This window comes from Pinus tabuliformis, chromosome 2_2, assembly GCF_031772625.1.
Source record: "Pinus tabuliformis cultivar Carrire ecotype Pingquan chromosome 2_2, CPIR1, whole genome shotgun sequence".
NCBI lineage: Eukaryota > Viridiplantae > Streptophyta > Pinopsida > Pinales > Pinaceae > Pinus > Pinus tabuliformis.
The window spans coordinates 1,008,440,970-1,008,513,058 of record NC_142300.1 but is presented as its reverse complement, the minus strand read 5'-3'; positions in this window follow the sequence as shown (position 1 = coordinate 1,008,513,058).

Below are 72,089 nucleotides of genomic sequence, written 5' to 3'. Positions count from 1 at the left end.
TTCCAAATTCATTGTTTATGATCTTAAATTTTTAAATATTGTAAGATACAGTAAATCACAGTAAAAAACCTTTCATTGCCTCGACATATTTTAATTTCTTTTAAATAATTAAAATATATTTTCCAAATTCATTGTTTATGATTTTAAATTTTTACATAGTATGGCTTGTCACAATTTTAGAGATTACAATACAACTTCCATATATGCATTTCTTCCCTATATAAGCATATCAAAAAGTTGTGCATTTACAAAAGATATGTGCATATACGAGAGTTGTGCATGTAGGGAAGATAAGCACATATATGGAAGTTGTACATATAAGGAAGATATGCACATATACAAACGGTACACATATATGCGCAACTTCCATATATGCACATATCGTCCATATATACACACATCTTCTGTATATATGTATCTTTCATATATGCACATATCTTCCATATATGCACAACTTTACATATATGAGAATCTTATGTATATGTGCATATCTTCAGTATATGTGTAGCTTCCATATATGCACATATCTGTATATGCGCAACTTTCATATATGCATATTTATGTATATGCGCAACTATCGTATATATGGAAGTTGCGCATATACAGAAGATACACATATACGGAAGCTACGGATATATGCAAGTTGTGCATATATGAAATAAATATGCATATACGGAAAATACGCATATACGGAAGATATGAGCATATACGTAAGATACTCATATACGTGAAAAAAACAAATGAAAAAAACAATAACTACCACCCCACATTACCATTATAAAGAACATTGTATGAATTTGAAGCGGGCCTGGATTTTGATGTCTCACATGACATACTGTACATTTAAAATCGTATGAACGCGGTTCCATAACTGAAATCTAATTTTGCACTAAGATTTTGTACTGATGGTTAGATCACCTATCATGATTGTTTGACATGAAATTCCAAGTCATATAATTTTGTATAATTGTTTTGTATGATGGATTAGATCTCTTCTCAAGATTTTCTGCCCTGATAGGAAAGGTAATAACAAATACACTCATCTCTTAAGGATCATTTGACTGGGCTATGCTTTGTTTCCAATATGGTTTGTGGTGGTTGATATTCGATCATATTTTGGAATTTCAAATGAAAATTTGATAGTGGATTCATTAAGATTTGGAATTTTTCATCTTTGTTATTCTACATTTTATGTGAATTTGTTAGTGTTAAATTATTTTCTGATATATATATATATATATATATATATATATATATATATAGCCAAAGTTGAGCCTGAAGATAGTTATCCTTCAAAGAAAGCATAATAACTTGACACCCTTTTCAATCACTTAGGCTATTATGCTTTACTAATAACCTCACAGTCCCTTTTTTTACCAATTGTAATGTTTTTGTATAAATGTTTTCAACTTAGGAGTGAGAACTTGTGATTGGGTCATCTACACCATGATGCCTTAAAAATCATGTAGAAAATTACCACCAGTCAAATTCACTTTCCATGGCCGAGATAACAGAGCATATGCAATATTGGAGCGAGTCCACTCTAATGTTTTTGGACCCTTTTCTACAACCCTCCACAACAAAACATAAGTACTATGTAATTTTTATGGATGATTTCTCTAGAAAATGTTGGATCTTCTTCATTCGGAAGAAGGATGAATTTTTCTCAAAATTTGTTGAATTCAAGGCATGATCGACTATATGAACCTACTGAGCTATATAATTTTTATGGATGATTTCTCTAGAAAATGTTGGATCTTCTTCATTCGGAAGAAGGATGAAGTTTTCTCAGAATTTGTTGAATTCAAGGCATGATCGACTATAAACCACCACAAACCATATCGGAAACAACGAATAGCCCACTCAAATGATCCTTAAGAGATGAGTGTATTTGTCATTACCTTTCCTTTCAAGGCAGACAATCTTGAGAAGAAATCTAATCCCTCGTACAAAATCACTGTGAAAAATTATATGACCTGGAATTTCATGTTAGACAATCATGTGTTCATTTTATCTATTCATCTTCATTTTTTAGTAGATGTTTGATAATAAGAACACCATAATAATCAAGAGAAGAAGAAGCTAGCTATCAATACTACAAAGAACATTACAAGTAGTTTTCAAGTTAAAAGAAATCATACCTATCCTAGTTGCCCTAGATTTCTCAACATAGAATCAGAGACAAGGTGACAAGTAAAGGAATCTTGAAGATCACTCAATTGAAATAGAATACATAAGGACCAAATATAAGAGTAATAACATCAAGGAGATCTGGTCATCACATCACAAAGGCCTTATCATCTTGAAGGAAGAACTCTTGGAAGAAGAAAAGAAGACCTCAAGTACCCCACCTCCATCTCAAAGAAGTAAAGAATATACACATTTGGAGTATTTTGGGAAGCCTCCACATTATTTATAATCATCAAAGGAATCAAACTGATCTCCCACATATTGAAGAAAACAACACATCTCAAGCATATTTGATGGAAGAAGAACATCTCTTCTTATGTTGTTGCTATTCGCCAGTGGCAACTCTTTTAGTTATTCGAGACAAACATACAATTAAGCACCTCCAAGCTAAAAAGAAAATAGACTAATCCAAAAAAAAAAATAGGACTAAGCCATAATAGAAGTGGCACAGTGCCAAGCAGTTCTCATTTCATTAGAGGCCTGAGTAGGTTCATTTATGGAGTCCTAGGATGAACAAATTGGGTTTAACCTTTCTTCCATGTCTTAGAGGGAGCATATGGCTTGGAATGGAATGTGCTTGCAGTCCTATGCATTTCTCTTGATTGAATTAGGAAGATTAAGTTGGAAGGAGGGTCCTGAGTCAATTATAGAAACAACCTTTCCACGTTCGTTTGTGCTATGTAGTGGGTTAAAACTACTAAATATAGTTGTGGGTGCTCGTTACGCTTCGGGGAACACTCAATAGCATGCTTTGCTTCATGGGATATACTTTCCCACAAATCATGCAGTATTCTTATGAACCCAAGAGTAATGATGTAGTAGGCTCATTGTTTATCTCCACCACAAGAAATGACTATATTGACATAGGCAATCACGAGGTTTAGCATACAGTTGATTTGACTGTCATTCACAGACAACCATGAAGAAAATAAGCCTCCAACTTTGGAAGTTGTGATTTAAATCTCTGAAAAACAATTCAAAATGGTGTTCTAGAGAAGCACATGGGATGCATGAGAACTTTGTGTGTCTATCCCATGTCCATGTTTAATTTTATTTATTATTTATGCTATTTATTTTTAATTAAAAAAGTCAGAATTCTTATTTCAATTATTAAAATGAGAGATGTGAGAGCATATGTGCATGGATGACATGTGTAGCTCTAAACAGTTCTAAGGGGATATCTCTTCTTGTAATTATTTTTGGATGTGGCTTATGTCTGTATTTTCCTGATCCCATACCCATTCTTCATCATATATGTCCTTATCAAAAACAAATTTACTTCTCTTTCTATCTTCACGACATATGTATTTTGCACCGGGATATACTTCCCGTGATCCATAATGCAAGGGTATGGATTACTCATTCTTCCATTGGGATTAGCCCTATAGTTCAATAGTTCGGTTAACTAGGTATATTGTCATTGTTTGATGGCACTAAAGAGATCTAATTCATACCAAAGAGAGAAAAATAAGGTAGTCTTCTATGTGCGATCTAGCATATATGAAATATTTGCATATACAAAAGTCATGTATAGAAGTTGCGGATATACAGAAGATATGCACATATACAAAATATATGCATATACAGAAGATGTGTGTATATACAGAAGTTGTGCATATATGCGTACATGCATATCTTCCTTATATGTGTATCTTTTGTATATGCACATATCTTCTACATATGTGCAGTTTCCATACATGCGTAGTTTCTGTATATGTGTAGTTTCTGTATGTACACATATCTTCCGTATATACATATATCTTTCAAATATGCGTAGCTTCCATATATGCACATAACTTTCGTATATGTGCAATGTTTGTACATGTGCAGCTACTGTATATGCGTAACTTATTGATATGCACATATATGAAAAATATGCACATATACATAAGAAGCGCATATACAAAAGTTGTGCATATACGAAAAAATTTCATATATGGAAGTCATAGATTCTATATGAAAGATATGTGCATATACAGAAGTTGCACATATATGGAAGCTATGCATATACGAAAGATACACATATACAGAAGTTGTGCATATATGCGTGTATGTGTATATCTTCTGTATATGTATATATTATGTATACGTATATCTCACGTATATGCGCAGCTTCCGTATATGTGCAACTTCTGTATATGGCATATCTTCTATATATGTGAAACTTTTGTATATGTGCATCAATTGTATATGGTGCAAACTAAAATGTTAACATATGTTGACTTTCAGGAATGTAAGCATTCCTAGCATGCTAGATCCCCATATTATGAGATATAAAATCATTGCAGGTTATTTTAAGTTTCCTCTATCTAACCACTTTTTGAATTTGTCCACTATTACTTCCTTTCCCCACAAATCCAAGAGAGCTAGGGATATATCAACTTATTTTGATAAATATACAGAAAATGGGCCCATCAAGAATAAGGGATAATTTATTTGACTATGATATTTACACAAAAGCACCAACTACGACCAATTATTTTTATTTTTTATAACATGTTTATTAACACCAACTATATTAATAGAATACAATTGAGAGTTGTTCAAACTTTAAGAATTTGGGTGAGCTCAACCTTTCCTCCCTCAAGCTAAGTGTTTGCATCTACATGTCACAAATATGGATAGAGTAGTTCCCCTATCTTTTCTTTAAACCCAAATTAATTCGATAGGACATTCATTCATCTAATTGAATATGACTTGCTAGCTATTCAAATTTATTTAATGAGCATTCATGCACAACTTCTGTATGTGTATATGTGGAAGATATGCACAACTTATGTATGTGTATATACAGAAGATATGCGCAGATATGAAAGTTGCGCATATACAGAAGATATGCACATATACGGAAGATATGCGCATCTTCTGAATATGTGTAGCTTCCGTATATGCGCAGTTTTTGTATATATTCATCTATCGTATATGTGTAACTTCTATATATGTTCATATGTAGAAGTTGTTCTCAACTTCAACCTCCATATATGTGCAACCTCTATTTATGTACATATCTTCCGTATATGTACATATCTTTCGTATATACACAACTTCTGTATACGAGAATATCTTCATTATATGTGTAACTTCTGTATATGTGTATATACAAAAGTTGCACATATATGGAAGTTGTGCATATACGAAAGATATGTCATGCAAAAGGTGTGTATATAAAGAAACTATGTGAATTTTGTATATCTGTAGCTTCCATGTATACATAAACTCTCCAAATAGGGAAACTCCCATATCAGGAAACTCTCGAGATATGATTTTTAGATAACTGCAAACCCTGCATTTCCAAACCCTTCAACACTGATCATTCTTGAAACCCTCACAAAGACAAAAGGAAAATATTTATATTATTTTGTTATTAATTGTTATTACTTGAAATGTTATAATCCTTCCAAATTCATATTGCACACAAAATGAATACAAGATCCCTCTATTTGTACTTTTTTCCATTTGGAAGTTGAAATGGTTCAACATCTATTCTTTGGATGTGAATTCATAGATCAAGTATGACATCATGCCTTGATTAGTAGAGTACATACGGAAAGATAGGTAAGAAACTTGGCTAGTGATCCCCAATTCTTATGTCATAAAATATGGTTCACATGAAATAGGGAAATATTTTTTGAAGAAAGATTAAAACATGAGCCAATTGATTATGGATATATGTGAACGAACCAATTAATCTACACTTTATGAATACCAAAAACTAAATATATATACAAACTGCTTTGATAGTTTGTATAAGTGTGTCTTGGTTGTCCTAATGATAATAGCTCCTTCTCAAAATGTGTCTTATACAATAATTTGTGCATATACAATTGATGCACATATATAGAAGATATGCGCATATACGGAAACTGCACATATACAGAAGATACACATATACGGACGTTGCACATATATGGAAGATACACATATACAAAAGTCGTGCATATATGGAAGATACACATATATGCGCATATCTTCCGTACATGCACACATATTCTGTATATGCGTATCTTCTGTATATGCATATCTTCTGTATATGCGCATAACTTCCATATATGCGCAACTTCTGTATATGCACAACTTTTGTATGTGTGTAATATATGGAAGATACACATATACAAAAGTCGTGCATATATGGAAGATGCACATATATGCGCATATCTTCCGTACATGCACACATATTGTGTATATGTGTATCTTTTGTATATGCATATCTTCTGTATATGCACATAACTTCCATATATGCGCAACTTCTGTATATGCACAGCTTCTGTATGTGTGTAGTGATGCAGATGCATCTAACCTAGGTCAAATGTTTACTAAGGGAGTTGGTTTACAAAGTTAAGATTTAATTAAGTAATGTATTTTTCTATAGTTTTAGGAGAAAATGATAATTCTTGTAAATAGGAGCAGATTTGAGAGTATTTAGGAAAGTTTGAGAAAATTTGGATTAGTTAGCTCTTATCTAGGGATAAGAGATTAGATGAGAGATTTTATGGATCATAAGAGATATTTTGGGAGTTAGTTTAGGATATAGAACCTACCTAAGTTCTAATCCACTTGTATAAATCTAGGTGAGCCCACGAGGCATGTAAGTATGTAGAGGTATGTAAGTAGGTGTGAGAGTGAAGTATGAGAAGTTCTCTTGTAAGTATTTTATGTCTTTAAATAATTATATTTGAGATCTTATGTCCATTTTGATATTGGGTTTCAATCTCGTTTTTTATGGTATGTGCTTATTTATAAGTGCATGACCTATGGTTAGACATGCATCACATAGTTTCTATATATATGCATATCTTCTGTATATGCGTAGCTTTGACATATACATATACAGAAGATAACAGATTCCAACGGTGGGTGGTGCCATATGCATATACGGAAGATATGTGATACAGAGGCTGTGCATATGAAGAAGCTGTGTAACTTCCGTATATGCACATGTTTTTTGTATATGCACAACTTTTGTTTATGTGATTCTTCCATATATGTGCATATCAAGAGGTTTCACATATACAATAGATGCACATATACAAATGTTGCACAGATAAAAATGTTGTACATATACGGAAGATATGTGCATATACGGAAGTTGCGCATATATATAAGATACACATATACAGAAGCTACGCATATACAGAAGATATGCACATATACAGAAGATACACATATACTCATATATGCACAGCTTCCATATATGCACATATCTTCTGTACAAGCACACATCTCTTGTATATGTGTATCTTTTGTATATCTATAGCTTCTGTATATGTGCATATCTTTTGTGTATGTGCATATTCGATATATGCATATATTTCATATGCATATCTTTCTTATATGCGTAACTTCCGCATATGCTCTCCCAAGGTCCATCCCCTTAACCTGTCCCACTCGCTCCAGAAACCACACAATATTGTTCCTCATCCCTGCCTGAACTATGCAGTGCAGAATCTCAAGGCTCAAGGCTTCCAATTATCTGTCTAAACTACGCAATTGCGTAATAAATGAGCCCATCTTCCCAACCTATCACTTCTTCTGAGCTCAATTTATGGATTAGAATGCATCATCTTAGGCTAGGAATTTTTGAATTGATGTCAGCTCGTCATGAATGAATTACAGGAATAGGTACCCTATCATGTCATGGAAAGATGATGGAGAAGGAGAATAAGGAGGGAACCATGTTCAAAGATACTCTTGCAGCTGAACTTGCAAGCTAATCAATCAGGAGAAATCAAAAGGAAACTATTATCCAAGACTTAAGATCATTGAATACTCCTTATCACCAAGGCATGTGAAGGTGAAAAGGAAAGCTTATTCATGAAGACACTCAACTCTCAACAACAACATTGGCAAGATGATTGGGATGCTCTGAACACAATGGAACATGTTTCAGAGGTAGAAAGGTAATTCTGCATGTGATTTTTCTACGTTGAAGTTTAAAGAAGCTTAGGGCCACCAAGACAGGTGGTCAAGCCTAGATCAGCTGAAGTCTAATTACAGAACTTAGAAAGTCATTTTTTTGGTTTTTGGGTCTTCTGAATCCAATGAAGTAGGTTGCAAAGTGATTGGAGAACTACAGGTGCATGTAATCAGAGAATTTACCATTAATCCAAAGAGGACCTAGCCATTGAAGCAGTTCCAAGGAGATGTAGCCCAGAAGGGGTGAACTCCTTTATCATCTTTGTTTTATGAGTTTGTTGTGTTTTACTTCTTTGCTTATTACTTGCTGTATATGTATTTTAAACAACTAATTAACCTCATAAATTTCTCATAAAATGCACTCAATACTTGACACATAATTCCTCACATTTCGGTTAATTTGAGACGATCCTAAACAAATTTTTTTATACTGGTGAGGGAGCTTGCATAGCATTAACAAGTTTTTCCATCATTTCAGATCAGTTGTAAAGATGCACAGAGGACACAATGAATGACATGGGGAGAAGATGCTAAGAGGAGAGAGAAGGCAACACTTATGAGGTGTCGAAATGGAAGAAAAGGTATTGTCATCTTGGCCTTACCCAGGTTGGTACTCTTTCCATGAAAAAGCTCTTCCAACATCTGAGCTTGGCGTTCCACATTTCATCCATTTACCAGATATCATTTGTTGCAGCCACGAATGATGTCCCTTCTTCATTCTGCATTTGCTATAATGCAAAATTTTAGAAATAATGATTTAATTTTACTTCAACTTTTGATCCGCCAGAAATAAATATGTGAACACTCACTCAAATAAGAAATTATGGTTCTCATGTCCACCATATATTACAAAAATAAAATAAATGCTTCTCAAAGTTCTGGACACCAATATCAATACACAATTATTTATTCTTTTCTTAAAAATGAATAATCCCCACTAAAGCAAGATGAAGAAAAAACATTATTTGAATCAATAGTACTGAGGGCAAGGTAATTTCAGTATCCTTGTTTCAAGCTTCATCAGACACTACACAAGTCACTTTGATGGTGAAATTGGTTACCATATAATCTATTCAATATTTAAGAAAACTTTGACTTCCTTGAAAACAATGAATCTTCAGATCGTTTGTGCAATCTCCCATATCTCCCCCACCGAACACTATAATTTGTGACATCTAGAGGCATCAAAGTGTGTTAACCATGTACAATTTTCAACACCTTCCACCTCTTCTAATCCAAAGTGCTAACCAACACGTAGCTCCCAAATGCATCTTCATGTATTCTCTTCATCTTCACACAACTATGTCTTCAACCTCTCCAAAGATACCAATGTCTCAACACTTCCAGGCATCAACTAATGTCAAGTGTCTATAGTTTTGATAGATCACAAAGATTTCATACTTTCCTCAGTACACCACAACCAATCAAGTTCAGGGTTATCACTATTGTTGGCAACGCTCCAACCTCCATGTACCAAACCATTACAATTCTCACGAATAGATAGCTACCAAATTTGTGTGCAGTGTAATAAATCCCTTATTTTCTTCAGCTTCACACAACCACGTGCTCTCAACCTTTCCAAAGGTACCAATGTTTCCATACTAGGAGAATCTGCAGATGGGAACAATGGAATATGTAAACATTTTGGAGGCTCACTAAGTTTCTGAAGGAATCTAAGAGCATTTGTAGATGGGATCAATCCCACAAGTAAATAGTTTAGAGGTTTGTTAAGTTTCCAAAGGAATCTAGGAGCATATGTAGATCGTAGCAATGAAATAGGTGAATAGTTTGGAGATTTGTCAAGTTTCCAAAGGACTTTGGTAGCAAATCAATCTTCGTCAAGCCCCTTAACTCTAAGTGTTTCAAGGACTGCAAATCACCAAATTCATCAAGTAAATTTTTTGGCCCAGTAATATCATATTTTTCATTGCGCATAACAATTTTTCAAGATTCTTGAGCATCCCAATGGACTTTGGACTATTGGAAACATGAGAAGGAATATCCAACTCCCTAATCAGCACAAGTACCTACATTGTTCACATTTTCAAGGTGGCTTTGACGTTGGATGTCTGCTTATGTGCACTGCTCTAGAGCAAGAATTTTTTTACAATAAAGACAAAATGAAAAATGAAACCTTTAAACGAGAAAGAAAAATTACTTGATTACCTGGGATTCTTGTGTCCATATTATTTCGAATTTGCAACCCTTTATTTGTAAAACTCTTAAATTCTCCAATGGAATCCATGAGGGTAGAGAGGGATAAGGACAATTATTCCAAGATAGCCATAAACAAAAAAAATACACAAATCATTATTAATGAGTGCATCATCGGTATTTATCTTCCAGCTATTAAACTTCTCATTATACACATTCATTGGAATTTTTAAAGTGTTTTATAAATCTTTTTCATTTTCCACAATTCTTCCATTATCATGAGTCATTAACCCATTGAATTTTAATACCATGAAAAAATCGGTTGTTAATCTGCGAACAAAGAAAATGCAAAGTTAAAGAAAAAAATCTCAAGAAAAATTATCCCTACTTTGATTCCTAGATCAAACCAAAATCCTTATTCCATGCAAGAAGAAAAACATTTCTGCTATAGCTAATTCATTGCTCTGGCATTGGATTACCATGGCATAACAAATTTAACACACACCAACTTATTTTTCACATCTAATTATAGACATTTTGCAAATTGGCTATGTAACAACCTTGACAGAGGGGTTATTTTGTTACAATGTATATCATCATTGCTTAGCACATATTTCTTTTGTCAATTCCTTCTCTCTCCTACATGCCAAGAACATTCCTTGCAAAGTCAATAATTTACTATATGGTATGCAACAACATATTGACCCTCACATATCTCTCATACATTCAATAGTCAATAATGTTTTCGCTTTCATCTTTGATAGTATTTGTGGTCCCAATTAGTGACTTATATAATAGGGTTTTTCATTAGCAAGCATAAAGTTAACATGGTTTTCATTTTCCACCAAAAACTAAAATGGAAAAACACCCTTTTTTTAGCAAAGGCATCCTCCTAACATTTTCCTCTTAAAATCCAAACATATAGTAAAGAACATAATGGAAAAGACTTATAATATACTCCTTCTCCCTCTCTATCATCATCCATAAAAAAGGAGGGCTCGAGTGATTATAAGACATCTTTTATGTTCTAACTTCATCTCTTTCTAATAATGATATCTAGTTTTCCTTATAGTTTCCATAACACATAATTAATATGCTATACTTTTAGTTTGAGATAAGTCCATAACATTCATTACTTACAAACATAGTCATATTCAAACATTACATTGAACATTTTTTTCTTATTCATGTAATATAAACATATTTTTTTAATTATTATATTCAAGAATATATGAATATATGAATATATATATATATATATATATATATATATATATATATATATATATATATATATATATATATATATATATATATATCCAATTATATATTTTATATTGTGTATGTCTCTTCTCTCTTTTATACACTAAACACCTCCTTTATTAGATATTATATGTATTTTTCCTTCCTGGTAGAAAATTAATTCAATTACTAATTATTTCCTGTACATTTCTGGATTGCATGTTAGATTATTGCTTTTCCTAAAAGCATTCATTAGTTTCCCTTTCAATAGTGATGGTTTCTTTCAGACTATGTATAATCTGGTGTGTTACATTATCTTATCCTTTCAAGAATGATTTTTCTTTCATGCCCTTGTCTTTGTTTTGCAAGTTCAGTGTTATTTCTTTTGGGTTTGTGTTTGGGTTATCTATAATTATCTATACTTTATATACAATTTTTTATATCTAAAAGGAAAGTATCATTGAGATGATATTGCTATACTTTTGTTCAAGTTTTCTAAACAATAAAGTCCCCGATTATTGTTCATTATGGTTTATCAAGACCTCCTTTACATTATAATATTCCAAATCCATAATGAAGAAATACACTTGCTCAACTTGGTGGATCATTCACATTTTTATTGTTCACAATTCCTCTTAGACCCTTTTCAAGTTTTCCAGACACAATGATTATGATTGTTCATAAACTTCTATGTATTTTGGTCATTGGTAGATGAAGAAGTAGCCATACTTTCACTTTACATGATTCTAACTTCCTCTCATTACTAAACCCCTTTACACAATACAAATTTAGAAATTTTCCCTTCCTCACACTGAAGACAAGTTTAGAAACATGCATTATGTTGCACAATGACAAACTTTTCCTTGAAGTGATTACGTTATAACACTATAAAGTTTAGAATGATACACTATGTCACAACCAAAGGCATTTTAGATGGGCACAAACTATGTCACAGTAAAGGAAATCTTGTGATAATGTGATCTTCGCTGCAATGTGACATGTTATCATAATGAAAATATTGAAGTGATGCAATATGTCACAAGGAAGGTTCTTGAAAGCTTGATGTACCACATAGAATGATATGTTCCCATGATGCAACATGTTGTGGCAAAGGAAAGTTTGTAGCAATGTGTTATATAGTGGCTAACAACATTTTATGTGTGATACACATTCCACTACAATGCAAAAAAAGTTTGATGTCTCACCTATATAGAGTCTTTGATGCAACATGATATGTGGCACAGAGGAAGGTTTTGGAGTTATGTGGTTTTCATAACCAAAGTCGTTTTAGGTGTGATATGCACTATTTCATGATGTTAGATATTTTTTTAAAGTTTGATGTCTCTCATGGAAAGAAACTTTGCCACAATGCAATATGCTAATGTAAACAAACATTTGAATCAATGTTATAAGTCACAGACATATACAATTTACATTTGATATATTGAAAGGGTGTTCTTATGGAAATTTCTGAAAAAGGAAACACACTTTATACTATATATTTGAAGACAAAATGCTATTGTTCGATCCACATTGAACATTCAACTAATGAACCCTTAATAACTCGACAAAATCCTAAATTTTGAACTCAAAATCTATAACCAAAAAACATTAAACAAATGATTTCCCCAATTAAACATGATATTGTCCTTATAATGCAAAACTGTAGGTTTAAATAAATAATTTAATTTAAAAACTAATAGAGGATTGATAACCAGATCAAACAAAACTTGGAGTTGTCTCAAGGAATACAATGCCAATATCATTGGTCTTTGCCCTAACAATTTTACGATATTGGCATTTGCACTAACACTTTTACTAGATCTCCGTGGGCATCATGTTATCAAATTGCATTTTATAAAACCTTTTAGTGGCATCACTAAATCACACCAAAAATACACCAATGATACCATCAAATTGTGGCTTCACATAATTTTCATTTTATTAAAGCAAAAAAATCATTCCATATAAACAAAAAAGGAAACACCAAATTCATAAATTAACATAAAGTGAAAAGAAGAGAGAAAGAGTTGGATCTCCCAACTATAGAAGAATCTAAACTATAGGAAAAAATATTTATATTAAATGGGGAATATATATATATATATATATATATATATATATATATATATATATATATATATCTTTCTTAATTTACTTTATTTACAATTAATTATTTTTTATATTTTCATAAATTTTTAACAAATAATTAAATAAAATATCCTAATAAGTTTTCACATTTCACATTATTTCAATTTCCAATGAAATTTTAAAATGTTTTAAATTTTATCTTTTAAAATCCTCTCTTAATGTGATTTTATATCTCTAACCATTCATTTTAAAATCATATTATAAAACAAATTCATTCCAATTTTATAATTCATATTATTATTTTACTATACCATTTAAAATACTTATATTTTTATATTTTCAAATGATATCTTAATATAATTTTATTAAAAAAAAAAAAAATCTTATAACAAATTAAATTTATTAATTTTAATTTTAAAATTATATAATAAAACAAGCTCATTAATCATAAAATTGAGGACATCGTGTTATGCTAAACATTAATCTCAATTTTCAAATCATATGATAAAACAAATTTATTAATGTTAAAACCCCAGCATTATATTACTCCCAACTTTTATAAATTTATATTACTCCTAACTTTTATTAATATAAATTTATAATGATTCATTTTCAAATCATATAATATAACAATAACAAATTTATTATCTACTTATTAATATTCAAATCCTACACCATTACACCATTGTCTTAATCTCAATTTTTATTATTAATGTAATTTTACAATAATTCATTTTCAAAGCCATATGAATAAAACAAATGTATTACTATTCATATCCTAAATTCTCAAAATTATAAATAATTTCAAAACCATATAAAATTTTATATTAATTTTTTTAAATATTGAAAAAAATCATATTTTATTGTGATAAAAAAAATATTTATTTAAATTGATTTAATTCAATATTTTGATATTTTATAGTAAAATTAAATATAGAAAATATATTTAATAATTAATTCTAATAAATAATATATGAATCATAAATGAAAAATAACTCAATAATATTTATTTTATTACATACTTAAAATCCATCTCATTTGTAATTTAACTGATATATGGCCAGAAATATAACAGATGGAGATACATTTATTATTTTATTACATACTTATGTACATACTTAAAATCCATCTCATTTGTAATTTAAGTGATATATGGCCAGAAATATAACAAATGGAGATACATTTATTAAATTTGTAGATATGTTTGTATTAAATTTTGTAAAGAAATGAGATATTGTTTTAAATTTAGAAACATTGACAAATCAAAATGTCAAAAGAGGTTTGTCAAGATTCCAAAAACATCTCAAAACCTATACAAACCCCGAAAACGCCGCAACTATATAAACTTATAGTTTTTTAAATCAATTTAAATTTCAAAATTAAAATATATTTACATTCCATTTAAATTTCAAAAATAAAATGAATTTACATTCCATTTAAATTTCAAATATATTTAAAAAACATAAAATATTAACCTCAATAAAAATTAATAACTACCTTCATTATTAACTATTATAATAATATTTTAAATCCTTTAACTATTATAATAATATTTGGTAATAGCAAATTATTTTTACTAATTGAGTTTAAAAAACAAACAATATTAAATTATCAAAATTGCATCATTAAAATTCAACCCAAAAAACAAAATATAAAAAGTAAACAAGACCAAATTTTAGAGGCTTTTGGAACTAACCAGTTTGGTTTATCGTCATGGCAAGATGGAGAATCAGATTAGCATACAACTAAGTAGAAGCAATTAATTTATAATGATTAGAATGTAACAGCTAATTTTGACTCTATAGTTTATTAAAAAAATATTTTTGACTGTTAGAAGAAAAAAATTATTTATTTATTTATTAATCAACAATAGAAAATAAAATAATAAGTCAACCACTACGAATATCTAAAAATCAAACTAAGAGTCAAACTTAAATAAATAAACAAATATATTGAATATGATAAGTCAAAAACTAAGAATATCTAAAATTATAAATAAATAAATATATTGAATAGAAAGAAATATAGTTTATTAAGGAGTTGTCTATAACGCTACTTTTTGAGTCTTTTTTGCGGGTTTTTTGGTCGAAATCCGGCAGGAATTTATTAGAATCGCAAGTTTGATAGCTAGTTTCTGCACAATGAAAGCGTCGCAGGGGTTTTCGAGGGTTCGAGGGCGCTGAATCCAAATATGCAGTTAAAAAACCATTTTAACTGCAAGAAATCAAGATTTAACCTCAATTTCTTCCGCTGGATTCCGTCACCGGAATCTCCAAAAAATCGGATTATAGACAACTCCGTTTATTAATGAAATCTTTTTTGGAGGTTAAATTTGACGGTTAGAGAAAATAAATTTAATTAATTAATTAATCAACAATTTCCTAGTTTGATTTTTAGATATTCTTAATTGTTGACTTATTATTTTATTGTATGTTGTTCACTAATAAATAAATTTATTTTTTCTCTGCGGCAACGGAAAAATGAACTGAACCAGATTCGATGAATTCCGCTCCAATAAACAAATCCGACCATCGATTTTTTCTCTGCGGCAATGGAAAAATGAACTGAACCTGATTCGATGCATTCCGCTCCAATAAACAAATCCGACCATAGGTTATCGAAACAATGTGGAAGAGGCTAAACCTCACTCCGCCTTTGACGTAAGTTCATCCGCATGAAAACGTCAGCACAGGACAAGCGAATAAAGATAGTTGCAGGGCAACTTTACGGCCGCGTGATCTAATGCCGAAAGTATAGCGACCCTCCAGTCACGACTCCACACATTCCAATTCAAACGATCTAGATGAGTCGAGTCGCCGATCTTTTGATTTAACTTCTGTTGACGCGGCTTCAGCACATTCGCGTCAACAACCTTCAGTCACATTTGCGTCAACAAGAAGCATGAGCATAGCGCACTACAGAGTCGTAACGATCTTTGTCGTCGTGGTCGATTCTGATAAAGGATGGCAGTACAGAGACTGCTCGGAGCCTGACACAACGTAAAGCGATTTGGAAAAAGCGGCCATTATCTTTGCGAGGGCACGTGCCATTGATTTCTGCGGCCATTCAACGTGTTATTTGTTGTGACTAAAAATTTGTGGGTTTTTACTTTTGGATTTGTGGTCAATTCAATTCGGGGCAAGTGCTGTACAGTGAGGTTCACTGATATCAGTGCATACATTTTTTATTTTTTTTAATACATATTTGCTCATATTTTTTCAAATATGAATATTTCACCACACCTACCAAAGATTGCCAAAGACAGACTTAGCTCAGTCACTCTACAAGGCTTTTATGAGTATATAGCGTCTTTAGAAAACGTAGGGAAGAAAGAGAAGTCAAGCTAGAAAAAGTTAGAAGTCATGCTGGAAATAAATTTGCATCTCTTGAAGAGAGGATCCAAAAACAAATTAAAAATAAAATAGAACTATTGGAAGAGAGGATCCAAAAACAAATTAAAAATAAAATAGAACTATTGGAAAATAAGATGGTGGCAATAGAGACTAGATTGCAGGTTATAGAAAAACAAAACCAAGATACTAACCAAACATCCTAGCAAGGAGATGCTGATACTTTAGAGAGTCTTAAAATGAAGGACATGATTAAAGAATGAGAAGAAAAAGTTAATAACCGCGTCACCCTAAATAATGTTGTAGATAAATTAGATATCAAACCAATTAAAGATGAAATGAAAAAATTAATAGAATTAGACTATGAGCGTAAAAAAAGGGGCTTGAACCTTATAATTTTCAGTTTAAAAGAGTAGGTAGATGAGGATACTTTAGCCATAGCCCAGACAGAATTACATAATACATTACAAATTGAAACAATGTGTCTCACAGAAGCAACAAGACTAGGAAAATTAACTGAGAATAAAGGAAGACCGATCCGAATAAAGGTGAGCTCTACTGATCATAAGTATGACATACTTAGTAAAACCTCAAGTCTAAAAGGAAGGGGAATATTTATAAATGAAAATCTCATTCTAGAAGATCAAACAGAATTAAGAAAGGATGTTCAAAAGGTAAAAAAGGCTAGGAAGGAAGGAAAATGGGCAATAATCAGAAATAGAAAAGCCTTTATTTGAGGCAAAAACAAAAAAAATAGTAATGAATAGCAATTCAACATGCTCTGGATTCTTTCTTGGAACTGCCAAGGTTTTCTATGAAACAAAGGCCCCAAGCTAAGTTGGATCTCAAATGATATTGATATTATTTTGCTTGTTGAAATTTGAGAGAACGAAGAATCTAAGGTCCCTAACATAGATGGCTTTATGCTATGGTCTACCTGGAACAAGTGATCCTCCAATAGAAGCATTGGGGGAATAGCTTGTTACATTAAGAAGAACATCTCCCCCCATGCTAGGATTCTTAAAAACGACCCTTACAACCAATATAGTTGGATAGATATAACTGATATTAATAATAAAAAGACCTACATAGCAATATGTTATTTTCCCCCCATCAGTTCTAAATTCTATAAGAAGAAGAATCTAGATAAAAATAGTGCTTACAATGGTTTAGAGTGATATTTCTAGCCTAAGGAATGAAGGTAATATCCTTTTAATAGGTGACTTTAATGCTCGAACTTCAAGCAACCAAGCTATTATTCTAAGAAATCATTCCAACCCTAATCCTCTTTGGTTAGACGAAGACCCTACTATGGCTAGTAGGTACAAAAGGAGCTCTGAAGACCTCGAGGAGAATTTGTTTGGGTCGGAGCTAGTCAAGCTCTATAGTGCTCAGGATCTCATAATTTGCAACGGTCTAAAGAAGTGGCCCAATTCTAGCCAGATGACCTGCATCCATGGACTTGGTAGCAGCGTGGTAGACTATGTTATTTCTGATCTCCCTTTATACAACGAAATAATAAATTTTGACATCTTAAACGACCACGAGCCTGACTCTGATCATAGGTCTTTACTTATAACTCTCAATTTAGTCATGCATAGAGATCCCATAGAAAATAATCCTTATAGCCAAAAGAACTTAATAGTTGGTAGAAATAAAAACGCTCTCTTTCTAAATGAATTAGAAGCTAATTTGCTTCCTTTATCTAGTATAGACAACATAGAAGACTTCTATCACAATTTTACTACAACCCTCTCATATTATATTAACAAGTTCTCAATTGAAGTTTCAAATAATAAAAGAAATAGCAAAACCAACTCATGGTATGACAAAGATTGTAAAACTGCGAGGAGAGCAATTAAGAAAGTTGTTGATGAATCTCTTAAAATGGGAAAGATAAAAATATACAAAGCCTTAAATAAAAGGAAAAAGAGGCAGTACATTCGTAAAAGACAAGAGAATCTCTTACACTTCTCTGAGGTAGCTCCTAAGAAATTTTGGAGGCAGATTCTGATAAAGAAAACTAAAGATAATAATAAAATTACTTTACATGATTGGAATTCCTATCTTAAAAGGTTTTATGAATCTCCAAATGTCATGGATAACTTTGAAACCCTGCTCACAACAAAAGAATTTTTCTCATTAGAAAACATTGATTTTGGGGTTAAACGGCTAGCAAATGGGAAAGCTAAGGACATTGAAGTTTACCAGGCAGAAATATTAAAAATTGGAGGTCCTGTCCTCATCCCCCACATCCACAAGCTTTTCGATCAAGGAGTCAAGCAGGGGTTCCCTAAAACTTAGACTGAGAGCCTCATTATCCCTATTTTTAAAAGTGGGGATACAAATAACCCATTTAATTATCGGACAATTATGATCAGCCCTCTCTTAGCCAAGTTATATGGTAGTATTTTGGAAAAGAAGTTGAGCATATGGCTTGAAAGTGAAGGCAAGCGGGCTAAAGGCCAAGCGGGTTTTAGAAGGCATCACTCAACAACAGACCACATCGTTACACTTAAGATCATTGTGGAGGAATGTCGTAATGATAAATCCAATCTCTTTTGTTGCTTTGTGGACTTTAGAAAGGCTTTCGATACGGTTCCTAGAAACAACCTTTGGAATAGATTATAAGAGCAAAAGGTTCCTTTCGAATTGAGAGCTACCGCTATAGGGTTATATGAGAATGTAATTACCAAGCTAAAAAGCAATAAGGGGTGGTCGAAAGATATTAAATGTAATATCGGAGTTAAACAAGGTTTCCCCTTCTCCCCTACCCTATTTGGAATTTACATCGACAAGTTTGAAGGTTATTTAGAGGAAGCAGGATGTGCTGGCACAATCTTAGCTGGGATAGTCATCATCCTTCTTCTCTATGCTGACGATATTGTTCTTCTCACAAGGTACCCATCTAATCTTGATAAGCAACTTAGGTTTCTTAAGGATTTCTGCTCTACCATGGGTATGACTGTTAACACTGATAAAACAAAAGTTATGATTATCAAATCCAAGAAGGACACTTACACTAATTTGATGTATGACAATAATAACTTGGAGGAAATGTATTCTTACAAGTACTTAGGAATTGATATTCATCACAAGCTCAACTGGAACTATAGCATTGAGAAAAGGATTAATGGAGGGTGGAAAGCTTATTTTGGTCTTGAAAATAATTGTAAAATGACAAACCTCATAATGTGGGATAAAAAAAAGTTCCTCTTTGAAACTATAGTCACTCATGTTATCTTATATGGATGTGAGGTCTAGAGTTGCAGCAACTCTAGAGAATCTTAGAGAAAGATTGAGCAAATCCAGAAGTGTTTTATAACATATAATTTGAAAATTAAAAGCAATACATCCTATTCTATTCTCCTTATAGAAGTAGGTCTTTCCCCTATCGAGAGCCTAGCTATGACTAGCCTTTTTTTGTACAAGCACAAACTCAATAACATAGGAGATCATAGACTTCCTAAGCTAGCTTTAAATTCCAGCCAAAACCACCTAAGGCTCAAGCAGGGGTGGTATAAAGACACAAGGGCCTAGTTAAACCATTGGGAGATCAACGAGAATGATGCATTGTAAAACATTAATAACATTAAAAATATTGTTACTTTTAAGTTCAAATAAAAAATGTGGTGTGAGAAAGATTTAGCAACTAAAAAAAAATCAAGTTATTATAAGAAGGTCATCAACTCCACCCTAGAAGATCAAAAGTATCTCTCTATTTTAACTAGCTCAAAGAAGAAAATTAATATAGCGAAGATTAAGACAAACTCTCATGAGCTCCATAGTGAAACAGGTCATTGGGCAGTTCCTACAACACCATGGATGGAAAGGATCTGCCATCTCTATAAGAATATGGACATCGACGATGAAAACCACTTCCTCTTAGAGTGCCCCACATACAACCATATTGGATCTCAGTTTCATAATCTTTGTCGCAATACTAACCTTCCTAGCCTTTTACAATTCAAAATTATAATGAGCTGGGGAGGCTTCTCTCCAAGATTTTTGGGCATAGGAATAAAATCTTAAATCAAATTCCTAGCGTTTTACAATTTCAAAATTATAGTGAGCTCGGGAGGCTTCTTTTCAAACTTTTTAAGCATAGGAAGAAAATCTTAAATCAAACTAAATAATTTGTTTCTTTAGATCCGATAGATCAAAATTTGGTCTCAGTGGACATTAACCATCATCATCAACATCCAAACTAACTAAAAATAATAAATATATTAAATAAATAAAAATTTATTTTCTCTAACAGTAAAATTTAACATCCAATTTGCTTTTATTATTAATAAACTATATTCCCTGAATCAAAACTAGAAAATTGTTCTAAATTAATTATCTCTAAATTAGACTCTCTCTGTTTAATTGTATGTCTATATTATTCTTCAATAAAACAAAATTCCTTAAACAAATATATTTTAAAATAAAAAAATTCATTAACACATGTAATTTAAAATAAAAATATCCCTAAAAAATACATGTATCAATTACCTCATTAATGTAGTGACCATCCTCACAAGGGTCCAAATTATTCATTAAAATAAAATAAAATGCTGCACACATTTAAATCGTGGGCACTTTTCAATTTTTAAATAATAAACAAAAACGCAAATTTCTGATTAACTTTATAATCAATGAATTAACTAATGATCAAGTACTTTTTCCGATGCGTACATTTCAATGGCTTAGTTGATAAATAAAACTTTGACGCTATTTTTTATGATAATTTCACAATGAGTAAATTAGCATGTGCACTAAAAGTTGCAAAGAAAACTCAGAAAATAATCACCTTGAAATTGGAAATTGGAAGAAATTGAAACTTGATCTCATGTTGGTGTAATGCTTATCAACATCGAAAGATTGAAATAGAATTGAATGATTTACATAGTATTATAATGTTTGAGAACTAAAAGCATCCAATATCTATATTGATATTGGCTATTAAACTCAGAAAATAATCACCTTGAAATTGGAAGAAATTGAAACTTGATCTCATGTTGGTGTAATGCTTATCAACATCGAAAGGTGGAAATAGAATTGAATGATTCAACTAGAATTGATTGATCCTACTATACAAAGTTGTCCCTTTTTTACATATCAAATTCTTCTGTAGATGTTAAGAACTCTTCATGCAATAGAAAATACATTTCCAGCTGCACATTATGGTCTAAACTAGACATTGTAATGTCTATACCATAAGCATAACAGATAATCGGTGGTACAATAATATGACAACTGTACCACCCTCATGATCCACACTAAATTCAGGTGCTCACAAACGATGGGAGCCAAGGTAATAGAATTTCCGTATAAAATGGGAGCCAAGACGGTGATATCCTTGGGGTCCTGGTAGAAAATGGGGCAACGGGCACTCGGTCGTGATCTATTGAGCACGAATACGAGGCGTAGGTGCTCTTGTTGTCGTAGATGACACTGATCCTGTAATTGCAGTTGCACGAAACCACCATGAATTGCAGGCTGGAAGTGGTGCTCTTGTTGTCGTAGATGACATCGATCCTGTAATTGCTGTTGCAGGAAACCACCATGAATTGCAGGCTGGAAGTGAGCAATACGTCGCTCACATTCAGCTCAGTGACTGTAGTGTTTTACAAGAAGAACCATGGCTTGTGCATTTGACATTACTTTGAGATTCGGTCCAATCAGCTCACTGACCGTAGCGTTCTGCAAGAAGAACCATGGCTTGTGCATTTGACATTACTTTAAGATTCAGTCCAATTACGGAGTGGTGCAAACAACTGTAGTACATGACAAAGATGGTCATGATGTCCAATATTATGTCCAATATTATAACACCATCGATAAATAAACAATGAAAGATTTTTATGGGACTGAATAATGAACGACAACATTAGGAGGTGCTGAAGGTATTAGGGAACCCACTGAGGTGCTGAAGGTATGAGGGAACCCACCCGGCCATTGTGGCGAATAGTACATTAAGGGGAGATTATTGTCAATTGTGAGTACAGTATAGATCAAGACTTCGAACTTTGCTTGCCACAAATGGATTATCGCTTCCTGCATAGGATGACAAGTAATCTGGAAATTGTAAATAATAGTATGCCATACAGAAATGGACTATGGTAGTATGGCATACAAAAATGGACTATGGTTGTATAAATAGGATGAGAGATGATCAGGACATTGTAGTCCATTACAAAAATGGATGACTGACACTCCATAGACAGGTCTTCGTTAGTCCATTATAGAAATGGACAACTAACACTCCATAGACAGGTCTTCATTAAATTACCAAGTCCATTACAGAAATGGACTGTCACTCCATAGACAGGTCTTCATTACATTTCGAAACTTAGAAATGGACTGTCACTCCAGGACCCACTTCCCCTTTTCTCTTTAGTGAGACATGATATAGAGAGACAACACAAACAAAAAGGATATGGATAATAATTTACAGAAGAGATTTAGGTGAGACATGATATAGAGAGACAACACAAATAGAAAGGATATGGATAATAATTTATAGAAATGGACACTCCATCATTACATTTCCAAATGATATAGAGAGACCACAGAGACAACACAAATAGAAAGGATATAGATAATAATTTATAGAAATGGACACTCCATCATTACATTTCCAAATGATTACAAAAATGGTCTTCATTATATAGAAAGGATATAGATAATAATTTATAGAAATGGACACTCCATCATTACATTTCCAAATGATTACAAAAATGGTCTTCATTATTGACACTCCATAGACAGGTCTTCATTACATTTCAAGTCCATTATAAAAATGGTCTTCATTACAATTCCAAGTCCATTACAAAAATGGACTGTCACTCCATAGACCTTCATTACATTTCCCAACTTTTCATTACATTTCATTACATTTCCAAACTTAGAGATGTCGGGACATTGAACTTCCCACTTCTCCTTTTCTCTTTATACTTCCCCTTTTCTCTTTATACCCACATCCCCTTTCCAAACTTTTCATTAATTTCCAAACTTAGAGATGTCAAGATGTTCAACTTCCCACTTTCCCTTTTCTCTTTATACCCACTTCCCCTTTCCAAACTTTTCAATACATTTCATTACATTTCCAAACTTAGCACTTTCCATTTTCTCTTTATACCCACTTCTCCTTTCCAAACTTTTCATTACATTTCCAGATGTCGGGATGTTCAACTTCCCACTTTCCTTTTTCTCTTTATACTTCCCCTTTTCTCTCTATACCCACTTACCCTTCTCTTATACTTCCCCTTTTCTCTTTATACCCACTTACTTCCCCTTTTCTCTTTATACCCACTTACCCTTTTCTCCCTATACGATTCATGTTTAGAAGATATTTGATATTTAGGTGAGACATGATATAGAGAGACAACAAAAATAGAAAGGATATGGATAATAATTTATAGATGGAATTCATGGATTTAAAAGAAATTAAAATATTTTTTGCACATCAAAAAAATTGGTAACTGGGTTTATTTATTTTGGAGATTCAACATATAAATTTTCACTTATATTTACTTTATATTTTTTACTAATATATTATTTCATGTTTCCATCTCAAGAAGAGATTTAGGTGAGACATGATATAGAGAGACAACACAAATAGAAATGATATGGATAATAATTAATAGATGGACTTCATGGATTTAAAATAATTATTTCATGTTTCCACCCCAAGAATTGGCAATTGGGTTTATTTACTTTGGAGATTCAACATAGAAATTTTCACTTATATTTACTAACCTATTATTTCATGTTTCCACCTCACTTTGGAGATTCAACATATGTTTCCACCTCAAGAATGGGCAACTAGGCTTATTTATTTTGGAGACTCAACATAGAAATTTTCACATATATTTACTTTATATTTTTAAATCAAAATACAAATTGGAATTTTCATTTTATTGTTATTATTCTTTTCCACCTAAGGGTTTATTTACTTTGGAGATTCAACATAGAAATTTTCACTTATATTTACTTTATATTTTTACTACTCCATTATTTCATGTTTCCACCTCAAGGGTTTATTTACTTTGGAGATTCAACATAGAAATTTTCACTTATATTTACATTATATTTTTTACTAATCTATCAAATAAACGAAATCAAAATACTTTATATCATTTTTTCATTTAGGGTTTATTTATTTTGGAGATTCAACATAGAAATTTTCACTTATATTTACTTTCTATTTTTACTAATCTATCAAATAAACGAAATCAAAATACTCTATATCATTTTTTCATTTAGGGTTTATTTATTTTGGAGATTCAACATAGAAATTTTCACTTATATTTACTTTATATTTTTACTAATATATTATTTCATGTTTCCACCTCAAGGGTTTATTTACTTTGGAGATTCAACATAGAAATTTTCACTTATATTTACTTTATATTTTTACTAATCTATCAAATAAACGAAATCAAAATACTTTATCAAAATACTTTATATCATTTTTTCATTTTGACAATTGCGCCTATTTCATGCATTATTTAGCCCGTGACATTTACTTTACATTTTTACCAATTTATTCATTAAGATAAAGAAAAAGAACTTTATAAATACAAATTTTAAGAAAAGAATTAATTGCATTTTTTAAAAAGAAAGCATTATTTTGTCTATTTCATGCATATACAAATTTTTAGAAAAGAAATAATTGCATTTTTTTAAGAAGAAAGCATTATTTAGTCTATTTCATGCATTATTTAGTATGTGATATTAACTTTACATTTTTACCAATTTATTCATTAAGATAAAGAAAAAAAACTTTATAAATAAAATCTTTTAAAAAAGAATTAATTACATTTTTTTAAGCATTATTTAGTATGTGACATTTACTTTACATTTATAGGAATTTATTCATTATTTATTTTGGAGATTCAACATAGAAATTTTCACTTATATTTACTTTATATTTTTACTAATCTATCAAATAAACGAAATCAAAATACTCTATATCATTTTTTCATTTAGGGTTGATTTATTTTGGAGATTCAACATAGAAATTTTCACTTATATTTACTTTATATTTTTACTAATATATTATTTCATGTTTCCACCTCAAGGGTTTATTTACTTTGGAGATTCAACATAGAAATTTTCACTTATATTTAATTTATATTTTTACTAATCTATCAAATAAACGAAATCAAAATACTTTATCAAAATACTTTATATCATCTTTTCCTTTTGCCAATTGCGCCTATTTCATGCATTATTTAGTCCGTGACATTTACTTTACATTTTTACCAATTTATTCATTAAGATAAAGAAAAAGAACTTTACATTTTTACCAATTTATTCATTAAGATAAAGAAAAAGAACTTTATAAATACAAATTTTTAGAAAAGAATTAATTGCATTTTTTTTAAGAAGAAAGCATTATTTAGTCTATTTCATGCATTATTTAGTATGTGACATTAACTTTACATTTTTACCAATTTATTCATTAAGATAAAGAAAAAAAAACTTTATAAATAAACTCTTTTAAAAAAGAATTAATTACATTTTTTAAGCATTAGTATGTGACATTTACTTTACATTTATATGAATTTATTCATTAAGATAAAGTGTTAATTACATTTTTATAAGCATTATTTAGTATGTGACATTTACTTTACATTTATATGAATTTATTCATTAAGATAAAGAAAAAGAACTTTATAAATACAGATTTTTAGAAAAGAATTAATTACAATTTTTTTAAGAAAAAAACATTATTTAGTATGTGGCATTTACTTTACATGTCTATTTCATGCATTATTTAGTTTGTCACATTTACTTTACATTTTTAACAATTTATTCATTAATATAAATAAAAAGAACTTTATAAATATAGTTTTTTAGAAAAGAATTAATTACATTTTTTAAGAAGAAAATATTATTTAGTATGTGCCATTCAATTTACATGTCTATTTCATGCATTTTTTAGTCTGTGACATTTATTTTACTTTTTTAGGAATTTATTCTTTAAGATAAAGAAAAATAACTTTATAAATACAATTTTTTTAGAAAAGAATTACTTTACATTTTTACCAATTTATTCATTAAGATAAAGAAAAAGAAATTTATAAATACAGTTTTTTAGAAAAGAATTAATTACATTTTTTTAAGGAGAAACCATTCTTTAGTCTGTGACATTTACTTTACATGTCTATTTCATGCATTATTTAGTGTCACATTTATTTTACATTTTTTACCAAATTATTCATTAAGATAAAAGATAAAGAAAAAAAACTTTATACATACAGTTTTTTAGAAAAGAATTATTTACATTTTTTAAAGAAGAAAACATTATTTAGTCTGTGACATTTACTTTACATTTTTACAAATTTATTCATTAAGATAAAGAAAAATAACTTTATAAATACATTTTTTTAGAAAAAAATTACTTTACATTTTTACCAATTTATTCATCAAGATAAAGAAAAGGAACTTCATAAATACTTACCAATTTATTCATTAAGATAAATAAAAAGAACTTCATTAATACAGTTTTTAGAAACGAATTAGTTACATTTTTTCAAGAAGAAAGCATTATTTACTGTGATATTTACTTTACATGTCTATTACTTTATATTTTTACAAATTTATTCATTAAGATAAAAAAAAGAACTTCATAAATACAGTTTTTTAGAAAAGAATTAGTTACATTTTTTAAGAAGAAAATATTAACATTTACTTTACATGTCTATTTCATGCATTATTTAGTATGTGACATTTACTTTACATTTTTACCAATTTATTGATTAAGATAAAAGAAAAAGAACTTATAAATACACTTTTTTGGAAAAGAATTACTTTACATTTTTACCAATTTATTCATTAAAATAAAGAAAAATAACTTCATAAATACAGTTTTTTAGAAAAGAATTAATCACATTTTTTTAAGAAGAAAGCATTATTTACTTTACATTTTTACCAATTTATTCATTAAGATAAAGAAAAAGAACTTTATAAATACAATTTTTTGGAAACGAATTATTTACATTTTTACCAATTTATTCATTAAGATAAAGAAAAAAAACTTTATAAATACAATTTTTTTGGAAAAGAATTACTTTACATTTTTACCAATTTATTTCATAAATACAGTATTTAGAAAATAATTAATTAGATTTTTTTAGAGGAAAGAATTATTTACTTTACATTTTTACCAATTTATTCATTAATATAAAGAAAAAGAACTTTATAAATAGAGTTTATTGGAAAATAATTACTTTACATTTTGACCAATTTATTCATAAAGATAAAGAAAAAGAGCTTCATAAATACAATTTTTTAGAAAAGAATTAATTACATTTTTTAAGAAGAAAACATTATTTAGTGTGTGACATTTACTTTACATGTCTATTTCATTTTCATGCATTATTTAGTCATTTACTTTACATTTTTACCAATTTATTCATTAAGATAAAGAAAAAATAAATTATAAATACAATTTTTTAGAAAAGAATTAATTACATTTTTTTAAGAAGAACGCATTATTTATTTCATGCATTCTTTAGTCTGTGACATTTACTTTACATTTTTACCAATTTATTCATTAAGATAAAGAAAAAGAACTTTATAAATACAATTTTTTAGAAAAGAATTAATTACATTTTTTAAAAAAGAATTAGCAAGTAGATCTGTTTTTATAAATTAAACCATGGGAAAATGAAACACAAAACTTATTTCTCACGTTTACTTTTTTTTTGAAAAGAATTAATTACATTTTTTTAATAAGAATTAGCTAATAGATCTATTTTATAAATTAAACCATAGGAAATGAAATACAAAACTTATTTCTCACATTTACTTTTTTAAAAAAGAATTAATTACCTTTTTTAATAAGCTAGTAGATCTAGTTTAGAAATTAACATAGCTATAAAACAAAAACAATACTATGGGCTAAGATAATATTGTAAACATGACATAAAGAACAATAATTTTATAGCATAAACATGCAACCAGTTAGATAGTATTAGAGACCGCTAAGAGAAATGAGACCACACAGATCCATGGCTATTGTTGTCTACTGTATGGAGTGACTGAGAGCTCAAAGAAAATGATAGTAATTATATGTGAAAATAACAATTCGAATGTGAAAGTGAAATGTCAGTGATTGTATGTGAAAATAACAATTCAGATGTGAAAGTGAAAGGTGATGCGCACAAGAATAGAAGGCACATATCCCTCAATTGAAGATTTTCTGAAAATAAGGGCATGTGCCCTCTATCTTCTGTCAACAAAATAATCACCTTATGCTTTCTTGAGTTGGTTAGCACATACTAAACCTGAGAAAAAGAACAAGTCAAATTATTGTGAATAATATGTAATACCATAAAGAACGCGGCCGCAGCACGAAACCTATGTAATTTATAAATTGAAACAGTGTGAAGCAATTGTGCAGAAATAAATCAATAGCCGCTTCTCGATCTTCTGCCCTTGTTACATCGAGCGGCATATCAGCTCTATATATCGAAGTCGAAGCTCTTGCATATTTCTCCCATCGACCAGTGGTCTAAAGATGATTTGATGGGAAATCATCTTCTTTCGGTGTTGTTAACTAATGTATGGCTCCCGAATCCCGACATATCCGTTTTTCCAACACAAAAAAACAGACTATAGCAGTATAAGGGGTATTCAGATTGTCTAGATTTCTTTTGGAATAAGGTGTGAGGGGAATTCTGATTGCCCATACTTTTGTTCGTATCAGGTAAATTTGAAATTACTAGAACATTGTGTTGGAAATAACTGGAATACTGCGTTGGAGTCACGATTGGTTACTGGTTACATCAAAACCCGCAGGTGTTAGTAAACAGAGACATCCCACAGGTGTTAGTAAACAGACACATCGCTAGATTTAAGCACATGTTACGAAACACACGGATAGCAGGTGTTAGTAAACAGACACATAGCTAGATTTAAGCACATGCCATGAAACACATGGGAGCATTGACCTTCTACACAGCGATTAATGGGGAGCCAACAATATCCCCCCCCCAACGCGAGCCCAGTGCCGAATTTGAGACAGACCTTTGGCTCCGATACCACTTGTTGGAGTTACACTTGTTACCACTTGTTGGAGTCACGATTCTGTTACCCCAAAACCCACAGGTGTTAGTAAACAGACACATTGCTAGATTTAAGCACATGCCCCGAAACACACAGGGAGCGTTGACCTTCTACACCACCATTAACTGGAAGCCAACACATTGAAGGCTATTGTTAAAATCAAAAGTTCACACATTGTTCAAGATTACGATTTTTGTTACTATCATTTTTCCCAAAACATATTCAAAAGACTAAAACCCTTATGTTAACCAAATATGTGAGTGGCCCTTTCTCACACCAAACAATACAACTAGTACTATAACTTGCATGGGAGGACAAGGGCAATCATACTCTTGGTTATAAAGGAATGGATGAGCGCAAGAAATGTACACACCATATAATCTGAAGTGAAATGAATTTAGTGGAATAGAATTGCACTCAGTGGTCGCAGTTGCCGCTGAAGACACATACCCTTTTCTATTGATAGCCATTGATGGCCCTTCTCGCAGGGGTGAGTGGATTTACACATGGTGCTATCTCTTATGCATAATCCCGAACAGGACGATGAAGAGCAACGCCCACAGAACCTGGAGACATCTCCTGAAGGGCAACTCTTCCCACCAGTGGCAATTGAGACCGCAATCATTGCGAGTCACATGTCCGTTGGCGGACATGGCTGGATTATGCAAAATTCTGATCACAAATCACCGGAAGAGCACCAAATTAGCACGGTATTCCTCAGAGCCCAACCACTTCTGATGCTTGGCGTCTATCAGGAAAGAAAAATGAGTTTGAAAAAACCAGGAAAGACAGACTCTTAAAGAACGGATTGAACACAGATTGCTAAGAGAAGCTTTAGTGCGCTTACAAAGAAAATTCGAGTGGGTCGTTACGGTAACGAATTACCTTAACTTCTAACGCCTCATTTATGATAAATGTTTATGAGCCACATTTATGATGATCGGATGGTGGTGAAATTTTCTTAATCGTCTAATATATCAAATCATGGTGAAATTTTCTTAATCGTCTAATATATCAAATCAACGGTCAAAGTTAGTTAGTACACGGTGGCACAAAAGGGAATTTAATTTTTTTTTTTATAAATATGTGTTTGTTTTTATAAATATGTGTTTAAGTTGTTTATAAAATTTTATTGTTTTATAAATTTTCAAAATATTAAATTTATTTATATATTCAAAAATATATTTTAAACATAAAAAACTCACAAAAGCTCACAACTAACTGGTACTTGGAATTATATTTCTTACATTAAACAAAATTATTTTATCTATAAACTAAACTATCTCTCTCTCTCTATATATATTCTCACTTTCTCTTCTATATCATTTTTATAATTTTAAATTTTCTATTAATTTTTTTTTTCTGCGTAAATACTAATTCTATTAAAAAAGAGAAAAATATATACATCGAGATCGAGACCTCAGAGGGGGCAGAGGCCAGCCCTCAGCGAGATATTCTGAGTCATACATATACTACTATCTACCCTTTCAGGATTAAAGACTTCAAAAACTTGATTTGTTAGACACTGACCCACTAAAAAATAATTCTGTTCTGAGTCTAACACATCATAACTATCGCCTGCAGAGGCTTTACTGAGAAGCATGCTGTCATACCCGTCATGGACAAAAAGAGGCAAAACAGAACTCGCCAAACCTGGAGTTTTTGCTTCAAATTAAGAACAGGTTGGCTCGCGCCGAAACCAAACAAGAACTGAGACCAGACCCATAACCAGAGACCCAAAAACATAGACACATAGCACAAAATCAAACAGAGCGAAGGCAAGAGTGCCACCCATCGGTGATGAACCAGCATTAATCGGCATGTTGCGGAGATTTGGGCACATCCTTGTCCACCTGGCTAGACGAGGCAACCCAGGTGACGAATCCATTATCTTCAGTTCCTTCGATACCACCTTCTGGAGGAGTTACCAGGTTGAGGATGCTGCCTGCATGATGAACCGGTCCACAACCAAGGATCTCGTGCTGAGTTGAATCAGCCGGATGCGGGGGTGCTTCAGGAACAGGGCTATCTTCCTGCATATTATCCGCATTAAACACAACCCTAGCCATCTCCCCCTGAAGGACACTGTCTTCCTGAGATTGAGAGGTGGTGGTGTTGGCTAAGCTGTTTGGATTGTCCTCTTCCTCAGCAAGAATAACCGTGATACTGGCAGACAAAATTGGCCTGTTGAGCCTGCTATGGAAGGTGAAGTGGGTAGTTTGAAAGGAATTGTGCGAGAGAGGCCCAATATGGCCAGAGGGCGGTGAGGACGGGGAGGCCGAAGCAATGGGGATTACATTCTGAGGAGTAGAACGAGAGGCTCTGCCTCTATTACCGGTATTACCTCCTCGGCGAGAGACTCCTCGACGACGAGGCATCCTCGAATTGACAGAGCAGCTAAGAAAGGGAAAATGGCAGAGCTGACGGGAGAGGGATTGAGCACAGAGGACTCTGGTGATACAGAAAACCCAGGCGTGCTTCCAGTCTATCTGAGCAAGGCACGGGTGCAGGAAGAAAAACGGGTGGAGGTGAAAAGAACCAGGAGCAATGGCGTGAACCAAATACCGAGCCATACATAAAACCTTGAACATGAACTCTCGAACTAGGCGCACATTAATGACAATCTGTGCGACCATCATTTCGTCCAGCATCCATATAAATTCACATGCCATTGAGATCTACCATCTTTGTCTGCCAGCCAGGTGCAGGGCCAGCTGCCTGCATTGAACGAGCCCTCATAAATGCAGCACATTAACACCCGCATCCGGGTGTGTGTCATCCTCCTAAAGCATATCATCCTTCACAATATTCTGGAACTTAGAGAGTTGATCCTCGGAGGCTATGCTGGAGATTGAGCCTACAAAGAGATCTACCCCAATTTCCACTCCTATATTAGCAAGAAAATCAGCAAGCTTATTTCCTTCCCGCTTAGTGTGCTTGAAAGAAATTGTTTGATGTTGAGAAATCCATCTGTCTATTAGCTCGAGCCTTTAAGCCATACTCCAACTGTTACTGACCTTATGTATGGGGGATCCCTGCATTAGTTTTGTGACCATATTTATGATGATTTGCGAGTCCCCTTCTATGATAAGTGGAAAAAAACTTTTGTCCTGAGCTAGAGTGAGACCTTGCCATAGTCCTTCCAATTCCGTTGAGTTGTTGGAGTCCCAACCTTTTGAGCCGAGAAAGATGAGTTGAGGAGTGCCATAATGATCCCTGAAGACTCCCCCATAACCTGCTTTTCCCGGATTACCCTTTGAAGCTCCATCGAAGTTGAGCTGGAACATGTTGCTGGGCGGCAGAGTCCATTTTGTTGACTTTTGTTTCCCTTAGTAGGATTGTTTTTAAGGGTAGGCTGTTGATTTAAATGTATCTTCCAATTGTCTCAGACTGATTGTTCCTGCTGCAATGAAGGAAAATCTTCTGGGGACCAGTCTTTAATAGATAATGACTCCTTAATGTTCTGATGTAATTTGGTCCATATCTGCTCTATAGACATAGATTGATCCTTAAAAACTCTTCTGTTCCGCTCCTTCCAGATGTTCCACATCAGTAGACCAGGAATAAGCTGCCATAGTGTGTTGAGGAGTTTGCTTTGATATGGCTCGTGACTCCAATTGCGAATAGTAGCTCTGATATCCCCTTGCACTCTGCCTTCTTTTTGGCATCGGAAGGTAACCTTTTCCCACAGCTTCCGTCCTATTTGACAGGTTTGCATTAGATGTATAGTTGATTCCTCTTCTTGCTTACAGTTGAGACATATAGATGGGCCAGAGAAGCTTCTTTTTCTAAGATTATCCCATGTGAGAATTTTATTGTGACATAGGAGCCATAAAAAAGTAGACACCTTCGGCCAATTTGAGGAATGCCAGATTTTATCCCATAAAGTGTCTTTGATTATCCGTTCTTTGATAATTATCTTATATGCTTCCCTTGTGGTGAAAGTGCCTTTCTCTTCATATCCCCATCTTAGTATGCTCGATCCTTCTGAGATGAGGATTTGCCGTTTTTGTAATTCTAAGGAGAGAGAGAGCTGAGTTTGCTAAGAGCCGTGCATCATAATTTGTTTGGCATCCTTCCATTGTCTATATCCCTGTGTGGAAGAGGGGTCCCAGAATTGATTAACCTTTGCTGACTGATTTATACCTTGCTCTATTAAGGGAAGGTTAGAGAGTGTGTCCTTTATCTTTGGGAGCTGCTGCCAGGAGTCTTCCCAAAATCTTGTTGTGTTGCCGCTCTTAACTTCCCAGAAACTATGTTGTTGTATTAGATCCCTATGTTGAATGGCCGAGTTCCAAATTACATCCCAGTGCTTACTCCTGACATTCGAATTCTTTCTTCAATAGGGCTATTGTTCGCATATTTTGCTGTCCAAAGGGAGGCCCGGGGGGTGTTAGGATTTTTAGGCCACCTCCACCATATTTTAGCTCCCATTGCCTTATTACTGTGCCCTGGATCTCTTAGCCCAATACCCCCAGCCTTCTTCGGAAGACACACATTGTCCCATTTAACCAGAGCCCACTTTCGATTAGGGCCTGAACTGCCCCATAAGAAGTTGCGCTGGAGATTCTTTATCTCCTTGAGAACCCATTTAGGAGCTGCAAGAATAGAGAAAAGATACAAGGGCATGGAATGGAGAACCGCCTTAATGAGAACAAGTCTGCTGGCCATATTAAGAGCTCTATGATTCCAGAGGAAAAGCCTTGCCTCTATCTTTTCTAACAGGTCTTTCCAACAGAAGTGCTTGAGGGCTGAGGCTATTAAGGGAGCTCCTAGGTATTTGGAGGGAAGGGAAGCAATGGTAAAACCGAGAATATGAGCAATTGATTTTTGAGTGGGAGCAGGGGTGTTAAAGAAAAAGATTTGAGATTTTCACGATTGATAAGGTCTCCGGAAGCATCAGAGAACTTCGATAAGAGGGCTTTGAGAAGGCGTGCTTCTTGGACCGAGGGATGACCAAAAAGCATGTTATCATCCACAAATTGCTGGTGGGTGTTACACTAAAAAATGTCACCATGACTATTTACAGTTAGTATGGCTCAATCAACAGTCATGCTACCCTCTTAGGCAAGTCTTATGCCTCTGCTCTCCATGTCAAACTCCAAAAAGAGAGAAAGTCTTGTATAAATGTATTTATCTCTGGGGACGCAGGTTCTCTCAACCTTACCTGCGGGGACGCTCCCAATGTTCACAAAAGCTGCGTCCAAAGACGCACTGTATGTAAAGGGACAGGTGCGTCCCCTGTAAAGGTTAGAATGCGCAAGTTTCATCTTTAAAAAGTTACTTGTGGTCATTTCTAGAGCATTCTAGAAGGTTGTTCGACGTGTATTGGGCGCCTCCAGATGGTTCATGCACTCCTATCAAAGAGGAACTTATCCCATCAATAAGGGAGCTATCCCACCCAAAGAGGGGATTATCCCATTGATGGTGGACCTGATTAACCTCCTCTTGAGCACTATAAATACAGGCATTGGGCCAGAAGGAGAGGAGGTTGAAGCTATACATTTTCTAAGGGTAAATGCTGCAGGAATTAGGACTCCCATTTAGAAGCTTGTGAGGAGAGATTGCCATCTTTGCTTGTTCTATTTGGAAGTGGGTGTGCTTTGTCAAAGTAAAGGAGAACTCTTGATGGACCCTGGGAAGGACTTGCACAACACCAAGGCTCAGGTTGTATTTGTTCTTTTTGTTACCTATTAATGCAAATGAGTCCATTCTTCTCAATAACTTGTTGTTTATGAGTTATTTCATGTACTCCTTGGTCTACATGTTGAATATGCTTTGTTTTATGTTATAATCAGGTGCTATTTAATTGTTTGACTGTTGGTGATTACAGGTTTTGGAGAAAAGGAGGAGCTCATCCAGATCAACAAAGCTTGGACTTCTACAACAGCGTTTAGACAAAGGTAAGAACAAAACACTTGATATCTCATATCATAATGCATGTTTAGAGAAGGATAGATCTTATTTGTCTTGTTTGTCACTAGAGAGTCTTAGGCTCCTAGGGAGGTTGGTTGTGTCCGCACAATCGACTCTTTCCGCCTGACAAATTGGCGACTCCACTGGGGAATCCATTAATGTGAAAAGTCTTTTCCTTTGTATGAACTTTGCTCTGAGAAAATTAGTTTATTTTTCTGGTTTTTGGCTCTGTGACTTTGTCTTTAGCTGGGTTAGCTTAGAGTTAGAATCCTTTTAGTTTTTCTTGAGTTTTTCAGTAGGACGCACCCTCTGAGTGCTGCACAGTGCGTCCCTGGACGCACTGTTTCTGTGTGCACAGAGCGGGCCCGCACCTGTTCTAACGGGTCGCCTGCGTCCCCTGCTAAAAGTTGAGAAAACTCCATTTTTTGCTTTTTTACTCTTAGATTTTGTTTTTTCTTAGTTTTTACTGCCCAGATTCATTAGTCCCTTGTCAAAGATCTTCACCTGAACTTGTTCCTATAGCATTGAGTGTTTTAGTGGATTTCATAGAAGTTTAAGCCCTAGGGTTTGATTTTTGAGTAGGTCTTGTAGTGACTTTGGCGGTAGAAGTTGTCAAGCCTTAGATCTCTCTGGTTTTGTCAACATTCTTAGAAGTCAGACCTGTCCTAAAGTCTACCTGTGTGAGCAACTTACCATTGAGTTGTCTCGTTGGCGAATTTCGAAGTGCTTGTTGATTAAGTCTTGAATTCCATTTTACAAAAAGAACAAAAAGATTTGAGTTTTGTTTTGACTAGTCTTTTGATTCTGCATTAGCTAGTCCTTGATTTGATTTTGATCAAGTAAAACAACCTAGAATCATCTTTGTGAGCTTTTGCCTTGTTAGGTTTGTTTAGAGTAATTTCTCTTTTGATTTGCTTGTGAGTCAAGTTTTCATAGTTTTTATAGCTTTTAAGATTGATTTTCGTTACAATAGATTTATATGCTTTATTAAAAGAGAAAATACAAAAATATCTCCTTTGAAAAGTTTTGTTTCAAGTAGCTTTGAAAAGATTTGAAAGAAAAAGAGTTTTTCGTGTACGTAAAGAGTGGTCATGTTTGTATGCTTGAAAAGAAAAGAGAATTGTTTCTTTGATTGTCTTTATTAAGAAAGTTGTTTTCTTTAAAATTTGCATTCTCTCAACTCTCTTAGTTAAGAATTTCATTGAAAAAGGAAAAGTAGAGTAAATCATCTTAGGTGCATCTTTGTAGTGGTTTGAGTCGAGTCTACACACCATTGGTTTCACTTCCGCTACCTTTTGTCTTTAAAGAAAAACCATAAAATTAACGCTTAAAGTAAAATCGACGTAGTAATTTTTATTTACTAGGGCTCTGAAACACCAATTTAGATCAGGCTAGTGTCTTGGAGTAGGTGAGTAATTAACTCTCCAAGACAACAAAACCAAACAAGTAGCTTATCTTGTGATAGATTAAATCCAATTGTCTCATTTGTACTCTGGGAAAGCTCCTCTTAAAGGAGAAGCACGAGCTCGTGTCCGAACCAGTGAGGGGATCAATCCCCCCTCGTTGGGAAAGACGCCAGACACGTACGTATTACAAACGGTAAACCTCGGATTAACCATTATCGAGGAGCCAGGGGTCACTTGTCGGTAAACGTTGGATTATTGTCAAGGAGCCGGCAAGGGGATTGAGCTTGCTACTCTGCCCTTGCGTGCTGTCGGAGTTTAGACTGTTCCCCCAGGTGCATTTGTTGCGGTTGGTAACCTTAGTGGCCATTATCTTTAGGATTCTACCGAGGTGACGGTGGAGGGAAGGTCCCACTGTACCTGGAGCAGACGTCGGCTATACTCACTTGGATTTTCTGGGGGGTTCACTTCACTCGAGACGGTTAAAGTGGAGGAACTTGGTCCAGTCTATTCATTAAGCAAGTTGCCGGGGTAACTGTTCCACCCACCATTTCTGTACTGAATCCAGCGAGGTTGGGCTTCATCACCAACTAGCGCTTTTGGTCCGGAAGACTACTGTTTGTGTTTGGTTTGACGCCCTAGATTCTTTAGGCGTGTGATTCAAATTTGTTTGGTTCTTTAGAGACTTTAGGTGGTTTGATTTGAAATTTTATTTTGTTTTCGTGTGTAGTAGTTAAAAGTTTTTAGCTGTGGCGAAATTACCGAGACAGTCCCGTAGACTTCGGGGCAAGTCTCCTGAGATTGTTACCGGAATAGATTTGTTAAGAAAACTCCGTAAATCGCGGGGTGAATCTCCTGAAGACATTCCGGGTCAGTACGAAGGGTTAAAGGTCCTTGTAACTCCTCCTAGTGACAGTAGAGTAGGTTCACCTGAAGAAGGAGAATCTTCCTTGGTAGTCCATCCAGATTACCAAAGTTTAGAGACAGGTTATAATCCCGAAGCTGTTTCAGTTTCTGAACTTATTGGTAGTTTTTCGTCTGCTAGTGATACAGGCGAAGAACCTGAAATATCTGAACCTGTTACTCCGACTTCTAGTGTTCCAGATTCACCGAGAATAGAAAGAATTATCACCGAAAATCTTCCTACTGGTTTGATTGCTATAGAAGAACTTGCTCCAGAGGAGGATATAGGTGTCTCTAACCTTGAAGGTCAACTTACTATTGATCTAAGGGAGCGTGAATCCATCTTTTACAGTCCTCCTAGAAGTACTTCTTGGTACCTTGCGTTAACCAATTTTTTAGACAACTCAGGGGTAGGTTTTTCTACACCTCGTACTCCTTTTCCACCTGGAGGTATTTATACTCCTGTAAATATGTCTGGTCAGTCGTCCGTGTTTACTCAAAGTCCTGAATCTTTCTTACACGGCGGTCCTTCTGTTCCCACTGGGTATCAATCACTTTCTGGTACCTTTGCGGGGGCATCTCCTCAACCCGTTGATCATGGGTTATTTGCTGGAAACAGTGGTAATATACCATTGGGTGTAGGAGACATTTACATGATGTCAGGTTCAGTTCCCGTTTCCCAACCTCAAGGTGGCCAATTACCGCCTGGGGGGCAACCTCAAGGTACACAAATCGTGTCTGGGGGGCAACCTCAAAGTCAGTATGTACCTATGGTGCAATACGTGCCTCAAGGTCAACCCCAGCCTCAATATGTACCCCAGGGTCAACCTCAGTATCAATATCAACCTCAAGGATGGCAACCTCAAGGATGGCAACCTCAAGGGTATCAACCCCAAGGTTATCAACCTCAAGGGTACCAACCTCAAGGTCAAGGTCAACCCCAGTATCAGTATTTACCTCAAGGTTATCAACCTCAAGGTCAATACTCGAGTCAAGGTTATCAACCGCCTCAAGGTCAGTCATATGTTCCAAGTATGGGAACTGCACCTTACAATTATCAATCCTACCCTCAATCCGGTTATGGATCTCAGTATCCTCAACCTGTTACGGGTCAATACCCTGGAATGTTAGCGTGGGATCCATCACAGGGTCAACAGGTGTTGCAGCCAAGTATACAGATGGTTCCTCAAGCTGGACAACTCGTAGTTTCTGGTCCAACCCAGCAACCGCAACCTGTCCAGTCAAATGTTCAAACTTCTGTAACTTCGGTAGTTACTCAGCCGCCAATTGCACCTAGTACTCCATCTCAAACGGCTGCTGCAACTACCGCTACATCTACCATACTTACTTCTGGAGTATCGACGGCTCCAGTTCCTACTGTCCCTGTTACCACACCTCAGACATCTTTACCGTTGTCTGGATCTACGATTCAAACCACGGTCCAGATGCCTGTAGGTCAGCCTGGTATAAGTACGGTTGTCACTACTCAACCTCAATTTGTTCAACCTCCGTACCAGGGACAGTACCAACATGGGCAAGCTGTCCAACAACCGGTTTACCAGTATCAACCGTATCCTGGGTACACTTATCAACAACCTCAACAACCCCAGTACGGTCCGGTTAATCCTGGTTTTCCAGGAGGATATAATATCCCAAATGCGACTCCTGTTCCTAGTTATCCTGGATATCCTCCTCCTGGGGCTGGTATTGTGACCCAGAATTTTAGAGATCCTAACTGGCAGTTACCGTTTATCGCAACTTTGGATTTACCAGACTTGACGCGCCTAACGAACGATCCAATTCAATATCTTCAGTTCTGGCCGCCAATGCCAAATAAGTTGCCCAGTGATATACCCAAGTTTGAAGGTAAGTCTGGAGAGGATCTGTCCAATCACATGATGACTTACCACCTCTGGTGTGCTTCAAATTCTATCTCGGATGATTTGATCCGCTTACGTCTTTTCCAGCGTACACTCATTGGTCTCGCGGCCAAGTGGTACATTGAGTTACCACGGGCCTCTTTTTACAATTTTAGCCAGTTAGCTACCTCGTTCTTAACTCACTTTTAGTTGCCGGTCAGATACGATAACGGCACGGAGTTATTAACTTCACTAAAACAATCGACGTCCACGTATATTTCTGATCACATTCATGAGTGGAGACGTCGAAGAAGACTAGTGAAAGTGTTTATCCCGGACCAAATCTTAGCTGAATGGTTTGTCAAATCATTATTACCGAAGATTACTGAAGATGTAGCTAAGGCCGGGGTAGTTACTGAGGAGCAAGTCATTGCTCAGGCACAATACCTTGACTTAGTTTACACTCAGTCGGGTACGTTACACGAGAAGATTCCGGATCTTCCAAAGTCGAATCAAATCGCTGCTGCTCCTTCGGGATCTCATACCGCTGATGGTATGATTGGTATCGTGAATACAAAGAGCAAGAAGAAGTATTCCAAGGCTTCAACTACTCCAATTATCACTTTGCCTGATTCTCCGACAGGAGAGTCTTCTCCTGAACTTACCGCCGATATTCACGCTGTAGAGTCTTCTACGGCCAAATCAAAAAACGATGGAAAGAAGAAAGGAAAGAAGAAGGCTAAAGCAGACAAGGCTCCGAAGGAGAAAACTGAAAAGTCTGAAACCAATGACGAAAAGCGCAAACCTCGATATCCTTGTCTTATTTGTGAAGAGGATCATTTTACGAGAGATTGCCCTCATCGGGCCGAGGTTGTGAAAATAGTCAAAGGTTCTCCCACTCCTTCTGTGTTAAAAAATCCATTTCCGGAGCAGGAGAATAAGATGATAGGTTCTTCTTCGAATGCCAGTGAAGAACCCATTTTGATGATGTCTCATGTGAGGATTGCGACTCGATCAAAAGATTATGGTAGTAAGGCTCCTGTTGATGGTAAGGAAGCAGAATCTTCTCATTCTAACCCATCAACCTCAGCTCCTGGTTCCGATCCACTACAGATCGAAAAACCTAACCCGGACTTAGTAATTAAACCGCCCGCCAAAGGTGTACTTCGAAGGTATGCTTTCAATCTACATGCGAGAGCAGCCCAGAATTACAACATTGTTGAGGACTTAGCTGTTTCACCCCCAGCAATGTCGGCGTTAGAAGTGCTGCAATCATGCCCAGCACAACTAAAATTACTTTTGTCGGCTATCGGAGCTGTTGACGTTCAGGACCCGAACCTGATAATCTTCGATCTAGAAAATAGTACACCACGTCTCCCCCATCAAATGGCTTTCCAAATTCCAGTGATAGTCAAAAACAGGCCTATTCATCGGACTGTGATTGATGAGGGAGCTTCTACGTGTAATATGTCGATTCAATGTTGGAGATCCCTTGGTTCTCCTTCATTGAACCAATCCCCCACCATCCTTAAGGCCTTTGATGGTCGTGGGTTCCGTCCGTTTGGTATTCTACAAGAATTGCCTATAGGGGTAGAAGGTAAAACCGTTAGTCTGGATGTGGAAGTGGTTGATGCCCCTCTAGACTACAACCTTCTTTTGGGTCGAAGTTGGTCATATACTATGACAGCGGTCGTTTCATCGGTCTTCAGAGTAATTAAGTTTCCACATAACGGTAAGATCGTGACTATTGATCAGCTGACATACTTTTCATCCGACCCAGCCTCTTCAGAGAGTATCCAGCATGTCGGTAAGACGACAATCCCTTATAGGGACGTTGGTGTAGGTTTAGTTAAAGATTCCGGTTTACTGGGAACTTTTCCTCTCCCTCCACTCAGCGTAGATCCTTCATTTGCAACAATTCATATGATTACATCAGAAAACATTATTTATGATGATCCTTGGATTGTCCCATCTGACTCTGAGATAGACTCATTCGGTGATGCTATGCCTTTGAGTCCATATGAAATTGCTTATGAAGCTGTCATGTCTTTTACCGACTCGCGTTCAACCGAAATCGACCAAATGAATGTGGTCAGCGAAGAATCACTTTTCACCTCAACCTTAGAACGGATAGCGTTTCCCGAAGTCGTGTCATCTAACGAACAACTTCACGAAATCCTAAGTGTAGACGATCTACCGTAGAAGATCTTCGTTTTTACCTAAGGATGATGCATTTGAAAATGATTTTCCATCTATCTTTACCGCTGAATATGTCAAAGACGCTCAGGATCCAACGAAACATTCTGATTCAGAGTTGAATTTAGGGAATGTTTCTCGTACTATTCCCATTGATATTTCAGTGAAGCCCGGAATTGTGGAAAACATTCATATAGGTGCCGCTTGTACAGAAGATGAAATCCAAACTTACAAGGCCCTATTCCAAGAATTCCGCGATGTGTTTGCCTGGTCTTACGAGGAAATGCCGGGAATCGATCCTGCCATTGTTGTTCATGAAATAAAGACCTACCCGGATGCTAAACTCGTCCGGCAACGGTTGCGTCAGATTCACCCTCGAAAAGCGGCTGCGATTAAAGCAGAAGTCGAAAAGCTGTTGAAAGCAGGTTTCATATATCTGATCCCGTTAACGGATTGGGTATCGAATATTGTTCCGGTTAACAAGAAACAAGGAACAATAAGAATCTGTATCGACCATAGGGATATAAATCGAGCTTGTCCAAAAGACAACTATCCTACGCCTTATATCGATCAAATTATTGATGATTGTGCCGGAAGTGAAATGTTTTCCTTTATGGATGGTTTTTTGGGCTATAATCAAATCAATATTCTTCCTGCTGACCAACCAAAAACGGCATTCATTTGTCCATGGGGAACATTTGCTTATTGCAAATTACCTTTTGGGCTTAAGAATGCCGGGGCCACTTTTCAACGGGCGATGTCTTACGCATTTCATGACATCAAGCACATTGTGCAACCGTATCTCGATGATTTTCCTGCTCATTCTTTACATCGAGCTGATCACCTTGTCCACCTACGAGCAATCTTTATGAGGTGTAGGCATTATCGAATTCGGTTGAATCCCCACAAGTGTGTTTTCTGTATAGAAACAGGTCGATTGCTGGGATTTGTTGTTTCAAAAACCGGCATTCGCGTCGATCCCTCGAAGGTCGAAGCTATCATCAAATTGCCTCCTCCTTCGAGTTTGCGCCAACTCCAAAGTTTGCAAGGGAAAGCGAACTTTTTACGCCGATTCATCCCAAACTACGCCGAGGTCACTAAAGGTTTTACACGGTTGTTGAAACAGAACGCACAATTCTTTTGGGACGAGATTGCTCAACAATCTTTTGATGCACTTAAACACGTGTTGACCCATGCACCGTTGTTGCATCCTCCCAACTACAACCAGGACTACTTCTTATACCTCGCAGCTTCGCATTCCACCATTGGAATGGTGTTAGTTCAAGAAGATGAATTCGGAGCGGAACATGTGATTTATTATCTTAGTAGGACCTTAAATCCCACTGAGTTAAAATATTCGCATGTGGAGAAATTGGCCCTGGCAGCCGTTCAAGCTGTCCAGCGTTTCCGTCACTACATTCTTCTCCGTAAAACTACAGTTATTTCGGATTGCAACCCTATGATTTATATTTTGACAAAACAACTGCTAGGGGGCAAGTACTCTAAATGGATTGTTATCCTGCAAGAGTTCGACTTGGAGTTCGAGAAGTCCAAGTCTAAGAAATCCTTAGTTTTTGCGGAATTGATGTGTGATTTCCCGAGTGTTGACACAGAGACTGTGGCAGAGGAGTCCACTGCGGACGAATCTTTGTTTCTAATCAGTACTGTAGATCCGTGGTACGGGGATATAATCATCTATCTCCAAACCCAAACCTTTCGGCCTGAAGCTTCCAAGGCAGAACGTCGAAAAATTCGGTTTCAATCCCAGCAATACAAAATTATTGGAGATACACTTTATCGCCGGGGGGCAGACTTAGTTTTTCGACGTTGTTTAACTCACGAAGAGGCTGAGAAGGTTTTGAATGATTGTCACTCTGGAGCATGTGGCGGTCATATGTCTGGGTATGCCACAGCTCAGAAGGTGTTGCGCGCTGGCTATTTCTGGCCGTCTATGTTTAAAGATTGTATCATTGCAGTCAAGAAATGCCACAACTGTCAAGTGTTTGATTGAAAGATGCGCGCTCCACCTGCTCCTCTCCACCCTATAATTGCCGTTCGTCCATTCGCCAAATGGGGTATCGACTTTATTACTTGTAACCCTCACTCGGCCGGGGGGCATGCGTATATCATCCTCGCGGTTGATTATTTTACTAAATGGGCCGAGGCGATGCCTACATTCGACGCAAGCGGCAAAACAGCTGAAGTTTTCGTATCCAATCATATCATAACTAGGTTTGGTGTCCCACAAGCAATCATTACTGACCATGGGAGCCATTTTCGAAACATCATGATGACTGAGCTTACAAGCCAGCTTGGTTTGCGCCACGATAGCTCTACTCCTTATTTTCCGCAAGCCAACGGTTTGGTTGAGTCTATCAACAAAGTTCTGGTTATCATGATCCGACGAACCATTGGTGTTCATCGGTCGAATTGGCACAACATGTTATTTTCAGCGCTATGGGCATACCGAACCTCAGTGAAAAATTCAACAGGGTTCACTCCTTTCCAGCTAGTTTATGGCTTGGAAGCTGTGTTACCCATTGAATGCGAAATCCCATCACTTCAAATGGCTGTCGAATTACTTCCAGCTACTTCCGAAGAGGAGAAATGTTTATTGTACTTAGCTAAATTAGATGAGACTCGACGTGACGCTACATTGGCAATCGAGACTCACGCGAAACGAATGAAAGCTCAGTATGATAGAAATGTAACCCCTCGAAGTTTTTCAGAGGGAGACCTAGTGCTATTATATGATCAAGCTAACGATAAGCTAGGTGCTGGAAAATTCGTTCCTATGTGGCATGGACCCTACATTGTAAAGCGAAAGCTAGCAAAAGGGGCTTATGAGCTGGTTGATTTTGATGGGGACTCTTTGGGTAAACCCAGAAATGGACTTTACCTAAAGAGGTATTATGCTTAAATGGTGGGTATGGAGAAATTTTTAGATAGGATAGATTTTCTTTCTAGCTAGCGTGTTTGTTAGTTTAGTCAGTGTGCTTAGCTTAGAGAGTGTGTTTTTCATCGTTATTCTGGCTTATCTTGGTTTTACTCTTGATATTGCAGATGTCGACGCCTCTCCAAACATACATTGGATTTGCTGATGGTGCTTGTCGTAGTACACGGAATATCTCTTCCGCGGCTTGGGTTATCTATTCGCCCTCTGACGAGTTAGTTTCTATGCATGGGGTAAGCCTCGGTCAAACAACGAACAACATTGCAGAATACAGTGCAGTGGTTGAATTATTATCTGAATCTATTTCATTTGGAATTCGACGTTTGATAGTGAGGTTAGATTCTGAACTTGTTGTATTACAGCTTAATAGAGTTTATGCCATTAGAAATCTTGTGTTATTAAGGTTGTTTTTTAGAGTGCGTCTCTTGGAACGTGAATTTGATTACATTGAATATCAGCATATTCCAAGGTCTTTAAATACATTAGCAGATGCAATTGCTTCTCGAATGTTGGACAGACATTTACGATAATCATGCAAGTAAATTTAAAAACATTTCATCACATATGTTAAACAAGATAAGCCGGTAATAGTGATATATATATAGATAGGAGTGTGTCAAAAAATATACATCGTCTTCGATCATAGGTTGAAAAACACCTTATGATCGGCAAAAATGATAAGTACAAAAAGCCAAAAATGTCATATGTGTCTACAAAAGTGACTAGTCAATCACTGGTGGTGCTCCCTATACGACACCACTGCACGGGCTACCTTGCGCAAAAATCTCCTAAACGGTCCAGGGACTACGACTACAAAGCATTGAAGCCTGATAGGAATGTCATCCATAGTAGTCTCAGGCATATCTACCGTCAGACGCTCTAGATCATGCTCCAACTCAGCTAGTACTTCTGCAGCCGCGTCCTGTGGGGCCGGTACCGGTGCAACTGGATGTCTCCTCTCAAAAGGCCGGAGGTTGGCTGGGCGCTGTGGACCAACATCTGCATTTTGAAAATTTTTACTGTCAGTTTTGAGACGATATATATAAAAACAAAAAAATACATAATTTGAAAACTTGTGAAAAATAAAGTACCTCTGTCATCCCATTGTTCTCCCTGTGGAAGAACCATGTCCGGATCATGTCGAAAATCTACTCCGGCGTACGGAAAGTCCTGGATCAAGAAAACCTAGTCCTCCAACCAGTGAAAGTAACTATCAGAAAATCGAACAACTGCCGCGCTCTCGTTAGGATGCCGGGCCATCACCGCAACCCATCGTACCAGCTTTGGCTCCCGAGGACCCAAGATATCAACAGTGAGTTGCTGAGGGATCAGCATCAGAACTCTCTTTAAGGCAAAGCTCACGACTAAAGGCCCATATCCAAAAGTTTTCAGTCGTCCGTTCTTTGCCTTAGTCAGTTGGCTCTTCACATTAGCCGACACAGCATCACACCAGTTGAAAATGGTGCCTTGGTAACAGTCAATTGCCATCCGCATTTGGGACCCAGAAGCAATGTGTAAAGCGGCTGCGCCGCAAATTCTGGTAACTGTGAACGCTATAACTTTGAGCTCACGCAGAGAGATGTGTTTGATCTCCACGCCTTTCGAATGGTGTGCACCAGGTGTGCACCAATCTTCCCGGAGACTAACAAGGGATTGGCCACCCGGCCTAGTCCCGGCTAGATTGAGTTGCTCGCCTCTGTTTGGCAAGCCAGTGAGAAAGTATACATCCGAGGGCTCTATCTCGAGCTGGTGCCCTCCTATGTAAAAGCATTGCTCTTGAACGTTCCATCTCTCAACCAGCCATTCTAAGAATCTTACCTGAGCCCTCATGCCCGGTATGGCCCAGTATTTGTATAACCCGCATGTTTTTAGGGCATCCAGGGAAGGTTGGTGTTCTATTGCAGCTTCATCAACCTCTTCGTGCTCTCTTTCTCTCCAATCCAACATGGTGAGTGCCCTACACACCAAGAAATAATGATTAGAATTAATTTGGGGAAATTTGAATGGTTATTTGTGAGGATTGGGGTTTCAAATTCCGCGTTCCACGGAGGACGCACCCCACGTTTGGAACACAGGGCGTCGGGACGCAGCTGGCCTGAAGGTGGGCTGCGTCCCCCGACCATTTTCCTGTATAGGAAAAAGTCGGGGGACGCAGGTCACCCGAAGGGCACCTGCGTCCACCGAGGAGCGCATTTTGAAACCTAAACCCTCCCAAAAAACAAAACTAAAACCTAAAAAACAATTTTAATCGGATAGAAATGAAGAGTAGGATGTTGTAAAATACCTGGAAGAGACGGCATTCGATTCTGACGGTCGGATTTTCCGCAGCGACCACGGGAAGTTTCTTGCCCAAAAGCCCTTTGTTCAACCTCAACAGTAAAATGGTAAAAATGACATGGTAAAAAGTCTTTTTATAGGTTTTTTGGATGAATTTGTTCATTTTTCACCATGAAAAGATGTTTTTCGATGTATTTTTGCCTATCTTAAACAGGTATGAGTAATGTGTTGCTTTTGTGCAGGACAAAGGGATTTAGAGGGAAAATTGTCATTTTTCACGAACCAAAATATCAGAGTCATCTTTTAAGCCCTTTTCTGACTCCTAAAATATGAAAAGATTGCCGAGCGTTTCTTTTACACTCGTTAAAACGGAATTAAAAGACGGTCCCCTTATAGCTCTTTTCTGACCGTAAAATCAGGAAAAGATTGCCGGGTTTTTGTCGTTTCAAACTCGATACGGAAATAAAACGACGTTTCCTTGATCGCTTTTTACTTTTCAGGTCAGTGGCACTAATTATGAAAGTACTCCTTGGTCGCAAGATCAAGCGGTTCCCCCAGGTATTATTTTATACTTTTTCGGGCTTGAGGGACACAAATCTACGAAAAAGTTCAACTTGGAGTCTTCTTAAGTTTTTCAGACTCTCTAAAATTGAAAAACACCGAGTTTCTCCTATACTGGGCTCGTTAAACATTTCACAGTAAAGGACCTGTTCAATTACAAACAGGAACGAACCACTCCTTCCTAGGGTTCGAATCAAAACTAGGTTGGACTCATCCGAAGGATGAGCTTATAATCAAGCATATGTTATCCTCCTCAAGCTTGTTAAAAATAAAGAGGTACTTGCCAGAAATGGTGGGGGAAAAGAGAGAAGAATGAACCTGTTTGTTACCTTTTGTCTCAAAAGAAACTTTATTACCACTCTTGAACACGACACTTTTCATTCACCTGGGTTGGGAAATGTTTTACCTCACAGTTGATCAAACCACTTTGAAAGTCTTTAACCGGGTTCCGGGGATTAACTTTGAGTTATTCGTCACCAAGCCATCTGTCGTGTCGTTATGTGTTCAAGAGGTCTGCAAGCAAAACTTTCATCTGCAAAATACTTGTCATCCATTTGACCATCCCTGAGTCAGTCCTTACAGCAACATTTCTTCAACTTGAACAATGATTTCGTGTTGCGGGCTTGCCTGCAACGGGTCACTTTCTATCGACATCAGCACATTATCTAGAGAGATGACTTAGAAATCGTCAGTACCTTGAAGTCTGCATGCATCAATGGCAGGTTTCTCGCCTTTGACGTCAGTTTACATCATTGACTTTCGATCGAAGGATTCCGTGAAATGTTCGACATCAACTCATTCATTCACATCTCATGGATTGTACTGGGTACTTTGAGAAACATTGATATTACTGGTGGTCTCTCTCACGCTTGTTAACAGTTTACATCATCGACTGGTAATCAAGTGGTTTCTACCATGTTCGACATCAACTCATTTATTCGCATGGCTAGAATCGTACCAATTCGGGAAGTAGAAATGAAGACCCTGGATCTAGTTTCCACCATCCAGGCTGCGAGGAGTTTTGTATTCATTATCTAAGTAGACTAATCATAAACAGATGGCTGCGTCCATACTGTGTCTACAAAAGTCTATGATTGTGATGTACTGCAAGATCATTCCTGTATCAGAGTAGTTAGTCTGTTAGTTAAAGTTTTGATCTGAGTATGGGAATGCCTACCTCAGTGATGATATAATCTTATATATGTATTTTGTGTTGAAAATTGCAGGTTCTGACCAGGCTCTCCACGGGATAATCCTTGAAATGATAAAGCGCTTCACCCTTCCTAGATATTACAAACCCTAATCTATTCCAGGCTTCGCACTTTAGGGGGCAATCTGTTACACTAAAAAATGTCACCATGACTATTTACAGTTAGTATGGCTCAATCAACAGTCATGCTACCCTCTTAGGCAAGTCTTATGCCTCTGCTCTCCATGTCAAACTCCAAAAAGAGAGAAAGTCTTGTATAAATGTATTTATCTCTGGGGACGCAGGTTCTCTCAACCTTACCTGCGGGGACGCTCCAATGTTCACAAAAGCTGCGTCCAAAGACGCACTGTATGTAAAGGGACAGGTGCGTCCCCCTGTAAAGGTTAGAATGCGCAAGTTTCATCTTTAAAAAGTTACTTGTGGTCATTTCTAGAGCATTCTAGAAGGTTGTTCGACGTGTATTGGGCGCCTCCAGATGGTTCATGCACTCCTATCAAAGAGGAACTTATCCCATCAATAAGGGAGCTATCCCACCCAAAGAGGGGATTATCCCATTGATGGTGGACCTGATTAACCTCCTCTTGAGCACTATAAATACAGGCATTGGGCCAGAAGGAGAGGAGGTTGAAGCTATACATTTTCTAAGGGTAAATGCTGCAGGAATTAGGACTCCCATTTAGAAGCTTGTGAGGAGAGATTGCCATCTTTGCTTGTTCTATTTGGAAGTGGGTGTGCTTTGTCAAAGTAAAGGAGAACTCTTGATGGACCCTGGGAAGGACTTGCACAACACCAAGGCTCAGGTTGTATTTGTTCTTTTTGTTACCTATTAATGCAAATGAGTCCATTCTTCTCAATAACTTGTTGTTTATGAGTTATTTCATGTACTCCTTGGTCTACATGTTGAATATGCTTTGTTTTATGTTATAATCAGGTGCTATTTAATTGTTTGACTGTTGGTGATTACAGGTTTTGGAGAAAAGGAGGAGCTCATCCAGATCAACAAAGCTTGGACTTCTACAATAGCGTTTAGACAAAGGTAAGAACAAAACACTTGATATCTCATATCATAATGCATGTTTAGAGAAGGATAGATCTTATTTGTCTTGTTTGTCACTAGAGAGTCTTAGGTTCCTAGGGAGGTTGGTTGTGTCCGCACAATCGACTCTTTTCGCCTGACAGTGGGAGTAGGTAGGAGAATTGTAGAAAGATAGGCCTTTGAGACGCTGGGAAAGCAGAGCGGAATTTAGACTCCTACCTAGTCCTTCTACCATAATAACAAAAAGAAAAGGTGAAAGGGGATCTCCCTGCCTGATACCCCTGGAAGGATGAAACGTAACCGAAGGGATACCATTGATAAGCACAGAAAAGAATGAGGAAGACAAAAGATTGATAATCCATCTAACCCAGGAAGGGGCAAAGCCAAAGGCAGTAAGAATTTTTTGAATGTAAACCCAGCTAATACTATCAAAAGCTTTAGACAAATCGATTTTGAGCAGCATACCTGGTTTTTTGGTTTGCTTCAAAGAGTGGATTATTTCATGAGTTCAAATGATATCATCTGTTATCTACCGGCCTTCTACATAACCAGATTGCTCGGGCGAGATAATGAGAGGGAGCAGCGGTTTCAGTCTGGTAGCTATCACTTTTGAGACAATTTTGTAGATGATGTTGCATAGAGCAATCGGTCTGTACTTGTCTGGAGTATTGGATTCCTCTGCCTTGGGTATTAAAGCGATGAAGGTGGCATTCAGCCCTGGGTACATCCATCGTAAAGTGCGAGATTCCTCAACAACTTGCCAGACCTCCACTTTGATAAGATCCCAAAAGTTATGAAAAAAGTTGGAGGTGAATCCATCCGGACCCGGCGCTTTCCCTGCTTTGAACTGATGAACAGCATTTTCGACTTCCTGCATACTTGTGGGCTTGAGGAGGAGAAGATTATGCTCCTCTGTGATTAATTTTGGAATGTTCCTTAGAATTTTGTTTATAGCAGGCATTCTATCTATGCTGGGTTCTTGGTGAGCTTTCTTAAAGTATCTGAGAAACTCATCTTCAATGCCTTCATGCGTCTCAATTCTATCTCCCTGCTCATGTTTTATGTGGGAAATGTAATTATTCATTCTGCGTTGCACTGTGGTTTTATGAAAAATTTTTGTATTCTTTTCCCCATCCTTGAGCCATCTGATCCTTGATTTCTGCCTCCAAAGGGTTTCCTCCTGTTGTGCTCTATCTAGAATTTGGGATTCGATAGCTTGTTCCTGCTTTACGAGTTCCTCGGAGCGTCCTTCGATGATGATCCTTTGTTGGACAATCTTCATTTCTTGATTGAGTGCAGCCTGCGCTTTGAAAATATTTCCAAAAGTGGTATGATTCCAGTGTTTGATTTCTCCTTTGAGGTGCTTTAGTTTCTGCTGGAATATAGACATCTTGGTACCACTAGTGGGATTGAACTTGAGCCAAGTTGATCTAACAAATTCATAGAAATCTGGATGAGTTAACCAAAAGGCCTCAAACAGGAAGGGGCGCCTAATATTGTTGCCTGGCCGGTTCCATTGGAGAGCTATGGGCAAGTGATCTGAGCCTGATACTGGAAGGATGGAGGCAGTGAATTCCCCTCCCAGGTGAGTTGCATTGTCTGATATTAGAAATCTATCGAGACGCGAAGCTATTTGTTGCAATCCCTCTCTTTTATTGTTCCAAGTGAACATGTCGTTGTTTGAAGGAAGATCTACCAGCCAGTTGTTTTGAATAAAGTCTTTTAGTAGGTTCCCATCTCTATTCCTTCTGCTTCTGCCTCCCTGCTTTTCCTCCATTCTTGCTATCATGTTAAAATCTCCTCCAGATATCCAAAGCGGGTATAGCCTATTTGAGTTAAGCTCCGACAAGGTATCCAAAATTCCAGCTTTGTGTATGGTTTCCTGAGGGAAATATACATTAGTTATATGACCATGAGTGTTGGTGCCAATTATATGAAATATTGCTTGAATGAAGTTCTTATTTGCATGTATATTGTCGAGTTGAATTACTCGTGCATCCCAGAGAATTGCCAGTCCTCCCGACGCCCCTTGAGCATCAACAGCTGTTACTAGCCCTCCTGGCCAGGCTTTCGCTGCTATTTTTTCCAAAACTGTCGAATTACATTTAGTTTCTTGCAAAAAGAGTATATTTGGTTTTTCCTGCATAAGCATATTTTTTAATAGTCTGCCTTTCCTAGGGCCGTTGAGCCCCCTTATGTTCCATGATATCAGCTTCATTGAGAAGGATTGGGATTGATATTGAAATACTTGGTCAGCTTGGCGTACCTACCTGACTCAACTAGCACTTCGCCTATCTTGATGGTTCTTTCGAGGGTTGTTTTTCTTCCTCGCTTCTTGTTGTCTTTGGTGATGAACTTACCATCCCATTGACTTCCGATCTGGACTCCTAGAGAGTATTTCTTTTGTGCTCGATTGAGGACCTCCACCAGGTTATCCACTTGCCGGTCTGGTATTTTGTCAAAGTTCCCTATCTTGCATGCTTGCTCGAGTCCTAGGATATCCAGTTCACCAATGTCAATATTCTCAGGGTCTTCCTCCATGATCTTGGGTTCTTGAGAGGCTTCCTCTCTTTCCTTCAGTGTCTTGGTGCTTGGTTCAGGATTATCAACTTCCATTCCTTGAAAATGCTAGGCTTGAGTTTTGGTTTGGGATTGAAGGGTTGATTTATTGAATAAGATATCCCCTAGTTGCTGTGAAGTTCCCTTTGGCTGCTCTTTATTGGAATCTTTGTCATTTTGAGGTCCATTATCAGGATCTTGCATATCATTACTGGCCAGGGCCTCAAATCTGTTACTCCTTGAGGGTTTTGACATATTAACTTGATTGGTCTTGGGATTGGCTGTCGATTTTTTGTTCCCTCTTCTGCGGTTTACCACTTTGGTAAAACCGTTAGACACCTGGTTGTCTGAGCTCATTTGAGGAGGGGGTTTCCTGTTCAGAGGACAATCTCTGTAGAGGTGTCCTAGATCATGGCATTTCCTGCATCTAAACGGTACGTGCTCATAGTCTATTAATTGAATCCATTCTACATCTTCATGGAAGAGACTTACCGTGTCTAGCAGGGCTTGCTTGAGGTCCATATAAATGTAGATATGGGCATAAGACGTGTATCTGCATAATTTTGTTTCCTTGGCCACCTTGACGAATTCGCCCAGAGCATTTCCAATCTCCTGGAGGGAGTTTTCTTCCCAATATTCCCAAGGAAGCGAGTACAGCCTTATCCAGACGGGAGCATAACTGAGGTCTTCCTTGTCTGGATTGAATCGTTCAACCCACCCTTTGATATATAGTCCTACAGAATTAAAAAAATAAGGACCCCCATCCAGAATCCTGTTGTGATCTTCCAAGCAGTTAAAAAAGGTAGTGAAAAACCCCTTTGGACCTAGATGCAAAGTGATGTGTCCCTTTGGGTTCCATTTGGTACTTATCCAGCTTCTTAACGCTCTCTCAGTTGGCCATATTCCAATAAACTTGCCAATCAACGCATGATCTCTCATAAATTGTATTCTGGCATTGATTCGGTGATCGGGAAATTCCACTTTTGGCCTGTGAGTTGCCATCAGTCTGCATGTGGATGAACTTGCTTTATTTTTGTCTTTCTGATCTTGTTCATTGTCCTGTTGCTTGTTGCTATCCATATTGCCCTCATTCTGTCTATTCTCTTTGTCAATGTCTTCGGTCTGCTGCTTTTGGCTGTCCTTTTTTGGGGGAGGCGCATCGCCCTCCCCCTGAGGGGGCTGCATTTTCCTTCGCGCTTATGGCAGGACCACGAAGACCTCCGATCCGCCCTGTTTCCTTCAGTACTGAGCTTTGCCAGTCAAGCCTGCCGTAGCAGGGGCTGCAGAAACCCTAGGACTGGTTACAGAAACCCTAGTTCGCCTCCTAGTCTCCAGGATTAAATTTTATATTATTGATTTACTATTAATAATTATATTAAAATAAATTTTTTTATAATTAATAAAATTCAAATTTTTATTATTATATATTTATTATTAACAATCATAAAATTATGGTTTTAAAAAACCCTTTCCTACCTAGTATAGTATAGATATTGTAATTTAATGTAATATAATGTTCTCCAAACATTTTTAACATTTTTACTGAATCAAAATAAAATAAAAATAACTTTTAAATATTTTTATTTGGTGAAAATAAAATAAAAATAATCTTAGGTTAAAATAAAAATAACTTTAAGTTAAAATAATAAATAAACTTAACCTAAAATAAATTTAAACTGGTTTATTTATAATAATTTTTTTAATTATTTGCTTTTTTAAAATTCTGAAATAAATAATATATATTTAAGATATTAAATATTCCAACACCATTTATATGTTTATTTTTAATCTCTTTTAAATAATTAAAATATATTTTCCAAATTCATTGTTTATGATCTTAAATTTTTAAATATTGTAAGATACAGTAAATCACAGTAAAAAACCTTTCATTGCCTCGACATATTTTAATTTCTTTTAAATAATTAAAATATATTTTCCAAATTCATTGTTTATGATTTTAAATTTTTACATAGCATGGCTTGTCACAGTTTTAGAGATTACAATACAACTTCCATATATGCACTTCTTCCGTATATGTGCATATCAAAAAGTTGTGCATTTACAAAAGATATGTGCATATACGAGAGTTGTGCATGTAGGGAAGATAAGCACATATATGGAAGTTGTGCATATAAGGAAGATATGCACATATACAAACGGTACACATATATGCGCAACTTCCATATATGCACATATCGTCCATATATAAACACATCTTCTGTATATATGTATCTTTCATATATGCACATATCTTCCATATATGCACAACTTTCGTATATGTGTAGCTTTTGTATATGTGCATATCTTCCGTATATGTGCAACTTACATATATGAGAATCTTATGTATATGTGCATATCTTCAGTATATGTGTAGCTTTCGTATATATATATATATATATATATATATATATGCGCAACTTTCATATATGCATATTTATGTATATGCCCAACTATCGTATATATTGAAGTTGCACATATACGGAAGATACACATATACGGAAGCTACGCATATATGCAAGTTGTGCATATATGAAATATATATGCATATACGGAAAATACGAATATACGGAAGATATGAGCATATACGTAAGATACTCATATACGTGAAAAAAACAAACGAAAAAAACAATAACTACCACCCCACATTACCATTATAAAGAACATTGTATGAATCTGAAGCGGGCCTGGATTTTGATGTCTCACATGACGTACTGTACATTTAAAATCGTATGAATGCGGTTCAGTAACTGAAATCTAATTTTGCACTAAGATTTTGTACTGGTGGTTAGATCACCTATCATGATTGTCTGACATGAAATTCCAAGTCATATAATTTTGTATAATGGTTTTTATGATGGATTAGATCTCTTCTCAAGATTTTCTGCCCTGATAGGAAAGGTAATAACAAATACACTCATCTCTTAAGGATCATTTGACTGGGCTATGCATTGTTTCCGATATGGTTTGTGGTGGTTGATATTCGATCATATTTTGGAATTTCAAATGAAAACATATATATATATATATATATATCTGTGTGTGTGTGTGTGTGTGTGTGTGTGTGTGTGTGTAGCCAAAGTTGAGCCTGAAGATAGTTATCCTTCAAATAAAGCATAATAAATTGACACCCTTTTCAATCACTTAGGTTATTATGCTTTACTAATAACCTCACAGTCCCTTTTTTACCAATTGTAATGTTTTTGTATAAATGTTTTCAACTTAGGAGTGAGAACTTGTGATTGGGTAATCTACACAATGATGCCTTAAAAATCATGTAGAAAATTACCACCAGTCTCCCTAAAGGCTCCCTTTGACCAATAGGATGTCTGCAAAGGTTACACATTGAGGAAATATGTCAAATTCACTTTCCATGGCTGAGATAAAAGAGCATATGCAATATTGGAGCGAGTCCACTCTAATGTTTGTGGACCCTTTTCTACAACCCTCCACAACAAAACATAAGTACTATGTAATTTTTATGGATGATTTCTCTAGAAAATGTTGGATCTTCTTCATTCGGAAGAAGGATGAATTTTTCTCAAAATTTGTTGAATTCAAGGCAAGATCGACTAAATGAACCTGCTGAACTATATAATTTTTATGGATGATTTCTCTAGAAAATGTTGGATCTTCTTCATTTGGAAGAAGGATGAAGTTTTCTCAAAATTTGTTGAATTCAAGGCATGATCGACTATAAACCACCACAAACCATATCGGAAACAACGAATAGCCCACTCAAATTATCCTTAGGAGATGAGTGTATTTGTCATTACCTTTCCTTTCAAGGCAGACAATCTTGAGAAGAAATCTAATCCCTCGTACAAAATCACTGTGAAAAATTATATGACCTGGAATTTCATGTTAGACAATCATGTGTTCATTTTATCTATTCATCTTCATTTTTTGGTAGATGTTTGATGATAAGAACACCATAATAATCAAGAGAAGAAGAAGCTAGTTATAAATACTACAAAGAACATTACAAGCAGTTTTCAAGTTAAGAGAAATTATACCTATCCTAGTTGCCCTAGATTTCTCAACATAGAATCAGAGACAAGGTGACAAGTAAAGGAAACTTGAAGATCACTCAATTGAAATAGGATACATAAGGACCAAATATAAGAGTAATAGCATCAAGGAGATCTGGTCATCACATCACAAAGGCCTTATCATCTTGAAGGAAGAACTCTTGGAAGAAGAAAAGAAGACCTCAAGTAGCCCACCTCCATCTCAAAGAAGTAAAGAATCTACACATTTGGAGTATTTTGGGAAGCCTCCACATTATTTATAATCATCAAAGGAATCAAACTGATCTACCACATATTGAAGAAAACAACACATCTCAAGCATATTTTATGGAAGAAGAACATCTCTTCTTATGTTGTTGCTATTCGCCAGTGGCAACTCTTTTAGTTATTCGAGACAAACATACAATTAAGCACCTCCAAGCTAAAAAGAAAATAGGACTAATCCAAAAAAAAAAATAGGACTAAGCCATAATAGAAGTGGCACAGTGCCAAGCAGTTCTCATTTCATCAAAGGCTTGTAGTAGGTTCATTGTTCCACCACCCTTTATGGAGTCCTAGGATGAACAAATTGGGCTTAACCTTTTTTCCATGTCTTAGAGGGAGCATATGGCTTGGAATGGAATGTGCATGCAGTCTTATGCATTTCTCTTGATTGAATTAGGAAGATTAAGTTGGAAGGAGGGTCCTGAGTCAATTACGGAAACAACCTTTCTGCGTTCGTTTGTGCTATGTAGTGGGTTAAAACTACTAAATATAGTCGTGGGTGCTCATTACGCTTCGGGGACCACTCAATAGCATGCTTTGCTGCATGGGATATACTTTCCCACAAATCATGCAATATTCTTATGAACCCATGAGTAATAATGTAGTAGGCTCATTGTTTATCTCCACCACAAGAAATGACTATATTGACATAGGCAATCACGAGGTTTAGCATACAGTTGATTTGACTGTCATTCACAGACAACCATGAAGAAAATAAGCCTCCAACTTTGGAAGTTGTGATTTAAATCTCTGAAAAACAATTCAAAATGGTGTTCTAGAGAAGCACATGGGATGCATGAAAACTTTATGTGTCTATCCCATGTCCATGTTTAATTTTATTTATTATTTATGCTATCTATTTTTAATTAAAAAAAGTCAGAATTTTTATTTCAATTATTAAAATGAGAGATGTGAGAGCATATGTGCATGGATGACATGTGTAGCTCTAAATAGTTCTAAGGGGAGATCTCTTCTTGTAATTATTTCTGGATGTGGCTTATGATTGTATTTTCCTGATCCCATACCCATTCTTCATCATCTATGTGCTTATCAAAAACAAATTTAATTCTCTTTCTATCTTCATGACATATGTTTTTTGCACCAGGATATACTTCCCGTGATCCATAATGCAAGGGTATGGATTACTCATTCTTCCATTGGGATTAGCCCTATAGTTCAATAGTTCAGTTAGCTAGGTATACTGTCATTGTTTGATGGCACTAAAGAGATCTAATTCATACAAAAGAGAGAAAAATAAGGTAGTCTTCTATGTGCGATCTAGCATATATGAAATATTTGCATATAGAGAAGCCATGTATAGAAGTTGCGGATATACGGAAGATATGCACATATACAAAATATATGCATATTCAGAAGATGTGTGCATATACAGAAGTTGTGCATATATGCGTACATGCATATCTTCCTTATATGTGTATCTTTTGTATATGCACATATCTTATGCATATGTGCAGTTTCCATACATGCGTAGTTTCTGTATATGTGTAGTTTCTGTATGTGCACATATCTTCCGTATATACATATATCTTTCAAATATGCGTAGCTTCCATATATGCACATATCTTTCGTATATGTGCAACGTTTGTACATGTGCAGCTACTGTATATGCGTAACTTCCTGATATGCACATATACGTAAGAAGCGCATATACAAAAGCTGTGCATATATGAAAAAAATTTCATAAATGGAAGCATAGATTCTATATGAAAGATATGTGCATATACGGAAGTTGCACATATACAGAAGCTGTGCATATACGAAAGATACACATATACAGAAGTTGTGCATATATGCGTGTATGTGTATCTTCTGTATATGTTTATATCTTCTGTATATGTATATCTTATGTATACGTATATCTCATGTATATGCGCAGCTTCCGTATATGGCATATCTTCTATATATGTGAAACTTTTGTATATGTGCATCAATTGTATATGGTGCAAACTAAAATGTTAACATATGTTGACTTTCAGGAATGTAAGCATTCCTAGCATGCTAGATCCCCATATTATGAGATATAAAATCATTGCACGTCATTTTAAGTTTCCTCTATCTAACCACTTTTTGAATTTGTCTTCTATCACTTCCTTTCCCCACAAATCCAAGAGAGCTAGGGATATATCAACTTATTTCGATAAATAAGAAAATGGGCCCATCAAGAATAAGGGATAATTTATTTGACTATGATATTTACACAAAAGCACCAACTACGACCAATTATTTTTATTTTTTATAACATGACTATTAACACCAACTATATTAATATAATACAATCGAGAGTTGTTCAAACTTTAAGAATTTGGGTGAGCTCAACCTTTCCTCCCTCAAGCTAAGTGTTTGCATCTACATGTCACAAATATGGAAAGAGTAGTTCCCCTATCTTTTCTTTAAACCCAAATTAATTCAATAGGACATTCATTCATCTAATTGAATATGACTTGCTAGCTATTCAAATTCATTTAATGAGAATTCATGCACAACTTCTGTATGTGTATATGTGGAAGATATGCACAACTTATGTATGTGTATATACAGAAGATATGCGCAAATATGAAAGTTCCACATATACAGAAGATATGCACATATACGGAAGATATGCGCATCTTCTGAATATGTGTAGCTTCTGTATATGCGCAGTTTTTGTATATATTCATCTATCGTATATGTGTAACTTCTATATATGTGCATATGTAGAAGTTTTTCTCAACTTCAACCTCCGTATATGTGAAACCTCTATTTATGTACATATCTTCCGTATATGTGCATATCTTTCGTATATACACAACTTCTATATATGAGCATATCTTCATTATATGTGTAACTTATGTATATGTGTATATACAAAAGTTGCACATATATGGAAGTTGTGATTATGCGAAAGATATGTCATGCAAAAGGTGTGTATATAAAGAAAATATGTGAATTTTGTATATCTTTAGCTTCCATGTATACATAAACTCTCCAAATAGGGAAACTCCCATATCAGGAAACTCTCGAGATATGATTTTTAGATAACTGCAAACCCTACATTTCCAAACTCTTAAACACTGATCATCCTTAAAACCCTCACAAAGACAAAAGGAAAATATTAATAATATTTTGTTATTAATCGTTATTACTTGAAATGTTATAATCCTTCCAAATTCATATTGCACACAAAATGAATACAAGATCCCTCTATATGTACCTTTTTCCATTTGGAAGTTGAAATGGTTCAACATCTATTCTTTGGATGTGAATTCATAGATCAAGTATGACATCATGCCTTGATTAGTAGAGTACATACGGAAAGATAGGTAAGAAACTTGGCTAGTGATCCCCAATTCTTATGTCATAAAATGGTTCACATGAAATAGGGAAATATTTTTTGAAGAAAGATTAAAACATGAGCCAATTGATTGTGGATATATGTGAACAAACCAATTAATCTACACTTTATGAATACCAAAAACTAAATATATATACAAACTGCTTTGATAGTTTGTATAAGTGTGTCCTGGTTGTCCTAATGATAATAGCTCCTTCTCAAAATGTGTCTTATACAATAATTTGTGCATATACAATTGATGCACATATATAGAAGATATGCGCATATACGAAAGTTGCACATATACAGAAGATACACATATACAAAAGTCATGCATATATGGAAGATACACATATATGCGCATATCTTCTATACATGCACACATATTTTGTATATGCGTATCTTCTGTATATGCGCAAATTATGTATATGCACAACTTCTGTATGTGTGTAGTGATGCAGATGCATCTAACCTAGGTCAAATGTTTACTAAGGGAGTTGGTTTACAAAGTTAAGATTAAATTAAGTAATGTATTTTTCTATAGTTTTAGGAGAAAATGATAATTCTTGTAAATAGGAGAAGATTTGAGAGTATTTTGGAAAGTTTGAGAAAATTTTGGATTAATTAGCTCTTATCTAGGGATAAGAGATTAGATGAGAGATTTTATGGATATAAGAGATATTTTGGGAGTTAGTTTAGGATATAGAACCTACATAGGTTCTAATCCACTTGTATAAATCTAGGTGAGCCCACGAGGCATGTAAGTATGTAGAGGTATGTAAGTATGTGTGAGAGTGAAGTATGAGAAGTTCTCCTGTAAGTATTTTATGTCTTTAAATAATTATATTTGAGATCTTATGTCCATTTTGATATTGGGTTTCAATCCAGTTTTTATGGTATGTTCTTATTTATAAGTGCAGGACCTATGGTTAGACATGCATCACGTAGTTTCTATATATATGCATATCTTCTGTATATGCGTAGCTTCGACATATGCATATACAGAAGATTCTAGATTCCAGCGGTGGGTGGTGCCATATGCATATACGGAAGATATGTGATACAGAGGTTGTGCATATGAAGAAGCTGTATAACTTCCATATATGCACATGTTTTTTGTATATGCACAACTTTTGTTTATGTGCTTCTTCCATATATGTGCATATCAAGAGGTTTCACATATATAATAGATGCACATATACAAAAGTTGCACATATACAAAAGTTGTACATATATGGAAGATATGTGCATATATGGAAGTTGCGCATATACAAAAGATACACATATACAGAAGCTACGCATATATGGAAGATATGCACATATACAGAAGATACACATATACTCATATATGCACAGCTTCCATATATGCACATATCTTCTGTACAAGCACACATCTCTTGTATATGTGTATCTTTTGTATATCCGTAGCTTCTGTATATGTGCATATCTTTTGTATATGTGCATATTCGATATATGCATATATTTCATATGCATATCTTTCTTATATGCGTAGCTTCCACATATGTTCTCCCAAGGTCCATCCCCTTAACTTGTCCCACTCGCTCCGAAAACTGCACAATATTGTTCCTCATCCCTGCCTGAACTGTGCAGTGCAGAATCTCAAGGCTCAAGGCTTCCAATTATCTGTCTGAACTACGCAATTGCGTAATAAATGAGCCCATCTTCCCAACCTATCACTTCTTCTGGGCTCAATTTATGGATTAGAATGCATCATCTTAGGCTAGGAATTTTTGAATTGATGGCATCTCATCATGAATGAATTACAAGAATAGGTACCCTATCATGTCATGGAAAGATGATGGAGAAGGAGAATAAGGAGGGAACCATGTTCAAAGATACTCTTGCAGCTGAAATTGCAAGCTAATCAACTAGGAGAAAGCAAAAGGAAACTATTTTGTGACCATTATCCAAGACTTAAGATCATTAAATACTCCTTATCACCAAGGCATGTGAAGGTGAAAAGGAAAGCTTATTCATGAAGACACTCAACTCTCAACAGCAACATTGGCAAGATGATTGGAATGCTCTGAACACAATGGAACATGTTTCAGAGGTAGAAAGGTAATTCTGCATGTGAATTTTATATGTTGAAGTTTAAAGAAGCCTAGGGCCACCAGGACAGGTAGTCAAACCTAGATCAGCTGAAGTCTAATTACAGAACTTAGAAAGTCATTTTTTTGGTTTTTGGGTCTTCTGAATCCAATGAAGTAGGTTGCAAAGTGATTGGAGAACTGCAGGTGCATGTAATCAGAGAATTTACCATTAATCCAAAGAGGGCCTAGCCATTGAAGCAGTTCCAAGGAGATGTAGCCCAGAAGGGGTGAACTCCTTTATCATCTTTGTTTTATGAGTTTGTTGTGTTTTACTTCTCTGCTTATTACTTGTTGTATATGTATTTTAAACAACTAATTAACCTCATAAATTTCTCATAAAAGGAACTCAATACTTGACACTAATTCCTCACATTTCGGTTAGTTTGACATGATCCTAAACACATTTCTTTTTATACTGGTGAGGGATCTTGCATAACATTAACAAGTTTTCCCAACATTTCAGGTCAGTTGTAAAGATGCACAGAGGACACAATGAATGACATGGAGAGAAGATGCTAAGAGGAGAGAGAAGGGAACACTTATGAGGTGTCGAAATGGAAGAAAAGGTATTGTCATCTTGGCCTTACCCAGGTTGGTACTCTTTCCATGAAAAAGCTCTTCCAACATCTGAGCTTGGCATTCCACATTTCATCCATTTACCAGATATCATTTGTTGCAGCCACGAATGATCTCCCTTCTTCATTCTACATTTTCTATAATGCAAAATTTTAGAAATAATGATTTAATTTTACTTCAACTTTTGATCCACTAGAAATAAATATGTGAACTCTCACTCAAATAAGAAACTATGGTTCTCATGTCCACCATATATTACACAAATAAAATAAATTCTTCTCAAAGTTCTGGACACCAATATCAATACACAATTATTTATTCTTTTCTTAAAAATGAATAATCCCCACTAAAGCAAGATGAAAAAAAAAACATTATTTGAATCAATAGTACTGAGGGCAAGGTAATTTCAGTATCCTTGTGTCAAGCTTCATCAGACACTACACAAGTCACTTTGATGGTGAAATTGGTTACCATATAATCTATTCAATATTTAAGAAAACTTTGACTTCCTTGAAAACAATGAATCTTCAGATCGTTTGTGCAATCTCCCATATCTCCCCCACCGAACACTATAATTTGTGACATCTAGAGGCATCAAAGTGTGTTAACCATGTACAATTTTCAACACCTTCCACCTCTTCTAATCCAAAGTAGTAACCAACACGTAGCTCCCAAATCCATCTTCATGTATTCTCTTCAGCTTCACACAACTATATGTCTTCAACCTCTCCAAAGATACCAATGTCTCAACACTTCCAGGCACCAACTAATGTCAAGTGTCTATAGTTTTGATAGATCACAAATATTTCATACTTTCCTCAGTGCACCACAACCAATCAAGTTCAAGGTTATCACTATTGTTGGCAACGCTCCAACCTCCATGTACCAGACCATTACAATTCTCACGAATAGATAGCTACCAAATTTGTGTGCAGTGTAATAAATCCCTTATTTTCTTCAGCTTCACACAACCACGTGCTCTCAACCTTTCCAAAGGTACCAATGTTTCCATACTAGGAGAATCTGCAGATGGGAACAATGGAATATGTAAATATTTTGGAGGCTCACTAAGTTTCTGAAGGAATCTAAGAGCATTCGTAGATGGGATCAGTCCCACAGGTGAATAGTTTAGAGGTTTGTTAAGTTTCCAAAGGAATCTGGGAGCATATGTAGATCGTAGCAATGAAATAGGTGAATAGTTTGGAGGTTTGTCAAGTTTCCAAAGGACTTTGGTAGCGACTCAATCTCCGTCAAGCCCCTTAACTCTAAGTGTTTCAAGGATTGCAAATGACCAAATTCATCAAGTAAATTTTTCAGCCCAGTAATATCATATTTTTCATTGCGCATAACAATTTTTCAAGATTCTTGAGCATCCCAATGGACTTTGGACTATTGGAAACGTGAGAATGAATATCCAACTCCCTAATCTGCACAAGTACCTACATTGTTCACATTTTCAAAGTGGCTTCGACGTTGGATGTCTGCTTATGTGCACTGCTCTAGAGCAAGAATTTTTTTACAATAAAGACAAAATGAAAAATGAAACCTTTAAATGAGAAAGAAAAATTACTTGATTACTTGGGATTCCTGTGTCCATATTATTTTGAATTTGCAACCCTTTATTTGTAAAACTCTTAAATTCTCCAATGGAATCCATGAGGGTAGAGAGGGATAAGGACAATTATTCCAAGATAGCCATAAACAAAAAAAATACACAAATCATTATTAATGAGTGCATCATCGGTATTTATCTTCCAACTATTAAACTTCTCATTATACACATTCATTGGAATTTTTAAAGTGTTTTATAAATATTTTTCATTTTCCACAATTCTTCCATTATCATGAGTCATTAACCCATTGAGTTTAATACCATGAAAAAATCGGTTATAAATCTGCGAACAAATAAAATGCAGATTTAAAGAAAAAGATCTCAAGAAATATTATCCCTACTTTGATTCCTAGATCAAACCAAAATCCTTATTCCATGCAAGAAGAAAAACATTTCTACTATATCTAATTCATTGCTCTGGCATTGGATTACCATGGCATAACAAATTTAACACACACCAACTTATTTTTCACATCTAATTATAGACATTTTGCAAATTGGCTATGTAACAACCTTGACAGAGGGGTTATTTTGTTACAATGTATATCATCATTCCTTAGCACATATTTCTTTTGTCAATTCCTTCTCTCTCCTACATGCCAAGAACATTCCTTGCAAAGTCAATAATTTACTATATGGTATGCAACAACATATTGACCCTCACATATCTCTCATACATCCAATAGTCAATAATGTTTTCACTTTCATCTTTGATAGTATTTGTGGTCCCAATTAGTGACTTATCTAATAGGGTTTTTCATTAGCAAGCATAATGTTAACATGGTTTTCATTTTCCACCAAAAACTAAAATGGCGAAACACCCTTTTTTTAGCAAAGGCATCCTCCTAACATTTTCCTCTTAAAATCCAAACATATAGTAAACAACATAATGGAAAAGACTTATAATAGACTCCTTCTCTCTCTCTATCATCATCCATAAAAAAGGAGGTCTTGAGTGATTATAAGACATCTTTTATGTTCTAACTTCATCTCTTTCTAATAATGATATCTAGTTTTCCTTATAGTTTCCATAACACATAATTGATATGCTATACTTTTAGTTTGAGATAAGTCCATAACATTCATTACTTACAAACATAGTCATATTCAAACATTACATTGAACATTTTTTTCTTATTCATGTAATATAAACATATTTTTTTAATTATTATATTCAAGAATATATATATATATATATATATATATATATATATATATATATATATATATCCAATGTAATATTTTATATTGTGTATGTCTCTTCTCTCTTTTATACACTAAACACCTCCTTTCTTAGATATTATATGTATTTTTCCTTCCTGGTAGAAAATTAATTCAATTACTAATTATTTCTTGTACATTTCTGGATTGCATACTAGATTATTGCTTTTCCGAAAAGCATTCATTAGTTTCACTTTCAATAGTGATTGTTACTTTCAGACTATGTATAATCTGGTGTGTTACATTAGCTTATCCTTTCAAGAATGATTTTTCTTTCATGCCCTTGTCTTTGTTTTGCAAGTTGAGTGTTATTTCTTTTGGGTTTGTGTTTGGGCTATCTATAATTATCTATTATTTATATACAAATTTTTATATCTAAAAGGAAAATATCATTGAGATGATATTGCTATACTTTTGTTCAAGTTTTTTAAACAATAAAGTCCCCGATTATTGTTCATTATGGTTTATCAAGACCTCCTTTACATTATAATATTCCAAATCCATATTGAAGAAATACACTTTCTCAACTTGGTGGATCATTCACATTTTTATTGTTCACAATTCCTCTTGGACTCTTTGCAAGTTTTCCAAACACAATGATTATGATTGTTCAGAAACTTCTATGTATTTTGGTCATTGGTAGATGAAGAAGTAGCCATACTTTCACTTTACATGATTCTAACTTCCTCTCATTATTAAACCACTTTACACAATACAAATTTAGAAATTTTCCCTTCCTCACACTGAAGACAAGTTTGGAAACATGCATTATGTTGCACAATGACAAACTTTTCCTCGAAGTGATTACGTTATAACACTATAAAGTTTAGAATGATACACTATGTCACAACCAAAGGCATTTTAGATGGGCACAAACTATGCCACAGTAAATTAAATCTTGTGATATTGTGATCTTCGCTGCAATGTGACATGTTATCATAATGAAAATATTGAAGTGATGCAATATCTCACAAGGAAGGTTCTTGAAAGCTTGATGTACCACATAGAATGATATGTTCCCATGATGCAACATGTTGTGGCAAAGGAAAGTTTGCAGCAATGTGTTATATAGTGGCTAACAACATTTTATGCGTGATACACATTCCACTACAATGCAAAAAAGTTTGATGTCCCACCTATATAGAGTCTTTGATGCAACATGATATGTGGCATAGAGGAAGGTTTTGGAGTTATGTGGTTTTCATAACCAAAGTTGTTTTAGGTGTGATATGCACTATTTCATGATGTTAGATATTTTTTTAAAGTTTGATGTCTCTCATGGAAAGAAACTTTGCCACAATGCAATACACTAATGTAAACAAACATTTGAAGCAATGTTATAAGTCACAGCCATATACAATTTACATTTGATATATTGAAAGGGTGTTCTTATGGAAATTTCTTAAAAAAGAAACACACTTTATACTATATATTTGAAGACAAAATGCTATTGTTTGATCCACATTGAACATTCAACTAATGAACCCTTAATAACTCGACAAAATCCTAAATTTTGAACTCAAAATCTATAACCAAAAAATACTAAACAAATGATTTCCCCAATTAAACATGATAGTGTCCTTATAATGCAAAACTGTAGGTTTAAATAAATAATTTAATTAAAAAACTAATAGAGGATTGATAACCAGATCAAACAAAACTTGGAGTTGTCTCAAGGAATATAATGACAATATTATTGGTCTTTGCCCTAACAATTTTACGATATTGGCATTTGCACTAACACTTTTACTAGATCTTCATGGTCATCATGTTATCAAATTGAATTTCATAAAACCTTATAGTGGCATCACTAAATCACACCAAGAATACACCAATGATACCATCAAATTGTGGCTTCACATCCTTTTCATTTTATTAAAGCAAAAAAATCATTCCATATAAAAAAAAAAGGAAACACCAAATTCATAAATTAACATAAATTGAAAAGAAGAGAGAAAGAGTTGGATCTCCCAACTATAGGAGAATCTAAACTATAGGAAAAAATATTTACATTAAATGGGGAATATATATATATATATATATATATATATATATATATATATATATATATATAGCTTTTTTAATTTACTTTATTTACAATTAATTATTTTTTATATTTTCATAAATGTTTAACAAATAATTAAATAAAATATCCTAATAAGTTTTCACATTTCACATTATTTCAATTTCCAATAAAATTTTAAAATGTTTTAAATTTTATCTTTTAAAATCTTCTCTTAATGTAATTTTATATCTCTAACCATTCATTTTAAAATCATATTATAAAACAAATTCATTCCAATTTTATAATTCATATTATTATTTTACTATACCGTTTAAAATACTTATATTTTTATATTTTCAAATATTATCTTAATATAATTTTATTTAAAAATAAAAATAAAAATTTCTTATAACAAATTAAATTTATTAATTTTAATTTTAAAATTATATAATAAAACAAGCTCATTAATCATAAAATTGAGGACATCGTGTTATGCTAAACATTAATGTCAATTTTCAAATCATATGATGAAACAAATTTATTAATGTTAAAACCCAGCATTATATTACTCCCAACTTTTATAGATTTATATTACTCCTAACTTTTATTAATATAAATTTATAATGATTCATTTTCAAATCATATAATATAACAATAACAAATTTATTATCTACTTATTAATATTCAAATCCTACACCATTACACCATTGTCTTAATCTCAATTTTTATTATTAAAGTAATTTTACAATAATTCATTTTCAGAGTCATATGAATAAAACAAATGCATTAATATTCAAATCCTAAATTCTCAAAATTATAAATAATTTCAAAACCATATAAAATTTTATATTAATTTTTTTTAAATATAAAAAAAAAAAAAACATATTTTACTGTGATAAAAAATTAAACATAGAAAGTATATTTAATAATTAATTCTAATAAATAATATATGAATCATAAATGAAAAATAGCTCAATAATATTTATTTTATTACATGCTTATGTACATACTTAAAATCCATCCCATTTGTAATTTAACTAATATATGATAAAAAATATAACAATTGGAGATACATTTATTAAATTTGTAAGTATGTTTGTATTAAATTTTTATTAAATTTGTAAGTATGTTTGTATTAAATTTTGTAGAGAAATGAGATATTGTTTTGAATTTAGAAACATTAACAAATCAAAATGTCAAAAGAAGTTTGTCAAGATTCTAAAAACATCTCAAAGCCTATACAAACCCAGAAAACCCCGCAACTATAGAGACTTATAATTTTTTAAATCAATTTAAATTTCAAAAATAAAATACATTAAAATACATTTACATTCCATTTAAATTTCAAAAATAAAATGAATTTACATTCAATTTAAATTTCAAATATATTTAAAAAACATAAAATATTAACTTCAATAAAAATTAATAAATGCTTTCATTACTAACTAATATAATAATATTTTAAATCCTTTAAACAAAATGGACATTCAATCCCCATATACACTAATTTAATCATCATGACCCTCATTTATACTTTAAATCATCAACATCTTACCCACACTCGATTTTCAATATAACCCGTTATATTTTTCGCATTTCGACATGTATAGAACATAAAACAAAATAAATTAAGCATCGCTGTGTCAATAAAAAATTATAGAAGTAATCTACCTATCTAATAAAAGGTATTTAAGTAAGCGTTGGTCAAAACTGAAGTAGAGGATTATGATCTGTATGAAACGGAAACCAGAAAACCTCCAAAGCAACGTTGGAGGAATTCGAAGAGCGAGAGAATTCCTCATCCAAACACTTGTGAAATTAAACAAAAGAGACTGTCAGGGGATGATTTGTTACAGACCCTTGATGTCCAACCTCCTCCTGCTGCCTGTAAATTGATTAGTCTATGCCATTAACATGATCTGAATCACGTCCTCCTTTGGAAAACAAACAAAAAAACAATCAGAAATGGTAACCCACGACGTCAAAACAATAATGGGAGCGGTGAAAACTAAACCCTAGTTGTTTACCTGCAGCTCCGCCAATTCCCAGCGAGTGGTTCGTGGCCTCGTGCTATGCAGGTTGAGTAAATGCGGATGATGCAGTGCAAGCAATTAAGTTTGCGAAAATGGCAAGAACTCAAATAGTAGGGAGGGATTCCTAATATTGTGCAGGGACCAGTAGTTGATATAATACTGGTCCCACCAAACCACCAGTGATTAAGACTTTTGAAACCAAAATTTAAATAGAAATAAATAACATTATGTATAAATAAGTTTTAAATTATGTCCAAAAATCACCCATACATTGACTGGGCCCACAACTGTCCATAAATAGTATTTTACTACTTAATATTGCAAAACATATTGACCCAAGTAGAAAACAGCTAGAGCCATAAAGGCTTCCAAACTGGTCTATTCCAGAAGTACAAAACATCAGTCACTTCAACCCCCACTCATCAGAACTGCAACTTTGCATCCCAAATAAATATGCCTACCTGCACATAACAAAAGGAATGTATGCCAGCCATAACTGCTGAGTTGTTCAACAACTAAACACCCTATGTTCAATAAATGACACCCAACCCATCAACAATTAAATCCAATTTGTTCAATAAATGACACCCAACCCAATAACAATTAAATCCACTTTGTTCAATAAATGACACCCAGACCCAATAACTGCAATAAATGACACCCAACTCATTCTATTTCTCATTAAAACAGATCAAAGCACATGGATCAACAAATAAACAATTCCCAACCATTAGATCACAGCAAATTAAATCCATACCACACATTCAAAAAGAAGCCATTGCAATCCATGTGCATCCATGTCCACCAATTAAAATCAAGTCCCCAAAACTATAAAAGAAGTCCACCCACTGTTGAAGTTGCATCTTATGCTTTCAAACTATTCAGCAAACTTGAAGACAACATCACAAAACAGTGGCCAATATATTCAAGTCAGTGTTATGAATTACAACTCATTCTTCTTACAGTTCTGTTTTCATTGTTTTCATTTATCAGATTTCTTACATTACAGTTCTGTTACAGTTCTATTTTCATTGTTTTCATTTATCAGATTTCTTACATTACAGTTCTGTCCATTCATTTATCAGATTTCTTACATTACAGTTCTGTCCATAGGGTGGTGACAGTTAACCTATACAGTTACAGATAACCTTTTTTATACAGAGTTTATGTATGTGTTCTAGCTTATACAGTTAGCCTATTGAATACAGTCGTATCCATCTAATCAACGTCACAGGTTGCTTACCTTACAGGAATTGAAGGTTAGCTTACAGGAATTATTCGATCATCAGCTTCATAGGGATTACAACTTACATATCACAAATGTTACGTATGTCCAAATGTTACGTATGTCGTGCTAGTACTGTAGTCATAACTTGTTTACCTAACAGGGATTGAACCTTGAACCTTAGCTTACAGGAATTGAGCGATTATTATGGCTTGGGTTCTATGCAGAATGAGTTAAAACATAGAACAAAAACGAATTGTAACTTTAATGACTCTGATAAACTTAGTAATTTTTCACATATTTTCAGACCTTGACAATCATCATTGAGACATCACATTGAAACATAATCGAAAGACATGTATTTTCAGAAGCATGAAGCTATTGAGAAAGCAAAAATTTTGATATTGAGTCGAAAGAGTGCAAATAAGTGAATTTCTACTACTGGTGAATGGACCATAGAACTGAGGAATGGTTTCTTAGAATGGAAGCCCGAGCGGATGACCATTTCTCTTTATTGAATTAGATGACTGTAAGATTTTGGATAATGAGAAAACACAATTATAAGTAACATAGCAGATGACCGTCTTATTGGCCTTCATATCTTTTCACCTCGTTGAGCTAGAGTGAGCTAGAACAAAGCTAGAACAAAGCATGGTTTCAGTTCACCCTTATCTATGAGTGAGCTAGAACAAAGTTTTGTATAATTACATATGTTATATGTATATTAAAGCTGAATCCAGTCTATTAGGGAGATAACCAACCTGTGATACAGGTACTTTATCATATCTATACATGTATTTCT